This window comes from Lagenorhynchus albirostris, chromosome 15 (assembly GCF_949774975.1).
Source record: "Lagenorhynchus albirostris chromosome 15, mLagAlb1.1, whole genome shotgun sequence".
NCBI lineage: Eukaryota > Metazoa > Chordata > Mammalia > Artiodactyla > Delphinidae > Lagenorhynchus > Lagenorhynchus albirostris.
The window spans coordinates 51,984,352-52,039,331 of NC_083109.1; the positions used below are offsets into that span (position 1 = coordinate 51,984,352).

At 42.9% G+C, this 54,980-nt stretch overlaps 3 protein-coding genes and 1 long non-coding RNA gene across 7 annotated transcripts in view; 2 read left to right on the top strand and 2 right to left on the bottom strand.

Moving 5' to 3' along the window:
• Positions 1-814, top strand: part of LOC132506251 (olfactory receptor 1F1) — a 952-nt gene extending 138 nt beyond the window's left edge. Inside the window, 2 exon segments of the mRNA XM_060124793.1 lie at positions 1-696; positions 698-814. The exon segment at positions 1-696 is cut by the window's left edge and continues 138 nt beyond it. Of these exon segments, the coding sequence (XP_059980776.1) occupies positions 1-696; positions 698-814 (813 nt within the window).
• Positions 815-12,906: 12,092 nt separating this feature from the next.
• ZNF200 (zinc finger protein 200) lies at positions 12,907-26,403 on the bottom strand. Of its 4 annotated transcripts, XM_060124261.1 has the most exons (6): positions 26,102-26,403; positions 25,058-25,384; positions 24,336-24,427; positions 23,918-24,041; positions 23,704-23,771; positions 14,904-15,092 (listed from the first exon to the last, which is right to left on the bottom strand). In XM_060124261.1, exons 2-6 carry the CDS (start codon positions 25,302-25,304, stop codon positions 15,045-15,047), a joined length of 579 nt encoding a protein of 192 aa, XP_059980244.1. In that variant the 5' UTR covers positions 25,305-25,384; positions 26,102-26,403; the 3' UTR covers positions 14,904-15,044. The 4 variants fall into 4 exon arrangements, with proteins under 4 accessions (XP_059980242.1, XP_059980241.1, XP_059980243.1 ...); XM_060124259.1 differs by lacking the exon at positions 23,704-23,771 and having other exon boundaries at positions 12,907-15,092; positions 25,058-25,465; positions 26,102-26,401; XM_060124258.1 differs by lacking the exon at positions 23,704-23,771 and having other exon boundaries at positions 12,907-15,092; positions 26,102-26,400.
• A 9,475-nt stretch (positions 26,404-35,878) lies between these two features.
• MEFV (MEFV innate immunity regulator, pyrin) lies at positions 35,879-49,203 on the bottom strand. The gene is given in 12 exon segments (XM_060124254.1): positions 35,879-36,441; positions 36,443-36,478; positions 36,480-36,526; positions 36,674-36,706; positions 37,062-37,094; positions 37,271-37,386; positions 39,209-39,231; positions 39,648-39,878; positions 42,951-43,046; positions 43,472-43,628; positions 43,662-43,851; positions 48,927-49,203. Coding segments are annotated over 12 exon segments (1,707 nt in total). The 3' UTR covers positions 35,879-35,973.
• On the top strand, positions 38,502-51,403 carry LOC132505938 (uncharacterized). The gene is made up of 5 exons (XR_009535629.1): positions 38,502-38,664; positions 41,600-41,701; positions 42,906-43,958; positions 45,021-46,194; positions 49,402-51,403. It is a non-coding gene; the product is annotated as an uncharacterized LOC132505938 (long non-coding RNA).
• The last annotated feature ends 3,577 nt before the right edge of the window (positions 51,404-54,980 follow it).

Below are 54,980 nucleotides of genomic sequence, written 5' to 3' on the forward strand. Positions count from 1 at the left end.
TTGGCCATCAGCACGGACTCCCACTTGCACATCCCCATGTCCTTCTTCCTCTGCAACCTGTCCTTCGTGGATATCTGCTTCTCCTCCACCACTGTCCCCAAGATGCTGGCCAACCACATACTCAGGAAGCAGACCATCCCCTTCTCTAGGTGTCTCACGCAGATGTATTTTGTTTTCACGTTCATGGACATGGACAATTTCCTCTTGGCTGTGATGGCCTATGACCACTTTGTTGCTGTATGCCACCCCTTACGCTACTACGCAAAGATAACCCACCAGCTCTGTGCCCTGCTGGTTACTGGATCGTGGGTCATTGCCAACCTGGATATGCTGTTGCATACCCTGCTGATGGCTTGACTCTCATTCTGTGCAGACAATGCCATCCCCCACTTCTTCTGTGATGTGACCACACTCCTGAAACTCTCCTGCTCTGATACACACCTCAGTGAGGTGATGATTCTAATTGAAGCACGGCCAGTAATGAGCACCCCATTTGTTTGCATCCTGGTATCATATATCCTTATCAACTGTGCTGTCCTGAGAGTCCAGTCCACAAAGGGAAGATGGAAAACCTTCTCCACCTGTGGCTCCCAGCTGGCTATGGTTTTCCTCTTCTATGGCACCATGATATTTCTGTATTTCAACCCTTTATCCTCCCACTCAGCTGAGATAGACATAGCAGCTGCTGCGATGCGATGTCTCTATGGTGACTCCCATGCTGAACCCCTTCATCTACAGCCTGAGAAACCAGGACATAAAAGAGGCTCTTGGAAAAGTGGTTGCTATTAATTTTTTCTACCCAGTAGTGAAATAGACTAAGAAAATCATGGAGGGAACTAATTTATAAGAAAATCATGTTTTTGTTTTTTTGATTATGCAAAAGTTAACATTTGTCTTTTGTAAGAGAATCATCTACTATCTGTCTTGGGAGTACAAAACTTGATACAGCCTCTTCAGGTTAAAGATGGAAAGAGAGATCCTTGTACCAAATAACTTGACTATTCCAACCGTCAGTGCCCTCCAGCTAAAACCCATTAGAGCACACCTCTTGTTGAATAAGTTGCGTTTATTACTCATGTAACAAGGGAGTTACATATACCATGGGGGGAATAGTGAGGTATCTTAGTAGGAAGGTGCTCAAAAGGACTTATTAAAAGACTTGGGATTGTATGAGGTGATTTTGGTAAGGATTGGGTCTTTGCTCTGGATTCAAAGATGTCACAAAGTGAGGGTAATTTTGGTTCACTATCTTAATATATTTTATCTAGAAGGAGGGAAAACTAGACTGAGGCCAAAGCTGTGATTGGCAAAGAAGTAGCAGTCACTCATATCCACCAGCACAGGGGGAGTTTGGTCATTTTTGTGGCTTGGACAGTGTTCATGTTTTAGTGTTCACATGCTTACAGAGTGGTCTTCTTTTGTCTTACTTTGTAACAGTCACAGAATGGCCTTGTGTGACACTGATATTCTGTGCAACTCTCTTGTGTTCATCAAAAAAGCACCAAGCAAAGTAGCAGGATAAAAATTAATGCACAGAAATCTCTTGCATTTCTATACACCAATGATGAAAAATATGAAAGAGAAATTAAGGAAACACTCCCATTTACCATTGCAACAAAAAGAATAAAATACCTAGGAATAAACCTACCTAAGGAGACAAAAGACCTCTATGCAGAAAACTATAAGACACTGATGAAAGCAATTAAAGATGATACAAACAGATGGAGAGATATACCATGTTCTTGGATTGGAAGAATCGACACTGTGAAAATGACTATACTACCCAAAGCAATCTACAGATTCAGTGCAATCCCTATCAAACTACCAATGGCATTTTTCACAGAACTAGAACAAAAAATTTCACAATTTGTATGGAAACACAAAAGACCCCGAATAGCCAAAGCCATCTTGAGAAAGAAAAACAGAGCTGGAAGAAACAGGCTCCCTGACTTCAGACTATACTACAAAGCTACAGTAATCAAGACAGTATGGTACTGGCACAAAAACAGAAATATAGATCAATGGAACATGATAGAAAGCCCAGAGATAAACCCATGCACCTATGGTCACCTTATTTTTGATAAAGGAGGCAAGAATATACAATGGAGAAAAGAAATCCTCTTCAATAAGTGGTGCTGGGAACACTGGACAGCTACATGTAAAAGAATGAAATTAGAACACTCCCTAACAACATACACAAAAATAAACTCAAAATGGATTAAAGACCTAAATGTAAGACCAGACACTATAAAACTCTTAGAGGAAAACATAGGCAGAACATTCTATGACATAAATCACAGCAAGATCCTTTTTGACCCGCCTCCTAGAGAAATGGAAATAAAAACAAAAAAAAAATGGGATCTAATGAAACTTAAAAGCTTTTGCGCAGAAGAGGAAAACATAAACAAGACGAAAAGACACCCCTCAGAATGGGAGAAAATATCTGCAAATGAAGCAACTGACAAAGGATTAATCTCCAAAATTTATAAGCAGCTCATGCAGCTCAATATCAAAAAAACAACCCAATCCAAAAATGGGCAGAAGACCTAAATAGACATTTCTCCAAAGAAAATATACAGATTGCCAACAAACACATTAAAGGATGCTCAACATCACTAATCATTAGAGAAATGCAAATCAAAACTACAATGAGGTATCACCTCACTCCAGTCAGAATGGCCCTCATCAAAAAATCTACAAACAGTAAATGCTGGAGAGAGTGTGGAGAAAAGGGAACCCTCTTGCACTGTTGGTGGGAATGTAAATTGATACAGCCACTGTGGAGAACAGTATGGAGGTTCCTTAAAAAACTACAAATAGAACTACCATATGACCCAGCAATCCCACTACTGGGCATATACCCTGAGAAAACCATAATTCAAAAAGAGTCATGTACCAAAATGTTCATTGCAGCTCTATTTACAATAGCCCAGAGATGGAAACAACCTAAGTGTCCATCATCGGATGAATGGATAAAGAAGATGTGGCACATATATACAATGGAATATTACTCAGCCATAAAAAAAAACGAAATTGAGCTATTTGTAATGTGGTGGATAGACCTAGAGTCTGTCATACAGAGTGAAGTAAGTCAGAAAGAGAGAGACAAATACCGTATGCTAACACATATATATGGAATTTAAGAAAAAAAATGTCATGAAAAACCTAGGGGTGAAACAGGAATAAAGACACAGACTTACTACTAGAGAATGGACTTGAGGCTATGGGGGGGGGAAGGGTAAACGGTGACAAAGAGAGAGAGAGGCATGGACATATATACACTACCAAACGTAAGGTAGATAGCTAGTGGGAAGCAGCCGCATAGCACAGGGAGATCAGCTCGGTGCTTTGTGACCGCCTGGAGGGGTGGGATATGGAGGGTGGGAGGGAGGGAGATGCAAGCGGGAAGAGATATGGGAACATATGTATATATAAAACTGATTCATTTTGTTGTGAAGCTGCAACTAACATACCATTGTAAAGCAATTATACTCCAATAAAGATGTTAAAATGAAAAAAAAAAAGGCAGAAGACCTAAATAGACATTTCTCCAAAGAAGATATACAGATTGCCAACAAACACATTAAAGGATGCTCAACATCACTAATCATTAGAGAAATGCAAATCAAAACTACAATGAGGTATCACCTCACTCCAGTCAGAATGGCCCTCATCAAAAAATCTACAAACAGTAAATGCTGGAGAGAGTGTGGAGAAAAGGGAACCCTCTTGCACTGTTGGTGGGAATGTAAATTGATACAGCCACTGTGGAGAACAGTATGGAGGTTCCTTAAAAAACTACAAATAGAACTACCATATGACCCAGCAATCCCACTACTGGGCATATACTCAGAGAAAACCATAATTCAAAAAGAGTCATGTACCACAATGTTTATTGCAGCTCTATTTACAATAGCCAGGACATGGAAGCAACCTAAGTGTCCATCAACAGATGAATGGATAAAGAAGATTTGGCACATATATACAGTGGAATATTACTCAGCCATACAAATTGAGTTATTTGTAGTGAGGTGGATGGACCTAGAGTCTGTCATACAGAGTGAAGTAAGTCAGAAAGAGAAAAACAAATACCGTATGCTAACACATATATATGGAATCTAAAGAAAAAAAAAGAAAGGTTCTGAAGAACCTAGGGACAGGACAGGAATAAAGACACAGACGTAGGGAATGGACTTGAGGACACGGGGAGGGGGAAGGGTAAGCTGGGACGAAGTGAAAGAGTGGGATAGACATATATACACTACCAAATATAAAATAGCTAGTGGGAAGCAGCTGCATAGCACAGGGAGATCAGCTCAGTGCTTTGTGACCACCTAGAGGGGTGGAATAGGGAGGATGGGAGGGAGACACAAGAGGGAAGGGATATGGGGATATATGTATACATATAGCTGATTCACTTTGTTATACAGCAGACACTAAAACAACATTGTAAAGTAATTATACTCCAATAAAGATGTTAAAAAAAAAAGAAAAATCACCAAGGGACTTCCCTGGCAGTCCAGTGGTTAAGACTCTGTGCTTCCAGTGCAGGGGGCATGGGTTCAATCCCTGGTCAGGGAACTAAGATCCCACATGCTGCATGGCACAGCAAAAAAGAAAGAAAGAAAGAAAGTACCAAGACCTAGCTGTGAGTGCTAGGCTGGTTCCTGGATATCAGGGCTCATTTCTCTTTCTCACAACAGAGACACAGAGATACAGGAACTTGTGATGAGAGGGTCGGACTGGTGTTGGGGCAGGAAGGAGAGGGTTCATTTAAGGGCTCCAGGAAGCCCTAATTCTGCCACACATTCAAGCTAGTTATTTTTTTTTTGGAATTTTATTTTATTTATTTTTTTTATACAGCAGGTTCTTATTAGTTATCTGGTTTGCGCAGGCTCAGCGGCCATGGCTCACGGGCCCAGCCACTCCGTGGCATGTGGGATCTTCCCGGACCGGGGCACAAACCAGTGTCCCCTGCATCGGCAGGCGCACTCTCAACCACTGCGCCACCAGGGAAGCCCTAGTTATCTGTTTTTTACATATTAGTGTATATATGTCAGTCCCAATCTCCCAATTCATCCCACCACCGCCGTCACCACCCCTATCAAGCTAGTTATTTTTTTACCTTTGTATCTGAGCTTTATGTATCATGCAACATTATGACAGGCACATGAGTAAGTTAAACAAGGAAAAAATATCCTCCAAAATTCTCAATGCCCAGTCGTGTTAATCAACTGCATTTTTTCCACCTTCTGTTCCATTTATGTCAATGCACTGTGATATTTTACACAGATACTTATTTATATCCTGATTTTCCACTTACATTTTGTAATAAAACCTTTCTAAATTGCTGGATAGTCTCCACAATTTTATTTTCCAGCCCCTAGTAATTCCTTCAAGTTGTTCTAGCAAAATGTACTCACTAGTAATCCTGTTCTTGAATTAAAACATAAAGGAAATTTACTACTATTTGAAAGTATGACTTTAAATTTATTTTGAAAATGATTGCAGAGAATAAAATATTGACAAATAGATGAAACTGGTTAAAACATCACTGAGCAGAATGCTCTGGATTTTGAGGAACAAAGAGGAAAACAGGGCAGTTCCCCTTAATTTCAGAGAGATAGGTAAGATGATATCTTGTATGAAAATGGACAAAATTCAGAATCAGAGGCCATTTCTGAGTTTCATATGATTTTCTTTTTTATGTTTGCCATAATTGTGTATTGATATTTTTGTCTAAAGGAATAAATGGTAGCATTTTCAATTTTTAGTCTATATTTCCAAGAATTCTTTATAATAAGATGGACAGTACCTGTTCCTTGAAAGTTTGAAAGACACCTCCAGCCTTTGTTTTATGTATTAGATACATGTTATTAGATACATGTGTGTTTATAAATTTTATATAATCTTGTTTTATCCTTTTATCATTATAAGATATCCATCTTTATCTATAGTAACATTTTTTGTTTTAAAGTCTATTTTGTCTGATATTAGTATAGCTACTCCAGCTCTCCTGTGGTTTGTTTGCATGACACATCTCTTTCCATCCTTTTACTTTCAATCTAATGTGTCTTTTAATCTAAAGTGTGTACCCTGTAGATAACATATACTTTGATCATGTTTTTTAATCCAGTGTGATGATCTCTGACTTTTGGTTGCATTGTTTAACCCATTCACCTTTAATATTAATGTCTGCCATTTAACTTTGTTTTCTATGTGTCTTTTGTGTGTCTTTAATGCTCTCTTTTGCATTTATTGTATATTTTCTAAAGTAGCATTTTAACCCCAGTAATTTTTTTCACTATATTTTTTGGATTTTTTTAGTGGTTGCTCTAGGTTTTACCATATACATTTTAACTTATCAACATCAGCTTCAGATTTATACTAACTTAATTCGCGTGATATAAAGAAATGCTTCTCGGGACTTCCCTGGTGGTCCAGCGGTTAAAACTCCATTCTCCCGGTGCAGGGGGCCTGGGTTCGATTTCTGGTCAGGGAACTAGATCCCTCATGCTGCCATTAAAGTATCCCGCATGCTGCAGCGAAGATCCCACGTGCTGCAACTAAGACCCAGCACAGCCAAATAAAAAAATAATAAGCAAATATTTAAAAAATAAATAAAGAAAAGCTTCTCCTATATAGCTCTATTCCCTTTCCCCATTTTAAGCATTATTTGTGTATTATCAGTTCACATATTATATCAATATTATAAACTCAACAATACATTCTTAAATTATTACCTTACCATCTGTGGTCATTTCCTTAGCCCATTACAGCTCTACTCACACCCAACTCCTTTGTGCTGTTATTGGCAAATCTATTACACATATGTTACATTTCTTTGTGCTATAGACCCAACAATACACTACCTACATATTATTTTATCCAGTTGCTTTCAAAATCACTTAAGAGAGTAAAGGAGAAAAAAAAACACTTATCTTTTATAATTACCTACTTTTATCAGCACTCTTTGTTTGTGTGGATTTTAATTGCCATCTGGGGTCACTTGCTTTCAGCCTGAAGGAATTCCTTTAGTATTTTTTGTAGAGCAGTTCTGCTTTTTTTTGAAAGCTTTGCTCGATATAGGATCTTTGATTTACATTTTCCTTCCTGGGCATTTTTCACTTAAAATTTTTTTTTTTTGACTGCGTTGGGTCTTTGTTGCTGTGTGCGGGCTTTCTCTAGTTGCAGTGAGTGGGGGCTACTCTTCCTTGTGAGGCACAGACTTCTCATTGCGGTGGCTTCTCGTTGCGGACCACGGGCTCTAGGCGCGCGGGCTTCAGTAGTTGTGGCGCACGGGCTCAGTAGTTGTGGTGCACGCACTTAGTTGCTCCACGGCATGTGGGATCTTCCCGGACCAGGGCTTGAACCCGTGTCCCCTGCATTGGCTGGGGGATTCTTAACCACTGAGCCAGGGAAGCCTTAAATTGTTTATTGTTATTTGTGAGATTTCTTTAAATGTTGACTTCATAGCAAATTGTTGAACCATATTTTTTGAGCATGTCAGACACCCTTTCACAAATACTACAACTAGCTTTCCCTAGTTTATACTTTTCAGTTTTGCTTATTTTTGGATATATTTTAATTTCATATAATTATAACCAGAAAGTGCTGCATTTTCTTCCAGTTCTCTTAGGCTTTTCTTCCCCATTCTTTCATTACTTAAATATTTAGCTATATTTTCTTCTAGTTGTTTTTGGGTTTTGCAGATTAAATCGATAAATTGTATTTATGGTTCTAATTTCATTTCTTCATATATTTACAAAATTGCTCCAGTTACTTTTTAATAACCTTTCCATACTTCACTGTTTGTAACACCACTTTTATCATTTGTAAAATGCTGATCATTGTATCTAATATGCATTGGGAACTTAATATGTGCTAGCCAGTTGGCCGAGACTTTTCTCTTCATATCTATTTTAATATTGCAGCCATGGGGTATCATTATCATCCCCACTCAAGGACATCCCTGGGTTTAAGGAGATTAAGTGACTGTCTCAAGGTCCCACAGTTAGGACATGGTGGAATCAGGTTTCCGACATATCCAGCTCCATGACCAAGTCCATCCTCTGAATGCCTCTGTAAATTCATATAGAGATGAATAGATGTAGATATATAAATATAGGTATAGAGAGATATAGATATATTTTTAGATTCTCTGTTCTGATACACTGATATGAGCTTTTATTATTGGGCTAATACCATGCTATTTTAGCTTGAGGCTTTTTAAAAAGTTTATAATACTTCACAATATCTGGTAGATTATTCTTGCAAAACTATGCCAAGATGCATGTATAGAAATGTTTATTATTGTAAAACTAAATAGATATAACACTTGGAAATACCCCAAGTGTCCATCTAAAGGGGAGCAATTCAGTAAATTATGATCCATCCTTATGGAATCCAGTACAGCCACTCAAAGACTGTAGTAGATTTGTAAGTTCTGATGTGCAAAGAATTCCCAAGATATAACTTAAGGAGTGTTTTACAAACTCATCTCTTTAGTGTAGATGAAAATAAAGGATTATATTGGCATAAACATTTTAGGAGAGATACCCCAAACCTCTTCATCAGTTCCACCTTTTCATGTTAATACATACGGACTTAACCTTGTTTCTAAAGGAAATGTATACCATTTATTTTTCAAAATAATTGAAATAATTTGAAATATTTTTCAAAATATTTTATCAAAATAAGTAATAAAGAACCTCCCCACCAGTCTATTTAGTTGACATATTATTTTATTTAAATAGCTGTGATTGATGAACATTTAGGTTGTCCAGTGTTTTTTAGTTTAGTTTTGTTTTTTTAATTTATTTTTGGCTGCTTTGGGTCTTCGGTGCTGCACACGGGCTTTCTCTAGTTGCAGTGAGCGGGGGCTACTCTTCATTGCAGTACGCGGGCTTCTCATTGCAGTGGCTTCTCTTGTTGTGGCGCATGGGCTCTAGGTGCGTGGGCTTCAGTAGTCATGGCATGCGGGCTCAGTAGTTGGGGCGCACGGGCTTAGTTGCTTTGTGGCATGTGGGATCTTCCAGGACCAGGGCTCGAACCCATGTCCCCTGCATCGCCAGGTGGATTCTTAACCACTGTGCCACCATAGAAGCCCCTTGTCCAGTGTTTTATCATTACAAATGTGCTGTGTAAGACATCCTTGTGTCTGTACCTTTGCTTACATTTGCGAGAATATCCTATCTGACCACACTATCTTCATTTCTGAGTTGTTTATATTTATCCTTTTTACTAGAATGTAATCTCCACGAGGACAAGGATTTTAATCTTTTCTATTATTGTTTGGCAAATATTTAGTCCCCACTCACTTCCCCTTGGGGTAACATATAATTTCCTGTTCTGTTGACTTTGAACTTGGCTGTGTGACTTTCCTTAGCAAAATGTGAGTAGTCAAAACATGAGACCTTAAATCTGCTTGTGCAGCTTGGTTTGGCTCTTGCGCTGCCATGATTACCACAAGAAGGACTTCACCAAGTAGCTGCTGCCCCTTTAGTCCAGGTTTCAGAACGTGACACGAGAATCAGACCTCAATCCAACCTGAAGTCTAGGGTGAAGCAGAGCCACCTCAACCAACCTGTAGACCCAGGAGTGAGAAAAACAAATGCTTACTATAATCAACTGAGTTTTGGGATATCTTCCCTAAGTACCACTGCAGCAATAACTGACTAATTCAGTACAGAGATGTGGAGAGTATCGTAACAAAAGCCTAAAATATGTGGCATTGGTCTTAGGATCAAAGAAATTGTTTTTTTGGCCACAACGTGCATCTTGTGGGCTCTTATTTCCCTAACCAGGCATTGAACCTGGGTCCTCAGCAGTGAAATCGCGGAGTCCTAACCACTGGACCTCCAGAGAAGTCCTTATTTCCTTGTCCTATTGCATTTGCTAGAACTTCCAGTAGGTGTTGAATAGGAGTGGTGAGAGGGGATATCCTTGTTCCTGATCTTTCTTATTCCTGATCTTAGTGGGAAGGCGTCTAGTTTCTGACCATTAATTATGATGTTGGCTCTAAGTTTTTATACATGTTCTTTATCAAGTTGAGGAAGTTTCCCTCTATTTTTAGTTTGCTGAGGGTTTTTATCACAAATGGGTGTTGGATTTTGTCAAATGCTTTTTCTACAGCTGATCTGATTATAAAATTTTTCTTCTTTTTTTTTTTTTAATGTTCATTGCTTTTGAAATGTTGAACCAGACTTGCATACCTGGAATAAATTTCATTTGATCATCATAGATAATTCTTTTTATACACTATTGGATTCAAGTTGATAATATTTTGTTGAGAATTTTGGTGTGAATATCCGTGAGAGATATTAGCTGTAGTTTTCCTTTCTTGTAATGGCTTTGTCTGGTTTTGGTATTTGGGTAATGCTGGACTCACAGAATGAATTAGGACGTGTTCCTTTTGCTTGTATTTTCTGGAAGAGATGGTAGAGAATTGTCATAATTTCTTCCTTAAACATTTTATAGCATTCATAATGAAACCATCTGTGCCCAGTGCTGTTTTGGAAGGTTATTAATTATTCAGTTTCTTTAATATGGGCCTATTCTGATTATTTTTTCTTGAGTGAGTTTTGGTAGATTGTGTCCTTCAAGGAATTGGTCCATTTCCTCTAGGTTATCAAATTTATAGGCATAGAGTTATTCATAATATTCCTTTATTATCATTTTCTTGCCCACAGGATTCATAGTGATGGCCCCCTTTTTTCATTTCTGATAATAGTAATTTGTGCCTTCTCCTTTTGTTAGTTAGCCTGGCTAGAGGTTTATCAATTGTATTGATCTTTTCAAAGAACCAGCTTTTGATTTTGTTGATTTTTCTCTGTTGATCTTGTTGATTTTCTCTATTGATTTCCTACTTTTAATTTCTTTGATTTCTTTTCTAATTTTTATTTTACCTTTTCTTCTGTTTGGATTTAATTTCCTCTTTTGTAGATCATAAGGTAGAAACTTAGATGATTGATTTTAGATATTTATTCTTTTCTAATATATGTATCCAATGCTATAAATTTCCCTCTAAGCATTGCTTTCACTGCATCCCAAAATTTTCATAAGTTTTATTTCCATTTTCATTTACTTTAAAATATTTTAAATTTTTTCTTGAGACTTCTTCTTTGACCCGTTTGTTACTTAGATGTGTGTTGTTAAATCTCCAAATATTTTGGGATTTTTCAGCCAACTTTGTTATTAACTTCTAGTTTAGTTTAATCTCACTGTGATCTGAGAACATATTTTGTGATTTCTATTCTTTTAAATTTGCTGAGGTGTGTTCCATGGCCCAGATGTGGTCTATCTTGGTGATGCTTCATGTGAGTTTGAAAAGAATGTGTATTCTGCTGTTGTTGGGTGAAATATTCTATATATGTTTAGTGAAGTGTTGGAATTGGAGGTGAAGCTGGAGTGGGCTCGAGAGAGTGGAGGGGATGAGACTCACCCTGATGACTAAGGTTAATGAAAACCATTATTTTTATTAGCTTTATCATATGCCACCCTATTTATCCAACCATTTAGGTCATTTCTAATTTTTTCAGCATTATGATGTTGTGATACCTCCCCTTGTACATAGAAGATGAATTGCTGGGTCAAGGAGTAATAGTTTTAACATTCTTGTCACAGTAAATGGATGCTGCTGTCATCCCTCTTCTGCCAAGCCAAACATTTACACACACACACACACACACACACACACACAAAACCTGCTCATTTAATGCACCTAAAATGGTATCTTGTTCTTTCAATATATAATTCTTAGATTACTATTAAGGCCAAACGTTCTTTCATATATTTCTTTTAGCCACTCATGTTTATCTGAAGATTATCTGTTCATGTCTTATTACTAGAACATCCCTTCGCTGCTCCCTTCCTCCCCCATCTCATCTTTCTGGTCTCAGTTTAAATGTCACTTCCCCAGAAGTCCTCCCTAGAAAACCCACCGGTATCACTCCTAGCAGCCTTTCCTTCCTAGCACTTGTGTGTAGCTGCATACCTGTTTTTGAGATTTACTGAATTTCTGCCCCCACCGGCACCCCACACCCTGGGAAACTCCATGGGTTTGTTGCTCCCCATTACAACCCAGGGCCTGGTGCCAAGGCTTTAGAGGATGTGTGCTTTAGATTTATAGCTGCTGTAGGAATAGGATCTTTGGTCCTTCATATTTTCTAACTGGACTTTGCTGCTCTACTGGAAAACCATTCATTGTTGTGTTTACTTTTTCTCATTAGCTGTTGTCAGGCTCCTTATCAAGCACTTACTTGTCCAACAGCTTCTCGGGGTGCCCTCCCAGGGACCTCGACCTTGCACACTTTACTGGCGGGGCACGGAAGACACTTGCTGGGTGTAGGGAGGGGGTTTGGGTCACGGGAGTATCACCAACCCAAACATCTTGGGGACCTTGTGGCCTGACTGTTGGGCAGGGAACAGGACCATCTTGCCCCCGGGACCTCACCCTCTCCTGTCACTGCCCGGCAGCCATTTAGCCTTTTAAGTTTTCTGGGTGCACAGGTGGGTCCCTCTGCACAATAACTGGGTGGACTCTGGCCAGACTTGCAAAGGAATAAGAGAATAATGCTGGCAGCCAGTTTTGTCCCTTATTTTAAAGGATACAGTAGGCTTGAAAGACAACATTGATAAAGGCTGTTTTAGTGTGGCTTTAAATGTTGGGGTTTCTTTTTCTATCTTTAATTAGGACTCAGGACTGAATTGTATCATAAAATGTCCTTTTAGCATGCTCTGTACAACAACAAAGCTTAAGAACCACATATTTTAACAAAAAAGAGCAATAGGCATAAAGGAAGAAACAAAACTACTATTTGTAGATGGTATAATTTTTAACCACAAATTTTAACAGAACTGAGAAATTACAAAATTACTGAACATTACATTCAGAGAAGTGGCTAGTTTTGCAAATATATAATTAAAAATAACTTTCCTATGTAAGAGCAATAACCAACTAGAAAAATATAATGAAAAAAACTATTTACAGTAACAAAATTGTGTAGAACTTACATGAAGAAAATTAGAAAAACTTAGGAATACTCTAATCAATGGAAAGATATGTTTCTGGATAGGAAACAAAATTTGTAAAGGTAATTTTCCCCCAATAGTACTGATATATAGGATTTTAACCTATTCCAATCAAAATACCAATGTAAAACCTTAGGAAATCTAAGAATAGCAAGACTGATCAAGAATCCTTAAAATGACGCACCACAGGATCGGTCCCATGAAGGCACCGCTGGCCCTGCCTCTGGCAGACAAGTCAAGAGTCTGGGTATCAGGAGGCCAAAGAGAACAAATATCCACTACAATGAGGACACTGGAACCCTGTCTCCTGAGGGGTAATGTGAGCTAGCTATTGGAGACATAATTTCTAAAAGTAAAACAGTTTGCTTGTGAGGTAGTGACCACCCATTGCCAAAGGTCTGATGGGAAATACGCATATGGCAAGTTTACTGACCAGCCATGGATCCAAGCCAACGTCCTCCTCCTCCTCTTGCGGTTTCCTTCCTAGCAGGTTTTCTTCTAGACTCAACAGAGGGGCAAGATTCTAAAGAGCTTTTCCAGGAGCGGGGCTGGGTGGCCAGGCCTGAGCGACCCAAACTTCTTTTGGCAAGGGAAAGGCATGAGAGCCGTGTGAGCAATTAATTGCGGAACAAAATACAGTGAGAACAGCAGACACTTTTAAATAATGCTCTGAAAAGGATTTCTGTAAAACAGTCACTTTTCACCACAAACTGCAAATGTTATTGAAATTCATCATTAGATCACATACAAATGACAGAGTAAGTCCTTAACATTCACTTGCTGTATTTTCCTAAATTCCAAAGTAAACAACCCCTTTCAACTCTCAGGCTTTAAGGGTATCCTTAGAGGGTTATATGAGTTGCTAGTAGAAGCTGTTGACCTAACAAATCAGTAGTTTGGTTCTTTTAGGGGAACACAGTTCCAGATAAGGACGTTTACATTATTTCTCAAGTGTGAATTCCTATGTGGGGGAAAAGCTGGATATACTTTCAGGACACTCATCACTCTTCACCTTGAAGGTAAGCATCCCCCAGACTTATATTTCAAAGCATTTTTCAGGGAAGGGGTCTGTGACCTGTACATTGTTATACAAGTTCACAAAAGCTCGAGTCCAAAAAGCCTGGTTGCTAACTGAGGTATAGCCCTTGAGGATGTTTTTGTTTTTGTTTTCTTCCCCCCTGTGAATTTTCTAAAAACTTGAGGTTTCAGCAAACATGGGTATTTATCCAATTTTGGCTATAATGAGGTTTTCTTATCTGTATCTTTTCAGATAGCCTGGGAATTCAGAATTCCTTAAGGAATATTTCAGGTTGAGGCAGGACCATCAGACCTTTCCCGATCCCACTTCTGTTTTCGGATCTTACATGCTGAATGGGTTTTTTCATGCCGGGTACAGTTTGACAGCCGACCAAACCTCCTCCCACACTTTGTACAACCATATGGCCTCTCAGCCTCGTGACTCTGCAGATGAATCACAAATTCTTCGTTTCCTGGGAAGGTTTTCCCACATTCTGGACACTTAAATATCTTCTCCCTTATATGGATTCCCTCATGGCGACTCCGATGAGAATTCTGACGAAAGTTTTTCCCACACTGAGAACATGAATAAGGTTTCTCTCCTGTATGGATTCGCTCATGTTTATTAAGGTTTGTTTTATGATTGAAGCTTTTCCCACAGTGACTACAGTCATAGGGTTTTTCTCCAGTGTGAGTCCTCTGGTGGGAAATAAGGTAAGAACTTTCATTAAACTGTTTCCCACACAGTGGACAAGTATACCATCTTCTTGTTCTCCGATTTCTGGTAAGTGCGATAACACTGATATCCACATATTTTGAGAGTTCCTCTAGTGGAGTATCATTTTCGATGGTAACTAAAAGATTTTTCATTTTCCTTTCCTTTGGAATGCATGTATTTAGTCCTTCCTCTTTCTGGCAATCTGGAGGTTGCTCAGAGACCACGGAGCAATCAATTTCATCACAATCTGAAGACTTTTCTCTCTGTTCTTCATTCTCTACAGGTTCTTTCTGAAGATCTTCACCCTCAGGATTACTGTCACTGACTGTTGAAACAGAGAGAGAATTTAATAACTTTTGAGGGCTATGATACCAGGCAGGAAAAAACAAGTCAGATTTCTCATGAAACAATAACCTTGAAAGTCAGAAATTTGAGGACTGGCTGATAATTGCCATCAACACTTTTCTACCCTTAATGAGGGTGGGATACATGACTGATAAATCTTTGCATACCCCATAAAGCAAGCACACAGTCCTCTTTTTACTTTTCTTTAAAAATTGGAATGAGTGGGACTACATTAAAATATTTCATTTGTTTGTTTTCTGAATAAGCACCAACTACTCATTCAACAAGTTCATACTGACCTTATATTCTGTGTAGAGCACTGAGCTAATAAGGACCAGGGGATGAAGGACATAAATACTAAAGGGTACTACTTGTAATCTTTAGGAGGCTAGTAAGTGAATGGTAAGATGAGTTACTTCTAGGTTTTCACTACATTAAATATTAAAATATTATAGTATTAGGTAATATTATAATATCCAATATAGTGAAAAACTGGAAAAATTCAAATGACCACAACTAAAGAAGGTACAGCAAATTCACACAATGGATTATTATTTGGACACTAAAGGATTACTACAATTGATAAAATGAAACTATGTTAGAAGTCAATAGTTGTCATTTTGGGGGAGGAAGGAGAGCAGTGACTGAGCAGGGGGCACAGAGGGATTTCTGGGCTGTTAGGAATAGTCAATTTTGGGTGTGGTTAGATAAATGTGTACATTTTGTGAAAATCTGAGCTGTACACTTAGGATCTGTAGACTTTTCTGCATTTGCATTTCCCAAAAAAAGTCTGTGTAAAATAACAAATTATAAAAACTAGGCAACAAAGTGAAAAAAAAAAAAAGTATGCTCTGAACAGGTGACGTGACAAGGGATTTGTCTAACTCCAGGCAACTTACTGAGATTAAAGTAAAGGATTAAATCAACCACTTAGATAATGTGACTGAACATGAAGCTAGAATATGAATCTCTGCTGGATTTAGCAGTTTCACACCAATAGAATTTTTTCTTTTAAATTACTTCTTTTAATGATTCCCTTAGTATAATGAAAATGCTGGGTCAAAGCACATGCCAATTTTTATCACAGCTCTTGGTATGAACTGTTATACTACTTTCCAAACAAGCTGTACAAATTTCAATACAATCATCAACATGTGGTTATCAATTTTACCTAATCTTGCTGGCAGTAGATATAATTTTCAAATATTTAATAGGTATACAATGGTTTCTCATTGTAGCTTTACTTTGCACTTTGATTACTGCAAACTAGTAATTTATCTATTGGGCTGAGACTTTATCAATCACTACTGATATATTAATGGAAGTCTCCCTCTATAATAACTCCACAACTTAAAACCAGAAAAAAAAATTAGTCTTAAAATCTGATAAATTTCTATTGTTTCCTGGCCATTTTTTTTAAAAAAGGTATTTTTTAAATTAATTTATTTATTTGGCTGCATTGGGTCTTCGTTGCTGTGCACAGGCTTTCTCTTTTTGTGGCGAGCGGGGGCTACTCTTTGTTGCGGTGCACAGGCTTCTCATGGTGGTGGCTTCTCTTTGTTGTGGAGCATGGGCTCTAGGTGCACAGGCTTAGGTGCTCTGCGGCATGTGAGATATCTTCCTGGACCAGGGATTGAACCTGTGTCCCCTGCATAACCAGGTGGATTCTTAACCACTGTGCACCCAGGGAAGTCCTCTAGCCATTCTTTTATGCCTTATTATTACAGTTAACTCTAATACATTTGGAGTTTAGTATCACACTGTTTGTTGTTTGTAACATGTCTAATATTGGTAAAACCAGTCAGAACATCCACTTCTACCTTTTCACAAATTTGACTGAGTGTATTTACAGTATAAATAAATTTGGAGGGCACTGCTATCTTTATTTTACATGATTTTAGTTTTCCAGTTTAGACCTGTTTCTCTCCAATATTTAAGAATCTTCTTTTCTATTTACCAATAAAACATTTCTCTAGCTTACTCCTATCTTACAGTCATTCTGAATGACAGCTCTCATTATTTTGTGTTTATTTAAGAATGCTATTTATTGGGCTTCCCTGGTGGCACAGTGGTTAAGAATCCACCTGCCAGTGCAGGGGACATGGGTTCAAGCCCTGGTCCGGGAAGATCCCACATGCCACGGAGCAACTAAGCCCGTGTGCCACAACTACTGAGGCTGCGCTCTAGAGCCCACAAGCCACAACTACTGAGCCCACGTGCCACAAGACTAGAGCCTGTGCTCCGCAACAAGAGAAGCCACCGCAATGAGAAGCCCGTGCACCGCAAGGAAGAGTAGCCCCCTCTCACCATGACTAGAGAAAGCCCACGCACAGCAATGAAGACCCAACACAGCCAAAAATAAATTTAAAAAAAAGAATGTTATTTATTGATTGTTAAATACTTATTCCTATCAACCTACTTTAAAACTATTAAATATAATAATGTTTTAGTTGATCCTTCTAGATTTTCTAAGTACAAATCATATTTTGGTTCCCTCTCTTTCCAATATTCATTCGTCTCAACCCCTTTTTCTTATCTTCTTGCTTTAGAAAATTAGTTAATGATATTAATAGTGATAGCAGGTTTCTTTATTCTCAGTTTTCAGGAATTATCATCAGCGTTTTATGAATGATTATAAACATTAGGTTATATTAAAGAGCTAAATATCTGTTTTCAGAACAATTAGTTGAAACTCGTAAGATTTTTCTGATTTTTCTGAAAGGGTCAATGAAAATACAGTCGACTTCAACAACACAGGTTTGAACTGTGAAAGTCCACTTATACGCAGAATGTTTTCAACAGTAAGTACTACAGTACTGTGCAATCCAAGGTTGGGTGAATCTGCAGATGCAGAACCATGGATATAGAGGAACAGCGGGTATGGAGGGCTGACTATCAATTATGCATTGATTTTTGACTGCTGGGGGGGTCAGCACCCCTTATCCCTGTGTTGTTCATGGGAAACTGTATTTTACCTTCCTTTACTGTACTAACTTTAAAAATAAAATAATTTTAGTAGCTAATATATTTATATGGCTTAAAAAATCAAAACATGAAAAAGTATACACAGAGAGCATTACTCTCATACCTCTCCATCCATTCTATTCATTCCCCAGACAGGTAGCAGTTTTTATTAATTTCTTTTTGTTTTCCCATTGTTTCTTTAGGCAATACGTTTTCTTTTTCTCCCCATTTCTTACATAAAAGGTAGTACACTATGTATATTTCTGCTACTTGCCTTACTTCAGTCACTATATTCCAGTGCACAGAGATTATCATGGTATGATGTGTGGAAACATACCGTATTCAACCAGCCCCCTGCAGAAACACTTGGATTGTTTTCAACTTCGTTTTTACAAACAATACCACAATGAATAAACCCTGTTTGTACATTATTTTGAATGTGTGCTATTGCTATTATCTGTAATTCAGATTCCCTGAAGTGGGTCTGCTAGATCAAAAGGTAAATGCATCTGTAATATGGGTAATTACAGATTCTCATAAACAGGAACTGTACCATTCTGCATGCCCACCAGCAATATACCCGTCTCCCAACAACCTCACCACCAATGTGTTGTTTCTGATTTCTATAAATCTGATAGATTTTTTTTAAAAAAGGTAACTCAGTAAAGGTTTTATTTGCATTTCTAATTATGAGAAGGGCTGGACATCTTTCATGTATTTTATTTTTAAAATTTCTTTTATTGATTAATTTACTTATTTTTGGCTGCGTTGGGTCTTCATTGCTGCTTGTGGGCTTTCTCTAGTTGCGATGAGCAGGAGCTACTCTTTGTTGCCGTGTGCAGGTTTCTCGTTGCAGTGGCTTCTCTTGTTGCAGAGCACGGGCTCTAGGCGCATGGGTTTCAGTAGTTGTGGCTTGCAGGCTCTAGAACACAGGCTCAGTAGTTGTGGCGCATGGGCTTCGTTGCTCCGCAGCATGTGGGATCTTCCTGGACCAGGGCTCGAACCCATGTTCCCTGCATTGGCAGGCGGTTTCTTAACCACTGTGCCACCAGGGAAGCCCTCTTTCATGTATTTTAGAGTAATTTGTATTTCTGAGAAAATCTGTTGATCTTTCTGTTCCCAATTTCTAGAAATTCTTAATAAATTAGGCTTTTGTCTGATATAAGGTGCAAATATTTACCTCCAATTTACTGCATTTTTTTGCTCAGATATTTTTTATTTTGTCATACAGAAGTTTTAAATTTTTTTTTTTTTTTTTTTTTTTTTTTTGCGGTGCGCAGGCCTCTCACTGTTGTGGCCTCTCCCGTTGCGGAGCACAGGCTCCAGATGCGCAGGGTCAGCGGCCATGGCTCACGGGCCTAGCTGCTCCGCGGCATGTGGGATCTCCCCAGACCGGGGCACGAACCCGTGTCCCCTGCATTGGCAGGCAGATTCTCAACCACTGCGTCACCAGGGAAGCCCAAACATCAGTAATATTTTTAAAATCTACTTCTTTGCCCAACTCGGTCTCAACAGAGAGAACTACCATTTTTGACAATTTCTCTCAATCAACCGAAGCTCTTTAAATACTATTAAATTAACATCCATCTTACTGATCTTGTCTTTAAATTTTTCATATTTTGTTCGAAGATTTCTTGCACTAATTTTGCTTTTAAAACCACTGCATTGAAATATGATTTATCTTGAATATTAAGCTTTTGGCGGCCTCTCAACCACTGCGCCACCAGGGAAGCCCTTAAAATTTTTATGTATTTACTTTATTGATCTTTTCTTTCAAGACTTCTGGATTTTTGAGTCTTAATTAGAAAAGCCTTCCTAGGCCACAGTTATAAAGGAATTCACCCTTTGATCCACTGGGAGTTTTTCTTGGTGTGCAAAACAAGGTATGATTCACCAAATGGCTACTAAGTTGTCACAACACCTTTTATCAAGAAGTCCCTCTTTACCTTGCTGATTGGAGATTCCAACTTTATCACAAACTAAGTCCTCATGTGTATTTGAACCTATTTCTGCACTTTTTTTTTACTTAATTAATTTTGTTATTAATTAGTTTATTTTTGGCTACGTTGGGTCTTCGTTGCTGCGCGTGGGGCTTTCTCTAGTTGCAGAGAGCGGGGGCTACTCTTCGTTGCAGTCTGCGGCCTCTTCATTGCAGTGGCTTCTCTTGTTGCAGAGCACGGGCTCTAGGCGCACGGGCTTCAGTAGTTGTGGCGCATGGGCTTAGTTGCTCTGCAGCATGTGGGATCTTCCCCGACCAGGGATCGAACCCATGTTCCCTGCACTGGCAGGCGGATTCTTAACCACTGCGCCACCAGGGAGGTCCCTGGACTTCTTATTCCATCCCATTGATCTATCTAGTCACATGCCAATACTATATACTGTTTTCATGACAGGCTTTAGAGGCTGCTTTAATACCTGATACGGCTAGAACCCTCCTGCACCACTGCTCTTCTTTTCAATTTTCTCCGTTACTTGTAGTTATTTTTCCATTTGAATTTGAGATCGGACTGCCTACTTCCAGGGGAAAAAATCCTATTGGTTTTGTTAAAGGGATTACATTGAATTCATAAATCAATTTGGGGAGAACTGACCTTTTTTTATGTTAAAATCTTCCCCACCAAGAACATGATACTTCTTTCCATTCATTCAAATCTACTTCTGTGTCCTTTAGAAGTGTTTTAAAGTTTTCCTCACAATTTTTGTGCACTTCTTAAGTTTATTCCTAGGTGTTTAATCTTTTTTGTTCCTACTGTATACCTTCTAAATGATTGTGTTTGCATGAATGATTTCGGTATAATAATTTTACATCTCATTGCCTTACTAAATGCTTATTATCTGGAATAAGCTTTCAGACATTCTCTAGGATTTTCCAGCTACACAATTATATTATATGTAAATAGGTGTAGTTTTATCTTTCTCTTAAGTTCTTATAATACGGCTATTTTCCTTCTCATTTAACTGCACTGGGTAATACCTGAAACAAAATATTAGACAGTAGTAGTGGTAGTGGGCTTCACTGTTGTATTCCTAATTCTAGTGGGAATGCCCCCAGTGTTTCCCATTAAAGATGATGCTGGCTGAAAGGATATGTAGCCCATTAAGGAAGTATCCATTAGTCACTAGTTTGTTAAGTGTTCTTATGAAGAGGTTTGTATTTTGTCAAGTATCTTTTCAATAACTATGAAAATGATCATAGGCTATTTCTTTTTATTTTCAGATGGATAGACTTATAACAAATAGACTTTCTATGACTAAATCATTTTTGTATTCCTGGAATAAATCTTATTTGGTCATTGCAATTTTCATCAGATTGTGATATCTTTGTTACACTAATGTCATAAAAAGAACCTGGAAGTTTTCCTTCTTCTTCTATACTCTGAAAGTTCTCACAGAATTTGAACTGTCAGATTTTTAAAGATTTACAAGAATTTTCTGTGAAACTAAGGCTGGTCCTTTTTCTTGTGTGTGGGACTAGTTTTCTGACAATTTCAGTTTCCTCTATGGAAATTGGTTTATCTATTTGTGTGTAAATCATTCTACTTATTAGTTCCTCTACTTTTTCTATTTTTACCTTATTGATTTCTAAGTTTGTATTTATTAATATTTTGTTCCTGTTTTCCCTTACCTTGCTTTCCTAACTGTAAATCAGAGGCTTAATTAATTTCTGTAAACCAGTATACATTTTTTTATCCCTGCATATTCTTATGAGTACCACTTTAGATTATACCATAGATTCTGATAGTGTTATGCAGAAAAATTATGCGATTTTAATTTGTATTACTCCTTTGACCCAAAGTTACTTAATAGTTTTAAATTTTACTGGTAGAAAAAAATTGTTTTCTCTGATTTCATTATTAATTTCTAGTTGTATTGCATTGTGATAGATCCTAATGTATAATTTCTACTCTTTGGACTCTATTGTGTTTTTGTTGCATAGTATGTAGTCAATTTGTATCAATCTTGGAAAGGTATATTCTCTTACCACAGTAGAGGGCAGAAACAACCATAAGAACTATCTCACTGAGAATTTAAGTGCTCTACCTTTTTGGTTGTTTTCATGTGGTTTACTTGGACTGAAACACAAATTCTGTCTTCCTCTGTCAAGGGCCTTCCTTTTGATTCCTGTCCCCACGAGGTTCATTCCCTTACACTTTTCCCTTTGCAAACCGACCAAATGTTACTATTTCAACTATCAGCTATATGCTGATGACTCCCAAATCTTTACATCCTTACATCTGAGCTCCAATCCCCAATGTCCAAGTGCCCAGAGGATAACCTCATTTTATTTCCTGCCATGGACTGAATCTCATTTAAAATCAAATCCGTGTTCTTCCAAACTCTGCTCCTGGGTCCAAATCCTGCCTTGACTTATCAAAGCTCTTTACAGCTGTAATTTAGAAGCTCTTAGAGAGGAGAAATGGAGCCTTATATATATTTTTAACCTCCTGAATATCAACTCCAAAACCCAACCCTGCCTGAAGGTAAAACAGCATTTATTAAATGTGGTGAATGACTCTAAGCTTAAATCATCAGCTTCAGAGTATGGATAAGGGAGAAGAAAGGAGAGGGTGAGGATTGGGTCTCAGGTCCTCAACGTGCAGGACCAAAGTGTTCCTGGAGTTGGCAACATGCCCAACAGTCAGTCACCCAAAATAAATGCTAGCTTTGCCTAAGACTCAGGAAAAACTCAGTGTAATAAATCTGATCTGTTTATACAGTTTCCTAAAATAAAATATTACATATAATAATCTATGGGAAATTAACCAGGCCTATTATGTACCACCACCCCAACCATACAGGATAAGACAACTACAGAGTTGAGTAATCATTATGTATTTCTGTCACCCTAGGCAACTCACAAAACCTCAGCCTCAGAACCAGTCTTGAAGGCAAGGTAAAAAGTATTAGGCACTCAGCAAAATGATTTTTGAGGGACCCTGGCTCTAGGGTAGCAGTATATTTCTAGGGAAAAACTGAAGCATCTCTAAGCAGCTTACAGAGAAGCTGCTGCCAGATGAGTTCCTATGTAGCACCTGTTAGCCACTACTGGGAAATGAGTACAAATGAAGAAGGTTTCATTCACCAACCATATAGGAAATTTACTGATGAAACTAAGAGAAATGCAGCAAGGAGGCAGTACTGTACTGGGCCAAGACTGTGCTCTGGTGTTAGATTCCCTGAGTCCAAAACCCTGCTCTACTACCTACTGCTGTGTGACCTTTAGCAAATTTCTTAACTTCTCTCTGCTTCAGTTCCATCATCTATGAAATAGTAATGATTCCTATACACCACAGTACTATCATAAGAATTACATGAGATAATAAATGCATGCAAAGTAGTTAGAAGTGTCTAGCACATATTGGCACACAAGTGCTTAATAAGTACCAGATGTTATTTCCATCAAAAGTAGGATATATTTTCTCTTTCACTAGTAGGCTTCACAGCTATTGAACATCAAGAAAAAAAAAAAGACTTAAAAGAATTAGTCATGTGTCCAATAAATACACTGATGTAAAATATATCTGTGGGGAGAATACCACTGGGTGCAGAGATTCAGAAACAGTATACTCGCTTTTCTATCTGTTTAAATATTTGATGTGAGTATATCAACCTCAAGTCTTGCTTACCAAGAGAAGTCCCCTCCTTACTGCCCCCAAGATACAGGGAAAATGGCCACTCACAGCTGGAGAAGGCTCTGCCACATGGAATAAATCAAAAATTAAATGTGCATAAACATGTACTTAGCTGGTGTGAACAATGTCTCAGAAAAGTCTGAGATGAAATAGAACATGCTTTTCCCATAGCCTTCAATCTGAACACACAAGAGACTTGATTTCTTACCCAGTAACATCATCTCCCCAATGCTGTTGTCTTGAATCTCTGAGGTGGGCTGCTGAACAGGATCCAAGCTTACACATTCTTCTTGGGAGTGAAATACATTCAAATCCTCAAAGACCACCAGCTCCTGAAAGAGCAACAGGCCCCCTTCCTCTTAGTAACAGAGGTTCCTTGACAGCCCTGCTGTTAAGAAAGACCAAGATCAGGGAAGGGATGGCAAAAGGGATCTAGAAGTCCCATGCAGACAGGAAAGCCTGGCTCAGAGAGGAGCCAGAGGGAAAAAAAAAAGATGACTGTCCAAGGAGGCAGTGAAGAGCCCCATCTCCCTGCTGACTCCCAAAAGTGGGTTTATATACACGGGAGGGCTGCAAGAGTAGAGAAGGTGATGCACTCAAACAGTGAACAGGAAAACTGAACCCACCTCAGACTCAGCTTTCAAACACAGAGACACTGTCTCCTGTTTCTGCTGGATTCCTTCTCTGGGTAGAAGCTTCACTAAGGGATGAGGTTGCACTGGGGAAAGAGGAAGCTGTAGTTAATAGAAAAGTCAGTGACTCTAATATGGAGACTCTACCCACACCTTGAATCCAGGCTGTCCTCATTCCTTTGGTAGGTAACTCAAGGCTTTTTCTGTTCCTATGAGCCCAGTCAGAGATCAATCCACAAACCACAGGGTCTTGAACCTATATGGGGTCTCTTCACTATGAAAAGGATATTCCCCTAAGCACCTTTTAAAATTCCCATTACTACTAAGGGGAAGGATGGGGAAAGGTAAAGTCTGAAGATGCCCACAGCAAGCACAAAAGTTAACAAAATTCCACATAAGCTGAAGTCAATTCAATAATTCATCCACATTCCTTTATCCTAAAAAGATACTCCCCCTCCCCCAATGTCTGGGTAAAACTGACACTACAGAAAAGATACACACTGTTTATTCTGTGGCTTTACATACACTTAGCAAACCATTCAAGCTCCAGCTTGAGAAAAAAAATACTCCCTCTCCCTGGCACGTTGACTTATTGGAATCAACTCTTTTTTTCCGACACCCACCAACCTAACTTGAATTCATTACTAACAAGGAAGTCTAGCTCAGCCCCCAGTACCATCCCCTTCTCTTCTAGTAAAACAGTATGTGCTTCTTACCTCTGTTCTGAAGATTTGAGCTCACATCCTTCACAATAACCAAGGTCTCCTTGACTTTCTGACTGGGCTGGACTAGGCTTGGCTTGGGCAAGAAGGTGAGGAAGTGCTCCAGAACCAGCTGGTGAATGGTCTTGGGCCCACTAGTAGCATCTCGGAGTAGATCTTGGCCCAGCTTGGAGTTAGGAGGAACTCTCAGTATAAAGGACCTCTTTGGCTTTAGGGGTATAGGAACCACTTTTGCAGCCATCGTGCCTTGAAATCACACACACACTTGTTTCTGCAGAGCTTCAAGAGTCACCTCTTACTGGAGGAAACCTGTCAGTCACGCTGCAGATGAGAGAAACCATGAGTCAGGCTGGAGATGCCTGCACTCCAGTATGTGTCTTGCAAAGTGAGGCCACATGAGATCTAAATCAAAAAGGAAAGATAAACTACGGTAGGGAACTCACAACCGTAAGGAAGATCCCTGACCCGATACTCTTAGCAAGGCCTGAAAGGAATATCCTGAGAATGAAAGCATAAGATGTTCAAACCTCAAGGGCCATCCTCATGAGAAAATGAAGTGCAAACTCCACTGGGAAGAAAGGTTTAACTCATGCTGGTAGAAGAAGCAATGGGCCAGAAGACAGGAAATCCAGGGTCCAATACCGAGGGCATCTGTTTACAAGTCAACTTGGCCACCGAATCTGGCCTCACTGCGTCCCTTGGACCGCAGGTCCCTCGGATGCCCTTCCGGGGGTTGCTGATGGTTCAAGGAGCAAACGCAAGGCCGCATGAGGTGTCTACGTGTGGCCTGCTGACTCCTTTCCGCCCTCAAAGCCCTGTAAGAGCGACAGGGGACATCCCAGTAGGGCCCACCAGGCCAGGCCCGCTCTGCAGCCTCTCCCAGTGGCCAAGGGGCACCTTCGCCGCAAAGCCCAGCTGGTGGCATTGCCTGGGGTGCGCTCCCGGCTACCTATCCGGCCAGGCTTCCCTAGCAACAGACTCTGTTCCGCTCCCCAGAGGCCGCCTCAGCCTGGTTCCCGCCCTCCCGGAGTCCCTCACCTCTTGGGGTTCTGCCGCCCCTGGGCGCTCACTGGGGACAGCCCAAAGACCCAGACTCGGGGAGAGACCGGGAAACTAGGCTCGAGAGGGCAAGCCCACCACTCGCCCTTCGGAATGTCCTCACAGGCTGCCGGCGACTAGTGGCGTGCGCCGCCGTCACTTGGGGAGGACGGCAGGGACGCGGTGCCTTCTGGGAGGCCGGGCGCCTAGGCAGCAGTGACGTCACGCCCGGTGCCCCGTTTCCGGTGCGGAAGCCTGGTCTCCTCGCTTGGAGCGAGCGGTCTGCGCTTGGGAAGGCGAGGCTCGAGGCCGGCCGGCGGAGCTCTCAGGGACGCAGGGAGGTCAGGTTGGCAGCAGCCACTCTCTCTGCGGCTGTACCTGGGAGATGGAAAGCAGAAGGCTGGCTCAAACCCTCCAAGACAGGTTGGCACCACTCCAGGTATGGACGGTTTAGCTGCAAGGGCTACTGGGAAATGTAGTTCGGTGCTAAACAGCCAATGGGAGATCGCCAGGCGCCGCGGTTGGGGCGGAGCAGGGCCGGGGCTCGACCGGAAGCGGGCCGTCTGACGGACCGGAAGGTCTGTGAGAGGCCGACGCAGTTTCCGCCCCAGACCCTTGGGTCTATCAAAAAATTGCGGTGGCGGCGAGGTGGTGGTAGGTTGTGGTTTTTGTCGGTTCTAGGGTCCTGTTACAGCCGTCCCTTTCGGCAGGGGCGGCCCTTCGGTCAGAGCCGGGCGAAGCTCCCCTTCTCTATTGACCAACTTCTACACAGAGGTCTGGACCGGCCATCTTATTTTCTCAGGAATTCTAGCTGTCCATCTCCATTACCGTCCTCAATTCGTCTTTTCTTTCTGCATTGTTCCCATACTCGGTTCATTTTCCAGTGAGGCAGTGATCAGGAATTGGGGCCACACAAGAGCAGGGATTGCCTTATTCTATGTAAACGCCAGCCTCAGGTAGGATGACTAAAGTGAAAATGAGTTGTGTTTATTAACGGTAACTGTAGGTGACTCACTCAGCTGTGATCTAAAACATGTTATAAAGAGAGTAGTGTCAAAACCGTGTGGCAGGGGCTTCCCTGGTGGCGCAGTGGTTAAGAGTCCACCTACTAATGCAGGAGACACGGATTTGAGCCCTGGTCCTGGAAGATCCCACATGCGGCGGAGCACCTAAGCCCGTGTGTCACAGCTACTGAGCCTGCGCTCTAGAGCCCCTGAGCCACAACTACTGAAGTCCTTGTGCCTAGAGGCCGTGCTCCTCAACAAGAGAAGACAGCGCAATGAGAAGCCCACACACCGCAATGAAGCATAGCACCTGCTCAGCACAGCTAGAGAAAGCTCTCGCGCAGCAATGAAGACCCAACACAGCAATCAGTCAATCAATCAATAAAATAAAAAAGAAAGAAAGAAAGAAAAAACTGTGTGGCAACAAAACTTAAAAAACAAAACGAATACCTGTCTTTCCAGACATCAAAATTACAAAAAAAACCCTTCTTTAATCAAAGCAGTGTAGTTTGAACTACACGTGAATAAATAGAACAGTATAGCCAAAATTGATCTGAATATATGTCGACCTGTATGCAAGGATAGCATTTAACTTGGTGCTAGCAGAAATGATTCTTCTGGGAAAAAAGGCTCTTGTCTTTACACTACATACAAAAAGATGGAATTTAATAGCCAATGAAAGAACGCTTAAGAGAAGGTTAAGTTTAATATTGAGGCAAAATAGGAAACTGAGGTGCCTTAAAGTAAAATATAAGCTTGTGTGACTGTATTTAAAAAAAAAAACTTTAGAAAACAATAAAATCAAGCAGTAGACTGGGACATAATTGTAGAAGATAAACCAAATAAAGACTAAGGCATTCCCGGCATTCAAAGAGCTCCTGCTAACTGACCAAAGACTAAGGCAAAAGCTATGAAGTCATTCCAAAGAGGAGGAAAACTAAATGATCATTAACATTTGAAAAGATGCTTAATGGGAATTCCCTGGTGTTTCAGTCGTTAGGAGTCTGTGCTTCCACTGCAGTGGGCATGGGTTCCCCCCCTGGTTGGGGAACTAAGATCCTGCATGCCCCTTCATGCAGTGTGGCAGAAAGAAAGAGAAAGGGAGGAAGGGAAGGAAGGAAAGAAAAAGAATGAAAAGATGCTTAGCCACTTTGGAAACAGTTTGGCAGTCTTTCAAAATGTTAACATAGATTTACTTACTATAGGATCCAGCAATTCCATTCCTAGGTATAAACCCAAGAGAAGTGAAAACTTGTACCTGAAGAGCAGCATTATTCATAATGGCTGAAAAGTAGAAACAACCGGTCTATTGAACAGATTAACAAGATATAGTATATCCATATAATGGGTTATTAGCAGTAAAAAAGGAACAAAGCAGTGATACATGCTGCAACATGGATGAACTTCGAAACATTGTGCTAAGCCAGAGAACCCAGTGACACAAGACTTTGTGTGATTCTTATGTGAAATGTCCAGAATAGGCAAATCCATAGAGATAAAAAGGTTAGTGGTAGCCAGGGGCCGGGGGCAGAGAGGAATAGCAAGTGAATGCTAAGCAGTGCAGGGTTTGTTTTGTGGGTGATAAAAATGTTCCGGAATTAGTGGTGATGTTTGTACACATTGTGGATATACTAAAAACCACTTAGTTGTGTATTTAAAAGGGTGAATTTTATGCTATGAGAATTATATCTCAATTAAAAAAGACCGCCAGACAGGGAAAATTATGTCCTACAAATACAAATGCTTAGTATGTAAAATATTTATGAAGAAGTACTACAGACAACTAAGTTCAAAATCTAGAGTCCACATGGCAAGTAGTTAAAGGACCTGTACCATTTTTATAGACTTGATGGAAGCAATTTTCACATGTTGAAGTATAGGGAAGTCATTCTGGCTTATACGTGATTTGGCTTGACCTTTATACTAACTAGAATAGGCCTGTCTTATGGCCTGTCAAACATACATTATACATCTGCTTTAACCTTTTTTTTTTTTTGCGGTACGCGGGCCTCTCACTGTTGTGGCCTCTCCCGTTGCGGAGCACAGGCTCCGGACGCACAGGCTCAGCGGCCATGGCTCACGGGCCCAGCCGCTCTGCGGCATGTGGGATCTTCCCGGACCAGGGCACGAACCCGTATCCCCTGCATCGGCAGGCGGACTCTCAACCACTGTGCCACCAGGGAAGCCCTGCTTTAACCATTTGAAAAAAGAAAAAGGAATGCAGTTACCAGATTGTTTAGAATTCCACTTTGAAGATAGGGATAAGTGCCCCCCCTTCCCCGCCCCCACGATGCCAGTGCTGGTACTCCTTTGAAGATGAAGTTCTCTTCCCAGACACCAAGGTCATGCTAACTAGCTGTGTGCATGCTAATCTGTCCCTTTTGAAACCTTGAAGGAATGTACCTCTGTCATGTTTGATGTTTCTTCTTTGTTCTGACAAGATATAAAACTGTGGTTCAGATATCCAAAATACAGCCAGGTGGGACTTGTCTGGTGGTCCAGTGGGTAAGACTCCATTCTCCTAGTGCAAGGGGCCTGGGTTCGATCCCTGTTTGGGGAACTAAATCCTGCATGCATGCTGCAACTAAGAAGCCTGCATGCTGCAAGTAAAGATCCAGCGCAGCCAAAATAAATTAAAAAATAAATATTAAAAGAAAAATAGAGCCGGGTGGCGATTGAGATGTAGTTTCAGACATGTGCCTGCATCGTTGAGACCCTGAATTTTCTGAACTGTATCAAACTCAAGGATACCACAAGCCATTTTCAAAACAGTATCTGCTAGTAGCTGCCAGCTGCAACCTAATGGTCCAACGTTTCCCCTTGTAACTTTGCAACTATTTTGGACCCCAACCAGTCCATACTTAAAAAGCACTCTTACTTCTTGCCAGCTTCAATTGTAGTTCTTTTTTTAATTTTTTTTATTTTTGGCTGCATTGGGTCTTTTGCTGCACGCGGGCTTTCTCTAGTTTTGGAGAGTGGGGCTACCCTTCGTTGCAGTGCGTGGGCTTCTCATTGCGGTGGCTTCTCTTGTTGTAGAGCATGGGCTCTAGGCACGCGGGCTTCAGTAGTTGTGGTACACGGGCTGTAGAGGACAGGCTCAGTAGTTGTGGTGCACGGGCTTAGTTGCTCCACGGCATGTGGGATCTTCCCGGAGCAGGGCTCAAACCCGTGTCCCCTGCATTGGCAGGCAGATTTTTAACCACTGCGCCACCAGGGAAGTCCTCAATTGTGGTTCTTGACAAACAACATATGTAGCTTTGCGGTTTTTGCCTATACGAGCCTCCCCTATTTTGTAGTCTGATGGAACACAATTCAGGTGCTTCTTAAATCTGTATCTTCCAGGCTGTAGTCCTCAGTTTGGCTTGAATAAAACTCTTTTCTATTACTATTATAATTGTTTATCAAATATGTGTGTTTGGGCTTCCCTGGTGGTGCAGTGGTTGAGAGTCCGCCTGCCGACGCAGGGGACGCGGGTTCGTGCCCCAGTCTGGGAAGATCCCACATGCTGCGGAGCGGCTGGGCCCATGAGCCATAGCTGCTAAGCCTGCGTGTTCGGAGCCTGTGCTCCGCAACAGGAGAGGCCACAGCAATGAGAGGCCCGTGTACCACAAAGAAAAAAAAAATGTGTGTTGACAGAATGAAGCAAAAAAGTAGAAATACACATGGAAAAATTCATAGCCTCATTAGCAGGTAATGAAATAAATTAAAACAGGTAAGACCTCATTACATCTCTATTATATCAGCAAAAATTTTAAACGACAAACATTGCTTTGGGCGTGAAACATTCTTTCCAAAATATTGTATGGCCAACTACTGCAAGTGTTATCAAATAGCTCACATTCTGGAACAATTTTAGGAATAACAGGAGAAAATATATGTGTATGGGGAGGAGGTGGCAAAAAATGTACGCCAAAATATATATATATATACACCAAGCTGTTTATGGAACGATAGCAAGGGAGAATTGGCAACAACAAATCACCAACCATAGGGAACGGCTAAACAAATAGGGAACGTGAGCTGTGCCAGCATGTGGATTATGCATGTAGAACAAAGCTCCATGAAGAAAGCAAAGCGTGTGTTTTGTGCTCCGGTCACAACCATGGAGAACCTAAGTCCAATCTAGGCTTAGTGTGAAGATGGGAAGAGAAGTTGGGGTAGGAGGAGTTTGGGGTTCAATCTTCATTTGATCCTCCTTTTTTCTTTCCTTTTTTTTTTTGGCCATGCCATGTGGCATGCTGGATCTTAGTTCCTCAACCACGGATCAAACTCATGCCCCCTGCAGTGGAAGCATGGAGCCCTAACCACTGGACTGCCAGGGAATTCCCAATTCTCCTTTTCTCTTACATCCCTCTCTATGTTTCTTTATTTGTGTGTGTGTGTGTGTGTGATAATTTTTTTAAATTGAAGTATAGTTGATTTACACTGTTGTGCTAATTTCTGCTGTACAGCAGTGTGACTCAGTTGTACACATATATATTCTTTTTTTAAATATTCTTTTCCATTATAGTTTATCCCAGGAGATTGGATATAGTTCCCTGTGCTATACAGTAGGACCTTGTTGTTTACCCATTCTAAATGTAATAGTTTGCATCTACTAACCCCAAACTTCTAGTCCATCCCTCTCCCTCCCCCCTCTCTTTATGTCTCTTTAAATGGAGGATGATAGAGGGACATCTGTGAACTAGAACACCTAATATTCCACAGGCCCACAGATTTGCAGATACAGCTCAGTACAGAATAATGTGACACTTGGGATGTGTGTCAAATGTTTTTCCATGACAGCAGCCCCATCTTTTTCTTGGTCTCTTGTAGGGAAGTGGGATCTCACAGTAATCAAATGAGTGACAACAAATGCAGTTACAACTGCATTTTCTAATGGACTTATTTATGGGGCCCAGCCAATAATTCTAAGAACCACAGTTCATTAATACATGTACAAAAGTGTATTATAATAATCCAGTTTGCTTGTTTTTTCCTAAGGCTTCCTAAGTCCTCAAGACAGGGAGGATATCCCATAAATCAACTTGATTTAAACTTCCTCTCTGTCTCCCTTTGCTTCATCTCTCATTCTTTCTCTAATCTTCCTCTCCCCACTGTCTTATCTCCTTTGGACTATTCATAGAACAGATATTTAGTCTGGCCATAAAATTATGTGTTAAGGATATTTTTCCAAGTGATTTGTCTTAGCCATTTAGTATAATATCCCTGAAGTTCTAACAAGGCAGCTCCTCAAAGACTAGCTCACTAGCTAGGTAGTAGCTCTATCGATAGAAACTTGATAGGTGAATTGTATAAAATCCTCAAAACCCTAAAGTGTCTTGTTTCTGTTCCTTTGGGAGGTGAGGATAATCAGAGCAGTTTTTGGAGATGCAGGCAGGTTGACTCTGATTATAGCCTGCCAACAGGAAAATGTTGAAAGACCGGAATTGGGTTAACCCAGTGCACTAACCCCCAGTTCCAGAAAAACAGGAGAAACCTGGAGAAAAACTAGGAGCATATAGGAACTTCCCTGGTGGCGCAGTGGTTAAGAATCCGCCTACCAATGCAGGGGACACGGGTTCCAGCCCTGGTCCGGGAAGACTCCACATACCACGAAGCAACTAAGCCTGTGCGCCACAACTACTGAGCATGCACTCTAGAGCCCACGAGCCACAACTACGAGCCTGCATGCCACAACTACTGAAGCCCGTGTGCCTAGAGCCCATGCTCCGCAACAAGAGAAGCCACCGCAATAAGAAGCCCGTGCACCACAACAAACAGTAGCCCCCACTTGCCACAACTAGAGAAAGCCTGTGTGCAGCAATGAAGACCCAATGCAGTCATAAATAAATAAATGTATTTTTAAAAAAGTTAAAAAAAAAAAAACTAGGAGCATATAGTGGTGTCCTCCTTCTTCCCTCTAAGCAAACAGAATATTACTGGGCAGTATCCATAATGTGAGTGCACAGAAGGTCACTTTTAAATGCACACACCAGACAGTGTAACATCAAACAGATGAACATTCTACAAAAATTCACAATTCTTCCATCAATTTAATATTCCAGGAAGACAGAATGGATAACATCTATCGCCTGGGCATTTAACAGTAATGCAATATATGATCAAAACAAATTCTAGTGCTTTAGAGTTCCAGCCTTTGCTGAAATGAGTAGTCCTTTAGATCTATAGAAAAAATATACTACAGAGAATACCATCTTATATACCAGACTCTTGTAACAAAAGGCTTTGTTAGCACCCGCAGGCTTAATCATTGACTCTGTTAAAAATGATTTCTTTTTTAAAGTGTTTTTTTTAAATAAATTAATTAATTAATTTTTCTTTTTTTGCGGTACACGGGCCTCTCACTGTTGTGGCCTCTCCCATTGTGGAGCACAGGCTCCGGACGCACAGGCTCAGCGGCCATGGCTCACGGGCCCAGCCGCTCCGCGGCATGTGGGATCTTCCCGGACCGGGGCACGAACCCGTGTCCCCTGCATCGGCAGGCAGACTCTCAACCACTGCGCCACCAGGGAAGCCCTAATTAATTTATTTTTGACTGTGTCGGGTCTTCATTTCTGCGTGCGGGCTTTTCTCTAGTTGTGGTGAGTGGGGGCTACTCTTCTTTGCGGTGCACGGGCTTCTCATTGCGGTGGCTTCTCTTGTTGCGCAGCACGGGCTCTAGGCGCATGGGCTTCAGTAGTTGTGGCTTGCGGGCTCTAGAGCGCAGTCTCAGTAGTTGTGGCGCACAGGCTTAGTTGCTCCGCGGCATGTGGGATCTTCCCGGACCAGGGCTTTAACCTGTGTCCCCTGCATTGGCAGGCGGGTTTTCAACCACTGCGCCACCAGGGAAGCCCTAAAAATTTCTGCTTCTAAGTGATTTTTCATCTTGAGACTTCAAAAGACATTTTTAACAATAAATGAAATAGAAATGCTCAACTAAAGGAAGTCATATTTGTAGCACTTAACTAATGGTCTCATACTGCTTCCTCTTTTCTGAGTATAATTGGTAATTTTCTTACTTAGCCAGACTCAACTGTCTTATAGCTTTCTGATTTCCACTGCAACCTTGGAGAATACAACCAAAACTATGGATCTTATTAATAGTAGTTTAGACACCCACTAGAGAAAACAATACAAGCAAAGTCGTCTTAATCTCACCCTATAAAAGCCCTCCTACCCCTGGCAGAGTCTCAAAATGGTTCATCCCGTCTCCTCGGTGGATGCTAAAATCTTTCACTGTTGCCCTGTAGGCCGACATTCTCTTCCTGCATCCCTGTACCCTAAACTCTGATGCTCTGTGGTGGCTCCAGCATGATATGGACTGACATCGGCATGGTTTTGGTCTATGTAATGACTTACTGAAGGCGTTCATGTGATTTTTTTCAAGGTCTTTTTCTGTCCATAAACGATTTTGTTTCCCTTACCACCTACTTTAATCTAGCTGAGAAGTCTTGATAGTTTAATGGGTTTTGTTACAAAGTCACAGAATAATCGCTCAGTTTCCTGAAGTGATAAAGGTATAGTTGTTTTTACTCACTCTTCCAGCTCTCAGGCAAATAGAAACTGCAGACATATATAGGGTTTGGTCAAAGATCAAAGCGTAGTGGCTCAAAAGTATTCTTTCCTACTTATAATCAGCAAGTCATTCTAGGCAGAATTCTTCTCTATTCCATAGCTTTATGGTGATGATTAACTAAAATAAAAATGTGGAACTAAGCACATAGTAAATGTATAATAAATATTATTATCATATATTATACTCTTATTATAGTCTACTTGTTAATAAGAATAAGAACATTGGATTTCAATCATGACTTGAACTCTACTTCCTGTGAATGATAACAAGCCACTTAACCTCTATTTGGCCTCCCTGAAACACTTTACTAGCTCTCCCTGACAGCACAATGAGGTCCAAATTCCTATGCATAGTGCATAAGGCTCTTGACAATATGAGTCTTGAGTTTCCATTCTCATACCACACTGACATACCATCAAAAGCCCATCAAGCACTTTAAATTGTAAATCTCATGCTGCTTCATATTGTGACACTTCATATGCCATTCTTCACTTAAAATGCCTTTTCACCACTCCTTTTCAAAATAATTCTTAGTCATTAAGACTCACTTAAAGTACTCTGTGAAATTCTCTCAGAATCCTCTATTCAGTTACTACTTGTAACATGCTCACATATTGTTCCAATATATATTTATATTTTAGTACCTATGTTGCTCTGGGCTTACACATTTACTGTTCAGATCCTTACTACAGTTAAGGTTTTCACTAAAAGGCAGAAGTTTTATCTTGCTTTCTCTGTAATCTCAGCAACTGGTGCTGCTTTTAGCCCAAAATCAGTCCCCAAACACTGGTAGAAAAATAAGTAAATAAACAAAATGCATTAATTCCAGGCCTCAAAACTCTCATTTGTAAAATTAAAAAGTTATGGTTAATGATCATCTATGTAAGCTCTATGATGTTATTATTCATAAATAATTTTATTTATAAAAAACAAAAGGGAGGATAGAATGAGGGAACACATCCTTGCCATGGAGTCCTGAGGGAAAACAAGGGTGGGCTCTCTGTCTCAGAAGCATCTTAGAGTGCTAATTCATACAAGGATTTATTAAGCAACAGCTGTGTGCTTCCTTCTCTGAAATCCATGGCATGTCATCAATACATGTGTTCTCTTTACCCTTGGTTTACCAATATTTGTTTACCCAGCTTACTTCTGCTTCTGTTCCATAAGCTCCTTGAGCACAGGGCCTATTCTCTTATTGATTATATTCCCCACAGCAGCTGGAACCCAGTAGGTGTTCAATAATGACTGTTGAATGTATGGATTCAAGATACAGGGCAGGAGCCTGAAGAAAGATGCAAAGTGTTGGATATTCAGTGAGGCCCCTGGCCACCCACTGGATGGATATTCAGAGGATCCATGTTCTCTCCATCATGTGTCCTGGGGCTGAAGATAGGTTGAAGGGGCCCAGAGGAAAAGAAGCCAATGGATGTTGAGATGTGGGATTTGGCTGTCACAGTGTAAAAGGAAATGTCCCCAGTCTTGTAGTTCAGGAAGATGCCCACATGCCTGGGGGGCTCCCTCATCCGGGTGGAGGGAAAGTTGGACGCCTGGCACTCATTTTACTTCATCATCATTTCTACCCAATAACTATTCTCTGGTGAGAGAGCCATATTCTCCTTGCTGCTCGTGGCTGCCTTGCAGACACCCAGGACCCACCCTGTCTTGTCTCCCACCTTCACTTCTCAGTAATGGCAGCTAGAGAGCAAACTCAGAGAGCCCAGGGCAATGATTCAGCTATAGAATCTTTCTGGACTAGCAGGTAGACGGTCCCACTTTTTTTCCAAGTCTCACACTCTTCAAGTCATCAGAGAAGATGAAAGATGAGGTTGGGGTGGGCAGCTTCTGCTTCCAGAATCACATTAACTGCAGAGAGAATTAGAATTCCTAGCTTGAGGTCCATGGGCAACATCCCCACAGGGTTCTCCCCACATCCAAGAAACGTGGACAGGGTCATTCTTCTGGAATGTACTGGGGGACAGCACAGGGACCCAGCAGGCCAGGTCTACTTGCCTCAGGGTGCCTGACCACCAGTCACTTCTGGAACTACAGAGAAAAGGAGATGGGAAAAATCCTGAGCATTCCCATTCAGAGGGCTAAATCTACCCTGGTCCCCACAACAAGGAAAGACAGTGACTCCCTCTCCCTGCTCAGGACTCGGCTTCCTCTGCTTGGATATAACCCCATTCCTCTCTGGTACCCAGGCCTGCCTTGGATACTCTGTACTCTGGTGAGTTGACAGTCAGTGACCCTGGCACAGAGCCTGTGAGGACTTGTCATGACTTTGCTCCCACCTTTGTTACAGGTGTTTTCTCTTTTCTAAATAATTCCCAGAAATCAACAGCACAAGGGAAAATTGCAGTAATCCCTGGCCAACACATACTACCACCACCGGACTCACCGTTGAACATTTCCATTTCTGAACGCAGGGTTTCTAAAAGGAGAAGGAGTTTGAGTTAGGTTCCCAGGTAGGGACAGGTGTGGGAGGGGCTGAAGGCAGAGTCAGAAAGGCCGTGGGGGATGGAGAAGGGACACCAGGGGGCTCCAGGCTACGTGGCTCTCAGGGAGGAGGTGAGCAGGCGCCTCCCATCTTCCCACAAGCCCACCTACCCAAGAAGTGCCTCATGCGCTTCTCCACAAACTCTGATTTCTGGTAGAGCAGGTGGATCTTTTCTTTCACCTCTGGAGGGGTGGCCCACAGCTCAGGGACAGTCACCTTCTTGGCCCTAGAGACAAAAGATTGTTGGCCCAAGAGGCCTGGAGCGTGGGGGTAGCCCAGGGTCTCGTGAGCTGAAAGGGAGGTGCAGCCTCCACAGGGCACACCCAGTCCAGCCTTGGCTTCTCAAAGAAAGTTCTCCCTGGGCTTCAAGTTCTAAACACTGGTCCTCAACTCTGGCCATGGATTGGCATCACCTGGGGGAGTTTTAAAAACCACTGGTATCAAAATCACAGTGAGTTTTGATAATGGCCATAAAGTGGTACTGATGTTGAAATGCTCAGCCCAGAATTACTTATGTCAAATTAATTACACTTCCCTGAGTCTTTTTCTTTCTATTGAAATAAAAATGATATTAAGTGAGAAAAATAAACACAATGAGATACTACTTCACAGCCATTAGGATGGCTACTATTTAAAAAAATAAAAAATAACAAGTGTTAGCAAGGATATGGAGAAATTGGAACCCTTGAGCATTGCTGGTGGGAATGTAAAATGGTGCAGACACCACGGGAGATAGTACTCTAGTTCCTCAAAAACTTAAACATAGAATTACTGTATGATACAGCAATTCCACTTCTGGGGATATACCCAAAAGAAGTGAAAGGAGGACTCAAACAAATATAGGTATGCCGATATTCATAGCAGCATCATTCACAGTAGCCAAAAGGTAGAAGCAACCTAGTACCACTGATGGATGAATAGATAAACAAAATGTATATACACATGATGGAATATTATTCAGCCTTAAAAAGGAATGGAATTCTGGCACATTCTACAACATGAATGAACCTTGAAGACATTATGCTCAGTGAGGTAGGTCAGACACAAAAACACAAATATTGTATGATTCCACTTATATGATGTAGTTAGAGTAGTCAGATTCATATAGACAGAGAGTAGAATGGTCGTTGCCAAGGGTTGGGGGAGGGGAGATTGGGGAGTTGTTTAATGGTATGGAGTTTCCATTTGGGAAGATGAGAAAATTCTGGGGATGGATCATGGTGATGGTTGCACAACAATGCGAATGTACTTAAAGCCACTGAACTGTACTTTTTTTTTTTTTTTTTTTTTTGCGGTATGTGGGCCTCTCACTGTTGTGGCCTCTTCCATTGCGGAGCACAGGCTCCGGACGCGCAGGCTCAGCGGCCATGGCTCATGGGCCTAGCCGCTCTGCGGCATGTGGGATCTTCCTGTTCCGGGGCACGAACCCGTGTCCCCTGCATCGGCAGACGGACTCTCAACCACTGTGCCACCAGGGAAGCCCTGAACTGTACATTTTTAAATGGTAAATTTTGTTATGTATATTTTACCACCAAAAAAATACTTAAAAAAATTGATGCCTGGGTTGTACTCCTGAAGATTCAGGTTTAATTTGTCTGCGGGGACCCCCAGGCGATTGGAAGGTCCAGCCTCTTCCCCTCCCCTCCCCTCCCCTACTCTTCCCTCCCTTCCGCTGCTTGCTGGGCTTAGCAGATCCACTCCTGGAAAGTGCTTCCCTCACTGTGGCCACAAGCACTCCTGCAGGAACAGTTTTCATAAGGCGAATTGCATGGGACACAGTCTGTTAGGGGGGGTTTCTTATGAAGCCACCACCACACAACAGGCCATGTTCATTTGGTCCAGTCTTTGACCCCATGCTCCCCCTCCTGATTGTGCTCCCATTCTTGCTACACAAGTCCAGAAAGGCCTTCACCTTTGGAAGCTGCAGGAGATGGGAGGACCCAGGGAGGAGCCACAGGCCGCGGGTTGGGATCATCTCCCTCCTAGGTCTGCCTCCCCAAATACTTCCTACAGTACACCCAAGGGATCATCAGGGGACCTCTTGGTACCTGTGCAGGGTGACTCTGACGTCCTAGGAGAGAAAAGAGGGAAGTTCTCTATTACCAGTCTCATAGGGGCTGTGCTGACTCCTTGGCCTCTCCTCCTGGGCTCCCAGCCCCACAGTGTCAGCAAAAATGGGGCACCTCTCCCCAGTTCTAATTCTAATCTGCTGAGGTGGCACCCTGGCTGGGGCCTGCACATAACTGTACCCAAACTCTGCTGGTCTCTTCTGGGAGATATCACAGGATCCCCTAGATACTGGGCCATCCTGGGCTCCTGAGAATTCATTGAAGGGGCCTGGGCATTGTGGGTCACCAAGACCAAGTCCCGCCCCTGGCCCTAAGAGCCTCACCCACTGGCTTGGGCATAGCTGATGGCAGTGCTGGGAGCCCATGTCACCCTACTGCACACAGTGGATGGGGGAAGGCCAGGCCCAGCCACACTTACCTTCATAAGCTCCCATTCTGGCTGGCACTGCTTGGCCTCCAGCTCCCCAATCAGCTTGTCGAGAAGGGCGATGTCCCCTGTCACCCAGGTGCCATATGTCTCCCTGACTTGGCCAATGGTCTGGCCCAGCTCCTCCAGACAGGCCACAAAGAGCTGCTCTTGCTGCTCTAAAAACTGGCATAACTGCTCCAACTGGTACTGGATTCTCTGCTTCTGGGTTTCAGCTTGTTTCTGGGGAACAGAAGTCAGGGAGGTGTAGGGGCCTATGCGGTGAGGTAGACGTGTGTGCCCAGGGAACCCGCAGAAGCCCACCTCCTGGAGGTGGGTAAGAGCAGGCTTCCTCAGCCTCTTGGAGGCCTGAATTCCAGAGTAGGAGGCAAAATTAGCTGGAACCTTCCAGAACAGGTTGGCTTTTGGAAAATGCCCTAAAACCTGGTAAAATGGATTGAATTGTGTCCCCTCCAAAATGTATGTGTTATAAGTCCTAACCCCAGTACCTGAGAATATGATCTTATTTGGAAATAGGGTCATTGAGGATGCAATTAGTTAAGATGAGGTCGTGCTGGAGTGGGGTGGGCCACTGGAGTGGGGAAATTTGGACACAGATACACACACATGGAGAATGCCATGTAAAGAGACACAGGGGGAAGGAGACACCTAAAAGCTAAGGAGAGAGGCCTTGGAGCAGCCTTCCCTCACAGCCCTCAGAAGGAAGCATTTCTGCCAACACCTTGCCTCCAGAACTGTGGGAGGCATACATTTCTGTGGTTTATGCCGCCCAGTTTATGGTACTTTGCAAGGGCAGCCCCAGAACACTAAGATAACTGGTGTCACCTTCTTCCTTCCTTGAAAGGCAGCGTGAGGATTGCATATGTCTGGAGTCATAAACAGACAAGGTCAGGACCACAAAGTCTCCAGGAGGGAGAGTTCTCTCCACTCCCCGACAGTCTCAGACTGCCCTGAAAGGGGTCAGTCAGTCCATCTATTTGAACGCAAGTGAACTTGACTTCCAATATTCTTGCACACTGGCCAACCATGACCTCTTCTGCCGTCCTCTTTCTCATCATCACTAAAAAGCTTCTGTGGACATGTGAAGTGGCTCTAGGGCATCTTTCCTTCCTCCAAGGAGGAAGAGGGCCCTTCAGATCTACTAGGACTGGACAGCAGAAATCTCATTTTTGGCTCAAAAGGACAGGATTAAGTCTTTAGTTCTTTTGAACCAAAAAAGTTTCTTCACCTTTTGTCGTTGTTTTTAATATGGGCACATTCATTTATTAGCTAAACTGATACACACAATTAACAAAAAATACTAGTGGACAGAACTCTCGTGTAAATTCCAGAGAGCCCAGGGCCTCACAGGATGCTTCGTGGATGTTTGCCCGGCTCCTGTTCCTCCGCCCACTGTAGTCCCTTAGTCGACACACGAGAGTGGTTCTGATGTTGCTTGGTATTTTCTTGTAATTAAGGAATAAGACTATAAACTCGATGTGTGTGGAATCTCACTCCTTCCTCTGTGACATCAGCAGCCCTGCTGAATCATGTCCTGGGTTTCGGGTGCAGAAGAGTGTTCTGTCAGTCTTTAGAATGGAGCACCGCAGACATGCACCTGTGCATCTGGTCTGCACAGGTCACACTTTCTCCAACACTTTCTAAGTCTAGACAATCAACAAAACAATCAGCCAAGGCTGGGCTGTGGTATTTGCCATTTCTGTGGTGTTGATATTCCCACCATGGCCAGTTTCAAGTTTCCAATGTGATGTTCCTAAACATGGAGTCTAGAACACTTCTTGTTGTTGTTGACGGCAGTAACGTGGACTTTTTTTTTAAGAGGACGGGTCAGTTGTCTCATTCAATGGCCTATATTCTAAAATTCTATAATTTTTCTCATGATTAAATTCAGGAGAAACATTTGGGGCAAGAATACCATAGACCTAATGCCATGCTCTTTCTAGCATACCCCACTGGGAGGCAAAGACTGTCCAGTTTGCCATCATCATTATAGTCATACTAGGATTGATGCTTGGTTAAGGAAGCGTCTACCAGATATCGCTACTGTAAGTATATATTATTTCCTTTATAATTCCTAAGTAATTTGGGGAGTGGTACTTTGAGAGTGTGTAAATATCCTGTTCTCTAACGATTTTCTCTAAAAATTTTAGTATCTGTTGCTGATCCCTGTCGGTGTCAATTGTATAGTGGAAATTTTCTAATTCAATTATTCTTCTATACTTGTTTTATCTGGGTTTCTGCTGTAAAGAAGAGCTTTCCCAACCCCTTCCCTATGATTAAAAATATTTCTTTTAATTATTGTAAAAAGGAGGAGGAGAAGGTGAAGACCTGAAAACAACATCTCCTTTCCACAGAGCCCGTGTCACTGTATCTTAAGGGAAGGCTGAACCCTCTTGTCTCCCTGGGTTTCCCTGATCAGCCCAGGCTCCTGCCTCACCCTCCTTGGGGGGGGCACCCCTGACCTCTGCTCCATCCACAAGTTCCAAGTCACCTGGGATTATAGGAAAGGGTTTTCATTTTACTACAACTCAAGAGTTTCCCAAAAGTCAGACACCTGGACCAATGCCACCCTCCTCCCATTTCTGCCCTTTGTTATCTTTGCCTGTTTGCCACTGCAGTGTGGTGGGTCCCTGAAGAAGTTTGGAACTCAGAGTGGGAGACAGGATCCAACCAACAGAAATGCACCAGATAAATCAAGGCTCTGGGGGTAGGCTCCTTCGCATGCAGGGAAAACAGGAGCAACTTAACGCATCCGAGTCTGGACAACAGCTTAATAGGAAGGCCACTAAGTTGTACTTATTGAGATCTGTGGCGTTTCTTTAAAACCACAGTTTTAAAGAAAATGTCTACTTTAAGCATTTGAATTTTAAAAATCAACATGGTTTTTGTACAAAAAAAAAGTACAATAGACCACAACAACAATTATAAAAACAGTACAGAGGAGTATTTAAAGTTGAATAGTCTCTCCTCCCCTTTCCTCAGTCCCATTCCTCAGCTACAGCCACTGGCATTCCTTTCTCTAAACCATTTTGTGGTGAGTCTAAGAAAGCATGATAGGGTCCTGGGAGATTCCACTTCTTGCTGGAGGTGGTTTCCCTCCCCAGGGACAAGCTCATCCTTTGATACCTGTTATTCCCTGCCCCCCAAGAGCAGGTGATTCTAACTATGTGATCGGCTCTGCTTCCCTGTGAACCAGTACAGGACATCAGGGACCCCTGCTCACTCTCGGTTCCCTCCCTCCTTCTGCAGGGGTGAATCCAGGCAAAGACTGGCCACAGACCACCCTAGCCTTACCAGGAAGTTTGCTGTCTTCTTATCCCCCTGAGATCTCTGCTTCTCTCCAGATTTTCTCAACTCCTTCAGATGCTCCAGCTGCTTCTGAATTTGTTTCTGGAAAAAAAGAGCACTTGTCAAAGCTTGAACTTGGCTCCTGCCATCTTGGTGCCAACTCTAGATGGGAAAACTTGCTTCACGGAATAAAGCTGAAGGTGAGGCAGCCAAGAGCACAGGGAGAGGTACGCAGGAAAGAGGAAGAATGAATCCATCACACCAAAGGAAGCAGAGCCAAGAGGCAGTGAGAATGATTTCTAATGACCTCTTGTGAGCACCTGGATTCAGCCATACCTAAAGCTAGATTCCCATAGCTACATGAACCAGTAAATCCCTCTTTGTTGGCTTACTTTGTATTGTGTTTGCCATTTACAGCCCAAAGATGCTGGCCAATGTACCAACTCCCAGGGTTTTGGGGGAAATGAAGCAAGCCCCGATGTGTTCAAGTGCCCAGCAGAGAAGGACCCCAATGCAGAAAGCCCTACCTTGTATTCCAGGGCGGCCTCCTCGATGGGGCGAACCCGGTGGCCTCGGTGCTCCTGACTCAGCCCGCAGATGAGGCAGATGGGTTCCCCGTGGTCCTCGCAGAAGAGCAGCTGGACCTGCTTCATGTGACGCTCACACTGTGGCAGGGACTTGGGGCTCAGGCTGGCCATCTGCAGGCCCTCCTGCCACTCGAGGCTTCCATGGCTCTTCCCCGGGAGCAAGTCCTGGCACTGAGGGCAGCTGGATGAGTAGCCACGTGAGACCTCAGGATCCCTAGAAGCAACGGGGCAGCTGCAGGAAACATGCACGCAGCTGCCACCAACCGGGTCTCCTTCCTGGGCACAGCAAAGGGGACACATAGCCTTGTCCTGCAGTCTCCCTGGGGACATAGCAGTGGAAAAATCTCATGAGTGACAAACCCAAGATGTTACCAAGGAATGCTGCAAATCACAGCGAGAGTCCGTGCCTGGGATACGTACATTCTCGGTTAGACTGAGGCCCCTTCCTAGCTTGTCCTCCCCCGACTTCCCTCCAGCGAAGTAGCAAAGGAGCCACTGGGACTGAAGGCTAAGGGATAGATTTCATACCAGTCCTGAGGATTGGAATTCTTGGGCATTTATCCTAAAGAAAGACCTTTTGCTACAAATTCTATGCCTTCCTCCTGCACGCACGCTGATAACAGGTGATATAAAGACAGTAAGACATTCTGACTGGTGTTTGCCACTTAACCACCACCTAGACTGCTCATAACTTGAGTAGAGCTCCCAAGGGATGGTGACTTGCTCATGGCCAGACCTCCAGCCCCTAGCAGAATCCCTGGCATGTGGTGAGCATTTGGGAAGTGCGTGTTGAATGAAGGAATGAATGGGCCACTGCTCACATCCAGATTCAGGAAGCATGAAGTGAAAGTAAAGAAGGGGACTTTACAGGCTGAAGGGTATAGCCCACCATGATGACCTACAGCTATGACCAGCTCTGCCCCAAGACCATAGCACAGCTTCATAAAGCAGAAATGACAGGAGATACAGGAGGAATAGAAACGCACTCAATCCACGAGTCCCCTCCTGCCTCCTCCTCTTGCAGGGTCCCAGGAATTCATATCACATCTGCAAGAGAGACTGCGAGCTCCCCAGTGACCATTTTCCTCTCCTTCCCTTGTGATAGTATTGATTGCTGTCCATATGGCTGCTCCCCGCCACCACCCAAAAAAACCATTTCTTAGCCTCCCTTGCAGTTAGATGTGGTCATGTGACTCCAGACACACCTCACTTTATTGCACTTCACTTTATTGTCCTTCACAGACTCTTTCATTTTTAAGAAAATGAAGGTTTGTGGCAACGCTGTGTTGCCAGATGATGGTGAACATTCTTTAGCAATAAAGTTTTTTTTTTGCAATAAAGTATATTTAAATTAAGGTAGGTACATTTTTCTTTTTAGACATAATGCTATTGCACACTTAATATAGATGATAGTATAGTATAAACATATGCACCAGGAAACCAGAAAATTCATGTGACTTGCTTTACTGCAATATTCTCTTTATTGCAGTGGTCTGGAACCAAACCCACGACGTGCCTGTACATTCTGGCCAAGAGGAAGTAAATGGAGGCATCACGAGCAGCATCTAGAAACTTCTGAAAACCTTCCCTAAGTGATACTATTCTCCTTTGTCCCTCCATCCTGCTGCCTGGAATGAGGATGCCACCATCTGAGACCACAACCTTAAGAGCAAACTCCGTAGAGCAGAAAAGCAGCAGGAGCTTGGGTTCCTGACCACGGTGTACCACATTTGTCCTGGACCACCTGTGTGTCATTTATGTGAAAGAGGAACAAACGTCTATCTTGTTTCAGTTATGTTATTTTGGCATTTCTGTCATTCACAACCCATCACCATCCTAATTTCTGCCTCTTTAGTAAAAGAGACCTAGGACTTTAGCCAACAGCTCCCTCCCTGCCCAGACAGAGGCGAATAGCAGAATCGCAGCCCCATGACATACTGCCATGAGGTATTGTGAGAAGGTGATATTTGTACCCAATCTTTCTCAGATGTTCAACCTGGGGTCCATGAAGCCCTTGGGAATTCTAAAGAAGGACTTCAGAGTGTCTAAGAACTAACTAACTGAAATGTATGCAACATTTTTATGAAAATGTGCAGATATGCATTTTTCAGGATTCAGAGCCTACATCAGATTCTCAAAGGGTGGAGGACCTCAAGGGGGACCCAGAGATCCAGTGAAATGAATACAGTGGGGATAAAAGCAGGTTTGCAGGGGGAAACCTGCAAAGGTCATCATTCCTAAGGATGCCAGGTCTTCTGGATTCTGAGGTCCTTTCTTACCTGAAGATGGAGGGACTTCTGGATTTGAAGGATCATGGAGCACACCACCTACCACCTCCTCCAAGGCCTTAGAGGTCTTTGGAGCCTCAGTTCCACTCTTCTCTGCAGGTACTGTGGACTCTGGATGCTCCCAGATCTTCTTTCCAGCCAACGATACACTGGAAAGTGTATTCCTGAGTGCTACCCCCTCCAGAGTCATGGCGTGTTCTGGCTTCCTGGATCCTTTCTCTGCAGCCACAGTAGCCCCTGTGTTCAGAGTGGCTGCTGAGCCTGGATTCTCACATCTCATTTTCTCTTGAAGCATAAGAGTTTCTGGGTTGAGAGGTTCTGTCTCTCCTGAAGAAATGGTAAATTCAAGACTTTTGGGTCGCTTCTTTCCTGAAGGTAAATATGCTTCAGATATCTTAAATTCTCTCCTTCCCAGGGACCCAGCAAACGACCCACTGGAGAGTCCTTGGAGCCTTCCTGCAGAGCTGGCGTTCCTGCGCAGCCTGACCCCCACATTGCTCCCCTTCTCCCCCTGTGGCTTGCTGGGAAAGGGGCTTCTCTTGGAAGACAGAGTTGTGTTCCTGGCCCCTGGCTTGCCCTGCACATCCAGGCGCTCAGAGCCTTTCTGATCTCTCTGTTTGCCCAGAGGCTTCTTCTGGGGCCCCCTTCCAGCCTCGGGCTGGATGGATGGTGGGCAGCCAGCCCCATCACCACTTTGTCGCTGCTTGTCACCTTCCAGGCCATCTGGTATCTTCAGACTCTTGGGCTTAATCTCCCCAGAGGAACCAGACATTGCTGAACTGTCTGTGTCACTTTCTTTTACCTGACACCCTGAAAAGACAATGAGATGGAAAGGCATGAAAATGTCCAGTGCTCAGGTTCAAGGTTTGGGGGAAGGGAGAGAAGACAGAATCCCTTTGGAAATTAGAGAAGCTCAGGACATTCTAGACAACAGCAGTCAATTACCATTAAATAAGAACATACTAATTATCTGCTATCTTATTTCTGAAATAGTGCTTTTTAAACTTTTTAGGCAGGAGAACTTGTTTCCAATATAAGGTCTTACATAGAATTCTTAATATATAAGTGAAAACCCTAGTTTATGGGTATACATTTGTGTGCGATTTACAGATCTACAAAACTCACTTATCAGTCAATAAAGATCAGCACAAAAAATTGAAATCGGGGTCATGAAGGACAGTGAAAACTTCAGAAACTAATTTATTTTGGGTTTTTTTCCCCCTTTGGTTTCATGAAGTGAAGAAAATCCTAACTCACACAGATAAGTGTAAATGGTAATTTTTTTTTTTTTTTTTTTGCGGTACGCGGGCCTCTCACTGTTGTGGCCTCTACCGTTGAGAAGCACAGGCTCCAGACGCGCAGGCTCAACGGCCATGGCTCACGGTCCCGGCCGCTCCGCGGCGTGTGGGATCTTCCCGGACCGGGGCACGAACCTGTGTCCCCTGCATCGGCAGGCAGACTCTCAACCACTGCGCCACCAGGGAAGCCCAATGGTAATTTTTTATAAAAGACAGCTTGCCTGGAAATTTCAGAACAATGTTTAATTAAACAGAAATGACAGGAAGGGCTGAATTCTAGGGTCGCCATAAAAAGTTCAAGCATGAACTGTCACACTGATGGCCTCCAATATTTTAAAATTTGGTTAATCACTCATTTTAATATGAATTTGTTAGTTTTGTAAGTTAGTTAATAAAATTTGAATCAAGTATTTGCTAACATTCTAAAGAATCCCTGAAATGTCTTCCTGGGATACAATTTGAAAACCACTACTTTAATAAAGAAATGAAAATAACCTATAATTAGCACCTTAATTTTTGGTTTGAAAAGCCCTTATTAAAATTAAAGTTGCTTAAAACACTTTGCTATTGGCTTTCTAGGAAAAATATGTTATGAAAACTGGTTCAAGAACTGGTAAGAAACCCTGAAGAGATGAATAACCAGATTTTAAAATACAAAAAATTAATTTTAAAATTCTACTCATCAAATTACACCAGACTCAGATTACAGTTTAGCTTTATCACTCTTTCAAAGAGCAGAGAATTTTTATGTTATGTAAACTCTTCTACCTCATAGAAGCACATGGAAAGCATTCCTAATGTATTCTTAAAGTCTAGAAATAGAAGAAAATTTCAAACATCGAAAAAGTTTTTTAAACTGATCACAGATTAGCCCCTCCACCCCAAATGTCCCCAAAAAAGTCTTTAAAAGCAGAAATCAAATAGGCCACAGTCTTTGATCACAATGTAATAAAATTAGAAAGTTACGGCAAAAGAGTAGCAGAAGAAGGATAAGGAAGGAAAAAAGGAAAGAAATATAAGATAAAAGGAAGGAAGAGGGGCTTCCCTGGTGGCGCAGTGGTTGAGAGTCCGCCTGCCAATGCAGGGGACATGGGTTCGTGCCCCGGTCTGGGAGGATCCCACATGCCGCAGAGCGGCTGGGCCCGTGAGCCATGGCCGCTGAGCCTGCGCGTCCGGAGCCTGTGCTCTGCAACGGGAGAGGCCACAACAGTGAGAGAGAGGCCTGTGTACCACAAAAAAAAAAAAAAGGAAGGAAGAAAGGAAAAGGGAGAGAGAGAAGGAAGGAGAGAAAGAAAGACAAAGAGGAAAGGAAGGAAGGAAAAGATAAGGAAGGAGAAAGTCCTTTTAGAATTTTAAAATATCTTTGTAACGTGTTAGAGAAGAACTCAAAACTGAAATGAAGTGGATAACAGTGAGATTACCCATCAGCCCTCTTGACAGGAGTGGTTAGTTTCTTGCTCACCCAAAGATACTCATCTGTAGGTAAGTGTTAATGACAAATGAAGTGAGGAATTCTCTACCAACAGACATCCAGCTCCTGCCTTTCCTGATTCTGCCCCATAGTCAGAACCTCATGCTTCTGGGTTTTTTTAAAAAAGCCATTGAGAGCCTTAGCTTTACTCCAGCTTCCAAGACCAGAGAGGGGGAAAGGACTTGCTTGGCTAAAGTCACCAGGGTTGTTGCAGACCTCGGACTCCTAACCCCCAAGTCAGGACGCACTGGCCGAACTGGTCCCTCTTGTACCTTCCACCCCACTCTGCAAACAGCCAGCAGTCGCAGTGGGGCAGGAGGGCGCATGGGGCCGCTTACCTGGGCCGATTGCACTGTTGAGCTCCTCTGCCAGAAGGTGCTGGTTGATGGCCCTCAGGACCTGCAGGGTCAGCCGCACGGCGTCCTCCTCCCCATAGTGGGTGACCAGCAGAGTGGCCAGCTTCACTGGCTTGGCTGTCTGGAGTTGGCCCCGGGGAATCCGGGAGTGCTCCTTCTCCAGGCTGGTGTTCTGCAGCTTGAACTTGAACTTCTCAAAGTCATAGGGCACCAGCTCTTCCAGGGAGTACAGCAGATGGTCACTACGGGTCTTGGCCATGGCATTGACCAGGAGAGGCTGGAGGCAACTGTCTGGCTTCTGAGGGGAGAAGCAGCTGTCTGTCCTGGAGCCCAGAGGGAGACTAAGAAGCAGCTTGTGAAATAACGGAAAAGGCACAGGAAATGCTCTGTGTTTTGGTGGGAACTGAGAGTAAGGCTGTGAGTATGTCATTGTTGGTTTGTGTTCTCTTTCTTACAGATTCAGAGGCTTTTCCAGCTGGGAGGACTCAATGCCTTGTCAGACACCTGGTCGTCAGCACCCAGCTCTCACTGACTTGGGCTGGACTGCATAGTGGTGGATGAGTCTTTGAGGAAGGGTCTGGGATTGGATTCCAGATTCTGGATCTTTGGGCAGGCAGTCAGATGCTTCCCTCTCCCCTCCCAGGATACGGGGGTGGGAGTGGGGGGAACAGAGCCCCTGGTCCCATGCTGGAGAGAACCATGATAAGGGTCAGCCCCTCTGGCCAACTGCTCTTCTCCAGACTCTTGGGGTTTTATTGACCCTCTGGAGCCAATGACAGGGGGATGGGGAGCAGCAAATACAGCCCTGCAAGCTCTGCCCCTCCCTGCCCAAGAAGGCAGGTGAGGCCAGAAGGGCACCACCAGGAGACAAGCCCTGGGGTCGCCCCTGTTGATGTAGTTCCAGTTGTCTGGTTCTTCCAGCAACACGAAGGCCTCGAAACGCGACGCCTGGGACCACCATCCTGATTTATTTGTCCCAGCGCTAACTCTGCCGTGGCTTCCTGGGAGCAGACTCCGGAGGGAGGGTGTCATGCATGCACGTGTACTGAACACGTGTTCTGGACCAGGATGCTGGAGAAACAAGGGTGAAAAAGGCATAGTCGTTCTTAGGGCTTGCAGCCCAGTATGGGGCCCCAGCGGTGGCTCCAAAGCTAATGGAGTTTGTATGGGGGGAGCTGACTGCTTCCTCTGTTAACGGCTGTGTCTTTCTGCTACATTGATTTTTATCCTCAACTTTTTGGTTCAAAAAATTTCAGGGCTTCCCTGGTGGCGCAGTGGTTGGGAGTCCGCCTGCCGAAGCAGGGGACGTGGGTTCGTGCCCCGGTCCGGGAGGATCCCACATGCCGCGGAGCAGCTGGGCCCGTGAGCCATGGCCGCTGGGCCTGCGTGTCCGGAGCCTGTGCCCTGCAGTGGGAGGGGCCGCAACGGTGAGAGGCCCGCGTACTGGAAAAAAAAAAAAAATTCAAATTCACAGAAAATTTGAGAGCATAGTACAATGAACACTTATATACCCTTTACCTAGGTTCAGCAACAATTTACATTTCATGTTTGGTGATTCTCTCTCTCTCACACATGCACACACTTTTTTGTTTTTTTGAAGCATTTCGTAATAAATTGAAAGCATGTCAGATATCACTTCAAATACCCTAGCTATCCTAAATACTAAGAATGAGGATACAAGGATATTACTTTATTATTTATTTATTTAAATTTTATTTATTTATTTATTTTTGGCTGCCCCCACTCAGCTTGTCAGATCTTAATTACCTGACCGGGAATTGAACCCGGGCCCTCTGCAGTGAAAGCGCCGAGTCCTAACCACTGGACCGCCAGGGAATTCCCAAGGATATTATTTTAAATAATCACAGTAGTAGTATCACACTCAGGAAATTTAATGTTGTTACAATACTACAAGCTTTCCATAATCAAATTCCCCAATTGTCCTGGTAATGTCTTTGATAGCTTTTTTTTGTCCCAATCCAGGATCCAATCAGAGATCCTGCATTGCCTTTAGTTGCCATATCTCTGTAGTCTCCTTTTATCTAGAACACTTTCACATTCCCCTCACCTTTTAAAATTCTTTCAAGACATTAATGTTTTTGAGGGCTTCCCTGGTGGCGTAGTGGTTAAGAATCCTCCTGCCAATGCAGGGGACACGGGTTCGAGCCCTGGCCCGGGAAAATCCCACATGCTGCGGAGCAACTAAGCCCGTGCGCCACAACTACTGAAGCCCGGGCACCTAGAGCCCCGTACTCTGCAGCAAGGGAAGCCCACGCACCTCGAGAAAGAGTAGCCCCCTGCTCGCTGCAACTAGAGGAAGCGCGCGTGCAGCAACAAAGACCCAAAGCAGCCAAAAATAAATAAATAAATATAAAAAATAAAGTGGGGACAGTGGGTGAGGTCTCAGACCTGGAGGCTTGCTTCGCCAAGCCCTCTTATTAAAAAAAAAAAAAATTAATGTTTTTGAAAAGTCCGTTCCAAGCACAGTGTCCCTCAATGTAGATTTGTGTGATTGTCTCCTCATTAGACTGAGGGTCCATCCACGCCTCCTTGAGATCTCTCCGTTGTAAAAGGCCATTTTTTTCTTTGTAATTAATATGGAACCTCGGTGTGTGGAAAGGTCTCGCTCCCTCACAATCTTTCACCCCATGGTGTTAGATGATCCTTTCCTAAATCAGTTGCTAGAGTGGTGGTTGCAAAATGGTGGTATTTCTATCACTTAGTTGGCATCATTTGCACATCCTGGATTAAACTTTGTGTGTTCCTCATGAAATGTTTGGCTTACAGATGTTTTGTTGGTAATACAATTACCCTTCAACGATGCTTACTCTGTGCTTTTTTTTTTTTAACTCTGTGCTTTATATGCATTATTCCCTAAAATCTCTGCAGTATCCCTTCAGTGCAGGATTCATCATCTCCATTTACAGCCGGGATTAGTGGCTTAGATACTTGCCCAGAGCCAGGGTTCAAACTCACTCTATTAACCACTTTGCAGTATTGTCTCCCTGCATGATGGTACTTTGTTATTTTACTATTCACCACTAACTGTAGATGTCACCTTTTCAGCGACCAACGAGGCTCAAAATGGGCCATGCTGACCATTCCCACAGGTCAGTGACAGCATTCTGTTGCCTGGCTGAACAAACATCCCCTCTGTATGACCAACCTGGGATCAAGGCTTCCAATTGGTCCATGGGCTTTATATCTTACAGAGTATTAAGTGTTTGGGGTTTAACAGCTGACAGCATCCAGTTTTCTGGATCCTGGTGAGAAAATAATACCCAAACCCAACAACTTCCCTAAAAAATGAATGAACCCAAATGCACTTTTATGGTGCAAATGTCAGATGTGTGAAATTCTCACGTTGGGCCAGAAGGGTTTTAACTGGGGTTTCTCTGGGACCAGGACCTGTACAAGATTCCGGAAGGCAGTCTCCCACTGCTGAGACAGAAATGATGAAATCGTGCAATGCCACAAAGCATCCTTCGTGTTCCTGGGATCTCTGACACTATCTTGTCTGGCCAGGAAACTCCTCTAAGCTAAGACTAAGGCAGCTACGACAGAATCGGGTAGGAAGTGGGGCTTTCCAGTCTACAGCAGGATATTTTGCAATTTCAGTGACACTTTTTGCAACAGGGGCAATTCTGAAGCAGGGACTTCTTGAAAGGCAGTGTTTTGTTGCCACTGAGGCCTTTCTAGGTCAAGAGAGGTTCACAGAGCTTCCATTTTTTGAGGTTCCAGTGATTTAAAATGAAGAAATGTGAAAATAGGATTATAGTCCTTGGGATGCATTTTAAATGTTTGATTTAACAAGTAAAATGGATTGTTGATGAACTCTTCTTTCTTGTACCTCTGTGACTATACCTCTGTAACCTTCAAAGCAGCTTTCAGTCCTGTACCTCTGTGCCTTTATTTGGGGACATGACAAATCTAAAACCAATACAACTGCTGCAAAGGGTCCAACTTTTGCTCTCCTCCTAAGTGATGCACAGCTCAGACACCCGGATCTTTTCTCCATTCCTGGTCATCAGGGGTATCACTTTCTACCACATTCATTTTTTTATCATTTTGGGATTTTAAAATCAATATGTATTTTATAATAAAAAAGATAGTTTTTAAAAAGTATTTTATAATTAGCTTAGCTTCAAAGCTGATTTCAGTCCTGTCCCCGCAACCATCATGATAAAGGAGGTTTACTGTATTTGAATATAATACATGTCTCTTATTAAGAGAATGGAAAGACCTGTTGAGAAGATCGTGGAAGAGTTCCTGTGTTAACCTGGAACTGAAAATAATGGATCCCTCTGTGACCCAAACTCTCCCTCACCCACCAGTATATTGAATTTTAAGGGAGAAATCTGAGACTTTGAGAGGCTAACCATTCAAGTTCAAAGAGAATTTCCAGGCAATGAACTCCCTCTGAGAAACATACTGTAACTGTGGTCTCTGAGGGTGAACCAAATTCAGGGACAACCTCCGACCTCCTGAGCAGAATGGGAAAGCAGGGAGAGGAAGCCAACTTCCCAAAGTAGGTTGCGGTGGGTGGCTTTGACCTGTCCCAGGTGATGCAGTAGTGGTGTCAGAATAGGTCTCCAATCGGCTTACCAAATGAGAGCTTTGTTTGCACTATGGTAACCTTAAGCAAGAGCGTTTATAAGTTATAAAGTGCAGTACACATTATTCTGATTGTTAAACCTAGATGGAGAGTAAGTGGGTGTTCATTTTACTCTTTAAATTTTCCTATGTATTTAAACTTTTTTTTTTTTTTTGGCCTGTCCACATGGCATGCGGGATCTGGGATCTTAGTTTCCCCGACCAAGGATGGAACCTGTACCCCCTGCAGTGGAAGTGGGGTCTTAACCATGGACCGCCAGGTAAGTCCCAACATCTTACAATTTAAAAAATTGAAAAAAAAATGTTTTGTTCTACCAGTGTTTATACGGACCCTATTAGGAGGCTCGCCTTGAGCATACAGTCCCTGACAGCCAAAGGCAACTGCTTTCCCTTCCCCGCACCCTTTGAGGTTCGGTTTACATAATCCTGCCCCCACTCCCAACTCCCACCCCCCACCCCTGGCAGAGCTGACCCCTCTTGCCTGGTGCTCCGGTCATTCCTGTTCACCACCTTGCATTGAAACTGTTTATGAGTTTGGAAGCTGCCCGGAGTGGTGAGGAGATATGGGAATCCAAGATCTAGGACCTGTGTGACCTGGGCAAATTACTCGACCTCTCTGAATTTGTTTTCCTGTCTGTCAAACGGGTCGTTTCTGGAATTCAATGAGATGATTGCAAGCGCGCCTGGCACCGTGGGAGAAGTGCCAGCTTCATTCTTTGGTGTCCAGCGCTTGGCACGTCGTGGGCGGTGCCTACAAAGGTGGACAGCAGATCCCTGCCCCTCACTGCCATCACCTCCAGGACCCCTTCCGCCCAAACCCCGCGCTTGGGGCAGGAGAGGTTTGTCTGCGGGAAGAACGGCCCCAAGATAAAGGGGAAGTGTCTGCGCAGGGCAGTGACAGGCGGGCAGGCGCTGGGGTGGAGACCCGCCCGGCGCACCATCCCTGCCGGGACCCCGTGGGGCCTGCCGGAGGGAGGGAAAAGTCCGAGATGCGCGACTCACCCCGGGGTCTGTACCCGCGGCGTCGGCGTTTGTGCGATGACTCTCTGAACTACGTCTCCCAGGAGGCTCCGGGAGTATGAAGAGCCAATCGGAGGGCGGGTGGGCGGGCCCTCCGGCACCTACGTCTACTAGGGGGCGCTGGGCTGAGCCGCCGTTGATAAGATTGGCAACCGCAATGGCCTATAGCTGCTTCCCGCCCGAGCGGCCGCACTCCAGGCGCTGAGAAGGAGCGGCCGAAACTGCTGGTATCCCGGACACAGCGGGAAGTGGAGTCAGCGCGGTACGTGAAGACCCCAACTCGCGGTATTCGGCGCCACGGGGCTGCACTGGGGCCGTAGATCCCCAGTCTTCCGCCCCTGACAAGCCTATAGATCATTCATGTTTTACGGCGAATATTTACCGAGGGCCTACTGTGGACCT

Excerpts from the sequence above, each read along its gene's own strand:
- ZNF200 (XM_060124259.1), bottom strand. The coding sequence starts at position 25,304 with ATGGCTGCAAAAGTGGTTCCTATACCCCTAAAGCCAAAGAGGTCCTTT. Across the intron at positions 24,042-24,335 it reads GTTTGAAAGCTGAGTCTGAG|GAGCTGGTGGTCTTTGAGGA; the intron begins GTGGGTTCAGTT and ends TTGCTCTTTCAG. Across the intron at positions 15,093-23,917 it reads TGGGGAGATGATGTTACTGG|TCAGTGACAGTAATCCTGAG; the intron begins GTAAGAAATCAA and ends CTGTTTCAACAG.